The following is a 60,948-nucleotide window of genomic DNA, read 5'->3' as shown; positions in this document are numbered from 1 at the left end:
CTCTAGTAATTTTCTGGTGGAGAATCAATATAGTGAAAAGAGTATGCTACCCAAAGTAATCTATAGATTCAATGCAATCCCTATCAAACCACCAAAGTTATTTTTCACAGAGCTAGAACAAATAATTTCACGATTTGTATGAAAATACAGAAAACCTCGAATAGTCAAAGCAATCTTGAGAAAGAAGAATGGAACTGGAGGAATCAACCTGACTGACTTCAGGCTCTACTACAAAGCCACAGTCATCAAGACAGTATGCTACTGGCACAAAGACAGGAATATAGATCAATGGAACAAAATAGAAAGCCCAGAGATAAATCCACACACCTATGGACACCTTATCTTTGACAAAGGAGGCAAGAATATACAATGGATTAAAGACAATCTCTTTAACAAGTGGTGCCTGGAAAACTGGTCAACCACTTGTAAAAGAATAAAACTAGATCACTTTCTGACACCATACACAAAAATAAACTCAAAGTGGATTAAAGATCTAAAGATAAGACCAGAAACTATAAAACTCCTAGAGGAGAACATAGGCAAAACACTCTCCAACATAAATCACAGCAGGATCCTCTATGACCCACCTCCCAGAATACTGGAAATAAAAGCAAAAATAAACAAATGGGATCTAATTAAAATCAAAAGCTTTTGCACAACAAAGGAAACTATAAGCAAGGTGAAAAGACAGCCTTCAGAATGGGAGAAAATAATAGCAAATGAAGCAACTGACAAACAACTAATCTCAAAAATATACAAGCAACTCCTGCAGCTCAATTCCAGAAAAATAAATGACCCAATCAAAAAATGGGCCAAAGAACTAAATAGACATTTCTCCAAAGAAGATATACAGATGGCTAACAAGCACATGAAAAGATGCTCAGCATCACTCATTATCAGAGAAATGCAAATCAAAACCACAATGAGGTACCATTTCACATCAGTGAGAATGGCTGCTATCCCAAAGTCTACAAACAATAAATGCTGGAGAGGGTGTGGAGAAAAGGGAACCCTCTTACACTGTTGGTGGGAATGCAAACTAGTACAGCCACTATGGAGAACAGTGTGGACATTCCTTAAAAAAAACGGAAATAGAACTGACTTATGACCCAGCAATCCCACTGCTGGGCATACACACCGAGGAAATCGGAATTGAAAGAGACACGTGTACCCCAATGATCCACAGCACCCCAACAGTACCGCAGCACTGTTTATAATAGCCAGGACATGGAAGCAACATAGATGTCCATCAGCAGATGAATGGATAAGAAAGCTGTGGTACATATACACAATGGAGTATTACTCAGCCATTAAAAAGAATACATTTGAATCAGTTCTAATAAGGTGGATGAAACTGGAGCTGATTATACAGAGTGAAGTAAGCCAGAAAGAAAAACACCAATACAGTATAATAACACATATATACAGAATTTAGAAAGATGGTGACAATAACCCTGTATGTGAGACAGCAAAAGAGACACAGATGTATATAACAGTCTTTTGGACTCTGTGGGAGAGGGAGAGGGTGGAATGATTTGGGAGAATGGCACTGAAACATGTATATTATCATATGTGAAATGAATCACCAGTCCAGGTCCGATGCATGATACAGGATGCTTTGGCTGCTGCACTGGGATGACCCAGAAGGATGGGATGGGGAAGGAGGTGGGAGCGGGTTTCAGAATGGGGAACACATGTACACCTGTGGCGGATTCCTGTCAATGTATGGCAAAACCAATACAATATTGTAACTAGCCTTCAATTAAAATAAATAAATATATATTAAAAAATTAAAAAAATAAAAAGAGATTATATCTGCTCTTTAATATTTTATCTAACAACTTAAAAGGCCCTGCATTTTTTTGAGTGAGTGAAGTCGCTCAGTCGTGTCTGACTCTTTGCAATCCCATGGACTGTAGACTACCAGGCTTCTCTGTCCATGGGATTCTCCAGGCAAGAATACTGGAGTGGGTTGCCATTTCCTTCTCCAGGGGATCTTCCCAACCCAGGGGTTGAACCCAGGTCTCCTGCATTGCAGGCAGATGCTTTACCCACTGAGCCACCAGGGAAGTCCTGGTGCATTTTTTTAACTGCTGATTAAAAACTAGTAAAATCAGTACTAGAAAACTGATTTATCTCCATTTATAATTTTATATTCATTTTGTATTTGAAAAAGAAAGGCACACACATAATATCTTCTGGTCCATGAGTCCTACAGAACAATAACTTATTATGTACAGGCAGCATGTGACCTTTTGCTATCTAATGCCATTGGTAAAATGCCAATCTCAGAATAGTTCTTGGCCACACTGGATGTACAGTGATTTGAAGAAAAGACAGACGAAAGGTATCTACAAGTAAGGTCCCATTGGCAGCTGTATTTTTTTGCCCCTGTTGCAAACCATAGGCAAGTTAGTTCTAGAGAGGACTGTAAGGACCCAAGCTCTATTATGGAGGCTAAAGATATCTTTATTTATTTTTGTCTACCTAAGGACAATTTCAGGCACGATACAAGAAACCAGAGATCAGTTTCAGAGTTTAGTGTAAACGCAAATTTATTATATGAAGAAATGAATAAACCGCCAAAGGTAATGGCTACATTTACTATGCTGATCATGGGGCCAAGGTGTGTTAGGGATAAATGCGATCGCTGGGTAGCATGGTTTCTTCTGGCATCTCTAGGAAAACAGCCCATGAACAATATAAACTCAAGATGATTAGCTTGCGGTGATAAAAGTCACACTTATTCACCTATAAGCAAAACCATAAGGACTTCTCAGGTGGTCCAATGGCTAAGACTGTGCTCCCAACGAAGGTGGCCTGGGTTTGATCCTTGGTTAGGGAACTAGATCCCACATGCCACAGCTAAACCCAGTGCAGGCAAATAAATTTTTTAAAAAAGATTTATTAAAACAATTATGGCTGTTATGGAGCAGCATCCGACATGTGATGGAATATCTTTAAAATACAAAATTAAGTATCTGTCATCAACAGAGTCTTATTCTCCTAGCAGTTCAGCCTATCTTTCAGAGGCTGCAGAACCTTGAAAGCAGAAACTTTATTTGGAGAAGACCAAGGTTTCCTCACTTGGCTTGGATGGATATAATGATGGAAGGAGAGACTGCTGGTCATGCTCCAAAGTCTTCAGGCCTTCACTTAACTCACAGTCAGTCCTACACTGGTGGTCATCCTAAGACTGTGATGATACTAAATCCTGAGTCTGGGCCCTCCCCTTATTGGTAAGAATGAGTTTTTCACAGGATAGCCATACAACTCAATGTCCCCTCTCTTATCTATTTCACAAATCACTTCGGAGCTCTATGGGCTTTCATTCTAAGTTGCTTCAGTCGTGTCCGACTCTTTGCAACCCCATAGTCTGTAGCCCGCCAGGCTCCTCTGTCCATGGGATTATCTAGGCAAGAATACTGCAATGGGTTGCCATGCCCTCCTCCAGGGAACTCTGAACTCTGGACCCTCTAAAAGGAGGCTTTGGGTCTAGATTCTAAAGATTGGGGTGTACTGTCAGGCCCTATAAAATTGCTGCTCTCTTGGTCTCTGTACATCGCTGCCCTACCTGGCCCTGCCTCATCCTTCCTATATGCCCATGGTGGCCTCCGTCTCCTGAGCTGAAAGTTTAATTGATTATGATCAGCCCCGACCCTAGCTAACAATTACTCTAAGACTGAGGGCCAGAATGACGCCAACACGTTTGATCACCAACAAGAAACAGTGGCCCTTGCACAGGTTGCTAACTCAAAGAACTGTGGGAAGACTTCAGCAGTCTCCCTGGCCATCAAGGAGTCCTTTGGATGTCAAGTCCCCTGTTACCGACAGCCTTCTCCTCCACTGTGCAGTGAATACTGCTGCCTTGTCCTGCCTCCTGTTGACCATGCACAGTGGGGCCTCACTCCAGGACAGTGCCTCTGATATGTGAGATGTAATAAATCATTGACGTCTCTTTTGCTGCCTCTGGATCCTTTCTTTGGTCTAGCAACTGGCCAGCTACAAGGCTTGCAAGACTGTAGGGGTGCAGCCCAACGAGTTAATTTTACTGCAGAACTTTCAGAAAATATTGTTAAATCATGGTTTCTTTATAATAGTTGTAAGTGGGTTATGGGTAGAAGCTGAGTGCCACTCAAAAAAAAAATACATATATATAGATGATACAGGAATTAAATTTTTAATAATCACGTTTATTCTTTCAATCTAATTTTATTGGTATAAGATTTATCTAATACTAAACTGATATAAAATTAATCAAAACGTCCAGGTTACTCAAAAGCCAGTGAAAATGACCTCAGTCTCTTTCAGAGATCATTGCTGTTTATAAATAATTAAAACTTTGAAAGTGGTTATGAAGAGCCTTCCACAGAGTTTGATACAAGATGTGCAGAATTCCTTACTGAGGACCCAGACTGGTGATGGTCACATTGTGACTAGCCCACAATAAATCCAGAAACCTAAAGTAAACATTAGAAACTTTTATGGCAATTTGGCAGAGTACTTACATCTGTTGAATTTAATTAAAAAAAAAAAATCCGGGCTTGTATGCTTCTTGCTTTTTAATTTTTCTAGCAATTTATTTTTATTGATTATTCCAGAAGTACCCATCTGGGGTGGCTTGGAAAAACAAAGTGGGTCCTTTACCACAAAGAATTTGAGACACACTGAAATAGGAGGTTACAATACAGGACCCATTACGTCCTATGGAATTCTAAGCTTCTCTTACTCTACACCATATTCCAAGTTTTGAAAATTGGCAATTCATGCATGATTCTCCGTAAAGTTCTTAGTAAAATCAGTGTTCATTTTCACGAAGATGATTTTTTAGAGGAAGAGGAGTTTTGGAACCAGAAGGTTGGGTGTTAATTGGCACAGTGCCTGGATGGAAAACTAAGTAATGATCATCTCTAAACTTCACTTTCTAGCCTCAAACCTCTCCTCTAAAATACGGAGCTCTGGTGAAAATATCCTGAAGTTTTCCTGCCATGCAGTGCTAATCAGAGGCGCCAGGGTATTCACCCTGCGAGAGCCGCGACTTCCCTACCCGAGTGCAGAGCTAGGAGAACGCCCCAACCACGACAGAAGCCGGACGTCAGCGGGGCGGACGCGGGGCGGGACACCTTCCGGGATTGGCTCGGGCCTCGCGCGACAACGCGGCTCCGCCCCTCGGCCTATCTCACTCCATCCGGGCTCCTGCGCTGCGAGCGGCTGGGAGGCCGCGACGGAAGAGCCGCCCAGCGCGAAACCCATGACGAAAAAGGGAGGCGGGGCCCCGACGGGCCCTGATTGACGGCCCGGGGGCGTGGCCGAGGCGGGGATATGGGTCTAAGTACCCGTGGGAAACCTTGCTGGGTCCCTGCTTTGGGGCGCGTGGTCACAGGGTGTGCAAGCATGCGGAAAGTGGTTTTGATCACCGGGGCGAGCAGGTGAGACCTCCTTCGAGATAGTGGAGGCGGCGGGGCTGGGGTCCAAGGGAGCGGGAAGTACCGAGCCAGGTGGACCCGCCATCGACCGACCCTAGGAGCTCCTGTCGTTGACCCTGCCTTGGTGGGGACAGGGCCGAGACCCTGTCCGGCTTTTCCCTGGGTTCCCCTGTGCGCGAGGTACCAAGCCTGTCGGCGTCGTGAGCAGCTCAGTAACGTGCTTTCAATTAAACATGACAGCGAAAAACAAAAAGTAGTAGCGTCACTAAGAGATGTATCTCAGTGACGATCCTGTCGGTATGCAGAGAAAAGGCTCTACCCACTCAGACCTCGCCCCCTTTACACTTTTAACTTTCTCATCACTGGTAAATTAGACCAGGTCACCATATATTTTGTACTCTCCCAGTTTTTTTCTGTGCTAGACTTCCGCCCCTAGATAAATTTCAGCGTCCAAGAACGTTAGAATACGGGGGTTGGGGGTGGGATGGGGTGAGAATATCTCACATAACACAGTGCTAGACACTGAGTATAAGTACTCTTCAGAGACTCAGAGAAAAGTAACTTTTTTCTGTTAAGGCGTGGAAGGAGTGCAAGTAACCGTACTGCCGATGAGTAATTTACTCCGGGGGTTGGGTATTTGGATTCAGCCTCTGTTTTACTTTTCGTTTGTAATTCAATGAACAATGTGTGAAGGATGAAACTAACCAAACCAGTTTTCTAACAGGCGTTTTGTGGGGGAGGGGCGGGTGGATTAAGACTGAGGTTATGTTAAACGACATTTATCAGCTTTCAGTTATCTAGACACGTCCATGTTAAAACACAAACCTGGCAGGTGTCCTGTGATGGGCAGAATTTTAATATGCCCTCACCTGAATAACTTTAACAGCCAGTGTGGTGCTTTCTATGTTGATGTGCTTAAATAAGTCAGGCTTGATTTTGTGTTTGTTCCTTTTACAAATATTGTGATATGTGCCATTGCATATTTATAGTAAAGGCCTATTCTCAATTGGGGATGAATAAACATAACTATGGTTTATTTATGGTGCTAGGCTCTTTGCCTGGAATGAGCTTTAAAGTCTTGGAAAAAGCCCACTTACCTAGGGTTTCACTGTTATCAGCCAACCTGATCTGACCCCTCTCCCCATCTACTGTGTGGTTTCACAATGCTCTTTCTGAAGGAGGTAATTGACACATGTACTCATCCCTGGGTGGGGAAGATCCCCTGAAGGAGGAAATGACAACCCTCTCCAGTGTTCTTGCCTGGAAAATTCCATAGACAGAGGAGCCTCAGTTCAGTTCAGTTCAGTCGCTCAGTCGTGTCCGACTCTGCGACCCCATGAATCGCAGCACACCAGGCCTCCCTGTCCATCACCAACTCCCGGAGTTCACTCAGACTCAAGTCCATTGAGTCAGTGATGCCATCCAGCCATCTCATCCTCTGTCGTCCCCTTTTCCTCCTGGCCCTAGTCCCTCCAGCATCAGAGTCTTTTCCAATGAGTCAGTTCTTCCCATGAGGTGGCCAGAGTACTGGACTTTCAGCTTTAGCATCATTTCTTCCAAACAAATCCCAGGGCTGATCTCCTTTAGAATGGACTGGTTGGATCTCCTTACAGTCCAAGGGACTCTCAAGAGTCTTCTCCAACACCACAGTTCAAAAGGCATCAATTCTTCGGCGCTCAGCTTTCTTCACAGTCCAACTCTCACATCCATACATGACCACTGGAAAACCATAGCCTTGACTAGACGGACCTTTGTTGGCAAATATCGCTGCTTTTCAACATGCTATCTAGGTTGGTCATAACTTTTCTTCCAAGGAGTAAGCGTCTTTTAATTTCATGGCTGCAGTCACCATCTGCAGCCTAGTGGGCAACAATCCATAGGGTCGCCAAGAGTCAGACACGACTGAGTGACTAAGCATGAAGCACGCATTCATCCCTACTTCTCTTTTTGTGTAGCCATCTTATATTTCCTTTTCCTATCTTCTACTTAATCATCTTCTTGTTGGTTATTCAGTCCTAGTAGTTGAGAGGGACTTGTCTCTCCTGCCATTTGCTTATACCTTACCCTGAAAGAGTCACCCATTCCTTAAATTAGGAATTTCTGGTGCTGCTGATAGTGGCCCTCATACCAACTGATAGAAGAGCCCTTGCCCTTGAGAAACCTAGACAGTAGAGTAAAACAGGCACACTGCTAAATGCTGAGATGCTCTTTTTAGCACTTGCTGATGATGTATTGAATCACTTTCATGAGTGTCATGATCAGCATAAAATGAAAACCACTGACAGTATAAACTCTGTCTTAAATGCTAAAGGGCAATTCTGATTTGCAGTTATTCAGGTCATTGAGCTTTTGCAAAATGAAAGAAGCACAAGCTGGACAACATCGTGAGCCAGTGACTATTAGAGTTGGAGGGTTCCCCACTTCTTTACATAGTTTTTGAGTGCTTTCTGTCTACCTGGGCTCCTGTTTGGGGCTCAAGTTGACAAAATCAGTCTTCTGAGCCAGAGAGAAGTTGCCTCTATTTGGCACCATCTCATTTAATGCATGTTCGATATCTGAATTGTCCTCTCAGTGGCGTGGGCCTAGCCCTCTGCAGGCGGTTGCTGGAAGAAGATGATGCGCTTCACCTGTGCTTGGCGTGCAGGAGCATGAGCAAAGCAGAAGCTGTCCGCACCTCTCTGCTGGCCTCCCACCCCACCGCTGAGGTCTCCATCGTGCAGGTGGATGTCAGCAGCCTGCTGTCGGTGTTCCAGGCCACCAAGGAGCTCAAGCAAAGGTCTGTGTCTTATTGATGGCTTTTTTCTCATGTGATTCTGCAGTGCAACAGCTAATAGAATAAGAAGGGATGGGAAAATCTATAAAAGAAACAGGTGCAGTGTAAAAAGAGGTTACACTGAGGAAATCTGTAGAGTAACATATTATTTTCATTCTTAATCACAATCATGACCATTCCATGAAGATTAATTTATGAGCATATTTTGACATGCAGTCAGTTGTAAAGTCTTAGGTTAGTGTAACTCCTCTGATGTTTAAATACATTTTTTGCATCTTTGCTTCACATAAAAAAACTCCATTAAGTATGTGAGGCAGGTATTGACAAGTGAAGAAATTTCCCCAGGCCACTCACTAAAACTTTGTTCATACTGACAGTAATTGGCATAAAATAAACGTTTGATAAATGTGTAGTATCTGAAGGGCTAGAGTCCTTAGATATATAACTTCCCAAAAAAATGTACAATAAATTGCATATAGCTACACAATGCATTTTTCTGGAGAGACATGTTTTTTCTTCTAAGAGGAATGAATAATAATTAGTTTAATTAATAAACTATTAATTACATTTTTGTAATTTAGGCCCTTAATAAGCAAGAGCTTCTTTATTTCCATGGACAGTAAAATGAACTTCAGTATATTTAAGGAAAACGTTCTTGGTAAAAGAATTGGTTGAAGAATAATATATTGTATTTCATTTATGTTTGATAGCCGTTTGCATTACTTGTGTTCCCTGCTCTAGTGGATATCTTGGTGTTCAGATTCCAGCATTAATGGATCAGATTATACAAATTTTACTTGTCAAAGAGGCAAGATGTGAGTTTTTTTATTTTTTTAAAGCAAAAACGTTTCTAAGACCAGAGCGAGTGTGGGTTTAATAGAGTCGCTGTGGTACCTTATTGGGAGGACTAAGCTGGAAGGAGTATTGATCAGAGAAGATTTGACTTCAAAACCCATTACAGCTTTCCAAATTCTGTTTGAGGCCACCATCAAAAAAAGAATACTCAAATATTTACCAGGCTAAATAAAAAATGTTGAGAAGGTAGTACTGGTGCCTTAGCTTGCTACGGTCATCTTTTTTGTGCTTTCTGTCCTTCATGGACCTTCTTTATTCTAATTGCTCTAAGAGATAGCTAACAATCTTCTTTCTTGATTTTACTTGCAGGTTTCAGAGATTAGACTATGTATATCTAAATGCTGGGATCATGCCTAATCCACAGCTGAATATCAAAGCACTTTTTCGTGGTCTCTTTTCAAGGTAATGTCTATCTTCTAGATTAACTGTTTGGAAGGAAGGTGTTTGTTGATTTATTTTTTGCCTAGTTTTGCCATCAGTCCATTAAGTTGAGGGGGTGAGGGGGTGTGGAGAAGAATGAAGACAGAAAGTGCGTGTTGCAGCCGTGTTGTGAAATGTACTTTTGTCTTTGTGAGGAACGTAGCAAGTCATGATTCTGTGTTCTTGGTCTGCGGATATTCCAAGGATGTTGCATGTTGTGGCAGGTCAGTTTTGGCCTACCTCACTGTGTCCATGAGAACATTTCAGAGCTAGGCAGAGTTGTCAGTTAGACTCTAATATCCAGGAAGGCGACTTGAGCAGCATTTCTCAGCCATGTGTCAGGTACTCTGACCAGTAGTCTAAGGACATGTACACGGCTAAATACCTTCCTGGGAGATTCTCAATACACATTCAGTACAGTTCAGTCGCTCAGTCATGTCCAACTCTTTGCGACCCCATGAATCGCAGCACACCAGGCCTCCCTGTCCATCACCATCTCCTGGAGTTCACTCAAACTCACGTCCATTGAGTCAGTGATGCCATCCAGCCATCTCATCCTCTGTCGTCCCCTTCTCCTCCCAGCATCAGAATCTTTTCCAATGAGTCAACTCTTCGCATGAGGTGGCCAAAGTACTGGAGCTTCAGCTTCAGCATCATTCCTTCTGAAGAACACCCAGGGCTGATCTCTTTAGAATGGACTGGTTGGATCTCTTTGCAGTACAAGGGACTCTCAGGAGTCTTCTCCAACACCACAGTTCAAAAGCATCAATTCTTTGGCTCTCAGCTTTCTTCACAGTCCAACTTTGACATCCATATATGACCACTGGAAAAACCATAGCCTTGACTAGACGGACCTATGTTGGCAAAGTAATGTCTCTGCTTTTGAATATGCTGTCTAGGTTGGTCATAACTTTTCTTCCAAGGAGTAAGTGTCTTTTAATTTCATGGCTGCAATCACCATCTGCAGTGATTTGGGAGCCCCAAAAAATAAAGTCTGACACTGCTTCCACTGTTTCCCCATATATTTCCCATAAAGTGATGTGACCAGATGCCATGATCTTCGTTTTCTGAATGTTGAGCTTTAAGCCAACTTTGTCACTCTCCTCTTTCACTTTCATCAAGAGGCTTTTTAGTTCCTCTTCACTTTCTGCCATAAGGGTGCTGTCATCTGCATATCTGAGGTTATTGATATTTCTCCTGGCAATCTTGATTCCAGCTTGTGTTTCTTCCAGCCCAGGGTTTCTCATGATGTACTCTGCATATAAGTTAAATAAGCAGGGTGACAATATACAGCCTTGACATACTCCTTTTCCTATTTGGAACCAGTCTGTTGTTCCATGTCCAGTTCTAACTGTTGCTTCCTGATGTGCATATAGGTTTCTCAAGAGGCAGTTCAGGTGCTCTGGTATTCCCATCTCTTTCAGAATTTTCCACAGTTTATTGTGATCCACACAGTCAAAGGCTTTGGCATAGTCAATAAAGCAGAAATAGATGTTTTTCTGGAACTCTCTTGATTTTTCCATGATCCAGCAGATGTTGGCAATTTGATTTCTGGTTCCTCTGCCTTTTCTAAAACCATCTGGAAGTTCACGGTTCATGTATTGCTGAAGCCTGGCTTGGAGAATTTTGAGCGTTACTTTGCTAGCGTGTGAGATGAGTGCAATTGTGCAGTAGTTTGAGCATTCTTTGGCATTGCCTTTCTTTGGGATTGGAATGAAAACTGACCTTTTCCAGTCCTGTGGCCACTGCTGAGTTTTCCAAATTTGCTGGCATATTGAGTGCAGTACTTTCACAGCATCATCTTTCAGGATTTGAAATAGCTCAACTGGAATTCCATCACCTGCACTAGCTTTGTTCGTAGTGATGCTTTCTAAGGCCCACTTGACTTCACATTCCAGGATGTCTGGCTCTAGGTGAGTGATCACACCATCGTGATTATGTTGGCCATGAAGATCTTTTTTGTACAGTTCTTCTTGTATTTTTGCCACCTCTTCTTAATATCTTCTGCTTCTGTTAGGTCCATACCATTTCTGTCCTTTATTGAGCCCATCTTTGCATGAAATGTTCCCTTGGTATCTCTAATTTTCTTAAAGAGATCTAAGTCTTTCCCATTCTGTTGTTTTCCTTTATTTCTTTGCATTGATCGCTGAGGACAGCTTTCTTATCTCTTCTTGCTATTCTTTGGAACTCTGCATTCAGATGTTTATATCTTTCCTTTTCTCCTTTGCTTTTCGCCTCTCTTCTTTTCACAGCTATTTGTAAGGCCTCCTCAGACAGCCATTTTGCCTTTTTGCATTTCTTTTCCATGGGGATGACCTTGATCCCTGTTTCCTGTATAGTGTCATGAACCTCAGTCCATAGTTCATCAGGCACTCTATCTATCAGATCTAGTCCCTTAAATCTATTTCTCACTTCCACTGTATAATCATAAGGGATTTGATTTAGGTCATACCTGAATGGTCTAGTGGTTTTCTCTACTTTCTTCAATTTAAGTCTGAATTTGGTAATAAGGAGCTCATAATCTGAGCCACAGTCAGCTCCCAGTCTTGTTTTTGCTGACTGTATAGAGCTTCTCCATCTTTGGCTGCAAAGGATATAATCAGTCTGATTTTGCTGTTGACCATCTGGTGATGTCCATGTGTAGAGTCTTCTGAAAAATGTTTAACTACAACCTACAGTAAGAAATAAATCTTTTTTGTGACCCAATGTACTTATTTATTCATGGACTTCCCAGGTGGCACAGTGGTAAAGAATCTACCTTCCAATGCAGGAGACGTGGGTTTGATCCCTGGGCCAGGGAGTCCCTGAAGAAGGAAATGGCAACCAACCCATTTCCATATTCTTGCCTGGAAAATTCAGTGGACAGAGGAACCTGGCATGCTATAGTCCAAGGGGTGGCAAAGAGTCAGACACAGCTGAGCACATCCATACTTATTCATAAATAGATATTACTCTTACTTCATGCTACTTCCTATACTGCTACTTTTATTTTACTTTTCTGCCATTCAACACACACACACACCCCTACACACAAAATCACATGCTCGTCTTGACCTACTACATTGATCTCACAGCAAATCACTGTCTTCCTGTATTCAATGCCTCAGGAATTCCCTATAATAAAAAAGCCTGCTTCACTTTGTTACTTTGTTCAGCAGTTAGACATCAGTGTGCAGGGGAAGACTTTTCCTTCTTGGCGTGACTGGTATTCCCCCAGGGCAGTTGACTTGTATTAGGTTGGTGCAAAAGTATTGTGGTTTTGCATGGTTGAAACTTGCTGTTGATATTGGAATATATTCTTAAACAAATGTGGTTATGTTACACATCGTTTTCATGCACATATTTCACTTTGTTTTTTGCTAATGACTTATTACTTGCTGTGTATTTTATGTTTTTTTTAGACTAGGAAATGATGTTAGACAGAAAATTCAAGTGATTTTCCTATTTGAGTTCAAAATTGTTCATAAGGTAGTGGAGACAACTTAGATCAACAACACATTTGGCCCAGAAACTGCTAACATACAGTGCAGTGGTTGTTTGAGAAGTTTTGCAAAGGAGACGAGATCCTTGAAGATGGAGAACTCAGTGGCCAATGGTCAGAAGATGACAGTGACCAACTGAGAACAATCATTAAAGCTGATCCTCTTACAACTGCATGAGAAGTTGCTGAAGAACTCAGTGTTGACCATTCTATGGTAGTTTGGCTTTTGAAGCAGATGGGAAAGGTGAAAAAGCTTGATAAGTGGGAGCCTCATGAGCTGACTGCAAATCAAAAAAATCATCATTTTGAAGTGTCATCTTCTCTTATTCTATGCAAAAATAATGAACCACTTCTCAGTCAGATTGTAATGTGAACTAAAAAGTGAACTGTATATGACAATTGACAACAACCAGCTCAGAGCGTTTGGATGAAGAAGTAACTGGTGACAACCAGCTCAGTGTTTTGACCAAGAAGAAGCTCCAAAGCACTCCCTAAAGCCAAACCTGCACCGAAAAGCGTGTCGTGGTCACTGTGTGGTGGTGTGCTGCCATTCTGATCCACTACAGCTTTCTGAGTCCTGGCGAAACCATTACATCTGAGAAGTAGGTTCACCAAATCAGTGAGATGCACCGAAAACTGCAGTGCCTGTAGCTGCATTGGTCAAGAGAGGGGGCCCAGTTCTTCTCCATGACTACACGTTGCACATCCAGTGCTTCAAAAGTTGAATGAATTGGGCTGTATCAAGTTTTGCCTTATCCACCATATTCACCTGATCTCTCGCCAACTGACGACTCAAGCATCTTGAAACTTTTTGCAGGGAAAGTGCTTCCACAACCAGCAGGAGGCAGAAAAATGCTTTCCAAGAGTTTGTGGAATCCTGAAGCATGAATTTTTTGCTACAGGAATAAACAAACTTACTTCTCACTGGCAAAAATGTGTTGATTGTAATGGTTCCTATTTTGATTAATAAAGGTGTGTTTGAGCCAGTTATAATGATTAAAAATTCACAGTCTAAAACCACAGTTACTTTTTCACCAACCTAATAGCTTGATTTGGAATGAAGGGAAGAGAGTTTTTGCATCAGGGTTTTGAGAGGCTCAGGTTCCTGTTGGTTGTATAAACTATAAGTATATAAGTTGAACTGGGTGCAAGAAAGCATTTTTGCTTTTGATTTAGTGCTCAAAATAACCTGCTCTGAGAAATAAGTATTTCTATTCCTGTTATTACAGAAGCAAGGAAAATTTGGGGGGGTCAAGGAAGGCAGGAGGGGGAATCTCTTTAGTATCATCAGTTAAAGAAGCTTTAAAAAGTCATACCATTGTCTTCTGCTGTTTCAGAAAAGTGATTCATATATTCTCCACAGCTGAAGGACTGCTGACCCAGAATGACAAGATTACTCCTGATGGGCTCCAGGAGGTGTTTGAAACCAATGTCTTTGGCCACTTTATCCTGGTAAAACAGTTTTAGGCTTAGTAAGCCAACACTTAGTGCTGCGATCCTACACACGTGTGCAGATACGTCCAGTGCTGTGTTGTTAAGCTAATGAGCTAGCTTTATGGCTAGCATTGCATCTTTGAGTGTTTAAGTGGGGTGATTACTCTTTGAAAACATTGCTTCCCTAAAGCAGCCTGCTGGTGTGTTTTTTCCTTTGGACATCAGCTTCAGAGAGCAGAAAGTAAAATGTGAACACACTTTTAGAAACAGTGAACAGAACTGAGAAAGTGCACAAGAACTGTTCTAAATGGTCTTTGAAACTGGGCTTGTCATCAGATAGGATAGGGTAACAGACAAGACACTCTTAGACAGTACTTAATAGTTAATCTTTCACTATCTTGATGTGATTTCTTAAGCATCCAGGCTGATGTGTTACAATTCCAGGCATACATATAAAGCTAAGCAAGGGATGTGCAAATTGCCTAAGTTGTTCTGTGTTCTTGCCTGACATTTAGTCTCATAAGACAGCTTTAATATCTAGATTAAGTAATGCCCAGCTCTATTGCCAGTTGCTTTTAATTCTTTGGTATCAGAAGAACTCTTTCTGATGCATAGAATTTGTATCTCTGACACTTCTAGATTTAGGATCTTTTTTTTCACCTCAAATATAATTTCCCTCATAATTGGACCTCCTTGAGGGCTAGCTGTAAATATAAATATAATAATTTAAGATGTACATAAACGTTGGAATATTGTGAAACCACTAAAAGAAAAGATATTTTGCACTTAGATGGGATAGCCATTAGTATTTTATTATTGAGAAGAAACAGCTGGTTGTACTATGCATAGTGTGATCTCATTTGTATAAACAAATAGAAAAATATATATCTATTTCTAGAATGATACAAATGAAATTGGGACCCCCTTTGAACTGGGGTACCAGAATATCAGGAGTGAGTGAGATTCATCTGTCATTCTGGTCCTTTAGCACTTAAAAATATGGTATTGCTTTTTCAATGATAAAAGTTGAAATATAGTCAGGGTTGAATTCATATTTGATCATGTTTTATAACTCTTCAGAGATTCATCTAATGTATCCCTTATGTTTTTATAATCCTCTCATTCTTTGCCATCTTTTTGAATTAATAAATTAATTGGCAATGATAGAGGGTAAGTTAATGTTACTATTAATGGTCTGTCAACTTTTTGATGAATCTACTGCTTAAAAAATCAAGTTGTTAAGGAAATCTAGTATTTTGGGGTAATCCAGGTTGGGGGAATGGCAGAGGAGAGTTGTGACCAAAGGCACAATTATCACAGGTATTCTGGTGACATGACTTAACATTGTGTGTCTTTAAGCAGGTAGGCCTAACAGCAGGGGTTTGGGGATTGATTTATCAAATAAAATAACAGGAAGGTTTATGATGCCTTCTACTCTCTCCAAATTAGTTTTAGGAATCTTACCACTTTGTAGAACACAAACTTGGATTCTAGGTCCAGGTGTAAATGCATTATATGAATGGTTCCATCCCCAGTTTGATTATAAATGATCAACCTTTTAGGGCTGTTAAAAGACCAGAGATAATTTCTGTAAACTTCCAGGTACAGTGCAGTATGTGTTGTGGAACCAGATAACTGAGTTAATCTCATGTTCATGGATTCTCTCGATTTGATGTAAATATTCATTGCCGATCTGGAAGCATTCCTAGATATTTCTTTAATAAACTTCTAGTTTTAGGATAGTTTTAGATTTACAGAATTATTGCAGAGAGAGTCTCTGCATACCTTAGGCCTAGTTTCCTCATCTTAGTTCCCCCACTTGGGCTTGAACCTGCACCTCCTTGCATTAGAAGCTTGGAGTATTAACCACTGGACCACCAGGGAAGTCCCAGTTTCCTCTATTATTAACATCCTACATAGTTTGGTAGATTGTCACAGTTAGTGAACTAATGTTGATATATTACTGTTAATGAAACTCCATGCTTTATTCAGATCTCTTCAATTTTGTGTGATATCCTTTTTCAGTTGTAGCATCCCATTTAGTAGTTAAATCTCACATTACATTTAGTAGTCAAATCTTCTTAGGCTCTTCTTGGTCGTGATAATTTCTCATACTTTCCTTGTTTTTGATGACCCTGGCAGTTTGGGGATTACTGCTCAGGTGTTTTGTACATGGTTCCTTATTGAGATGTGTCTGTTTTCCTCATGATTAGATTTGAGAAAATGTGTTTTTGAAAGGAAGGCCACAGAGTTAGAGTGCCAGTCTCGTCACGTCCTGTCAGTATGTCTTATTAGTGTTGATGTTCTCTTTGATCCGCTGACTTGAAGTAGTGTTTGTCAGGTTTTTCCTTTGTAAAGTTACTTCTTTCTCCCCTTACATATAGTAGTCTTGTAGAAGAGAGTTGCTTTGTGTAGCTGACACTTGGTTGTGCTTGGCCTTCTTAAACATGGAGTAGCTATACGAATTATTTGGAGTTTTTCTGCAAGGGAGATATGTCTGTTCTCCTCCACTTAATTCTTTATTCAGCCACTTATTTATTGGCCTATTATTCCTTCAGTTCAGTTCAGTCGCTCAGTCGTGTCCGACTCTTTGTGACCCCATGAATTGCAGTACGCCAGGCCTCCCTGTCCATCACCAACTCCCGGAGTTCACTCAGACTCACGTCCATCGAGTCAGTGATGCCATCCAGCCATCTGATCCTCTGTCATCCCCTTCTCCCTTAGTAAAGCTGAATAAAGGCATTTGTTACATTCATGCAGATTCATGGATATGTATTTTCTCCTTTGAATTATAAACATTATTTTCTTACTCGAATTATTTTAGCTTGGGCCATTGGACCTCTTTCAGTTGGAACTTTTATATCTTTTTCAAAAACTTTTATTGAAGTATAGTTGATTTGCAATGTTGTATTAGTTTCAGGTGTACGGAAAAATGATGAGGTTGTATATACATGCATATGTATGTGTGTATCTATATACACACGTATCTTCTTTTTCAGATTCTTTTCCTGTATAGGTTATTACAAAATATTGAGTACAGTTCTCTGTGCTATGCAGTAGGTCCTTGTTGGTTATCTATGTTATATAGTAGTGTGTCCCTCCCACCTTTATCCTTGGGTAACTGCAAATTTGTTTTCTGTGTCTGTGAGTCTATTTCTGTTTTGTAAGTAAATCCTTTTGTGTCACTTTTTTCTAGATTTCACATATAAGTGCTATCATGTATTTGTCTTTCTCTGACTTCACTTAGTATGATAATCTCTAGGTTCATCCATGTTGCTGCAGATGGCATTATTTTGTTCATTTTATGGCTGAGTGATATGTGTGCTTGTGTGTATACACACACCACATCTTGATCCATTCATCTATCAGTGGGCATTTAGGTGGTTTCCACGTCTCGGCTATTGGAAATAGTGCAGCAATGTGCATCATGGTGTACGTGTCTTTTTGAAGTATGTTTTGGCAGCTCTGTTTTTAGTAGAGCTTGTCGTACTGTTCTCCATAGTGGCTGTACCAGTTTATATTCCCATCAGCAGTTTAAGAGGTTTCCTTTTTCTCCATACCCATTCCAGCATTTGTTATTTGTAGACTGGTGTGAGGCGATAACTCATTGTATTAATAGTTTTGATTAGCATTTCTCTAATAATGAATGATGTTAAAAATCTTTTCATGTCCCTCTTGGCCATCTGTGTATCTTCTTTGGAGAAATGTCTGTTTAGATTGTCTACCCATATTTTGATTGGGGTTGTTTGTTTTTTGACATTGAGCTGAATAGACTGTCTGTATATTTTGGAATTAATCCCTTATGGGTTGCATTGTTTGTAAGTATTTTCTCCCATTCTGTAGGTTGTATTTTTTTATGTTTATTTTTTCAATTTATTGTTTCCTTTCCTGTGCAAATGCTTCTAAGTTTAACTAGATCCCATTTGTTTAGCTTTGTTTTTATTTTCATTACTCTAGGAGGTGTATCCAAAAAAATAGTGCTGCGATTTATGTCAGAGTATTCTGCCTATGTTTTCGTACAGGACTTTTATAGTCTCTGGTCTTACATTTAGATCTTTCATCCATTTTGAGTTTATTTTTGAATGCGGTATTAGAGAATGTTTTAATTTCATTCACTTGCAAGTAGCTGTCCAGTCTTCCCCGTGCCAGTTATTGAAGAGACCTTCTTTTCACACTGTATGTGCTTCCCTCCCTTGTAGATTACTTGACCGTAGGTGGGTGGGTTTATTTCTAGGCTTTCTATCCTGTGGTACTTCTATATCTTTGACATAGCCTCATCATTGTGGGTTTCTGGTTTTGTTTCGTGCATGTCCTCCCTGATACCGCATGATGTTTAAGACTCACGTTATATATTTCCTATCCCAGTCTCAGAATCAGACATTTCTCTGAGGAGATCTGTTTCCGTTTGTTGGAGAATGGTTTTAGAAACCAAGATCTGGTGCTCCTTGCTGTTGAGATAGCACGTGCTTGTAGGCCCTCTCAGCTCACAGAGCAAGGACGTATCTTGTTTTTGTTCAGTCTCTCAGTCATGTCAGACTCTTTGCAGCCCCATGGAACTGTAGCACACCAGGCCTCCCTGTCCTTCATCTCCCAAAGCTTGCCCAAGTTCATGTCCATTTCATCTGTGATGCCATCCAGCCATCTCATCCTCTGATGCCCTCTTCTCTTTCTCCCCTCCATCTTTCCCAGCATTAGGGACTTTTCCAGTGAGTTGGCTGTTTGCATCAGAGGACAAAAATGCTAGAGCTTCAGCTTCAGTCTCAGTCCTTCCAGTGAACATTCAGGGTTGTCTTTCCTTAAGATTTGACTAGTATAATCTCCTTGCTGTCCAAGGGATTCTTAGGAGTCTTCCGCAGCACCATAGTTTGAAGGCATCAATTCTTTGGCATTCTGCCTTCTTTATGGTCCAGTTCTCACAACCGTACTTGACTACTGGAAAGACCATCGCCTTGACTATACAGACCTTTTTGGCAGAGCAATGTCTCTGCTTTTCAACATACTGTCTAGCTTTGTCATAGCTTTCCTGCCAAGAAGCAATTGTCTTCTGATTTCATGGTTGCAGTCACCATCCACAGTGATTTTAGAGCCCAAGAAGAGAATATCTGTCACTGCTTCCAGCATTTCCCCTTCAATTTGCCATGAAGTAATGGGGCTGGATGCCATGATCTTAGTTTTTTTAATATTTAGTTTTAAGCCAGCTCTTTTACTCTCCTCCTTCACCCTCATCATGAGGGTCTCTTTAGTTCTGCCTTGCTTTCTGCCATTAGAGTGGTATCATCCACATATCTGAGGTTGTTGTTGTTTCTCCCTCCTATCTTGATTCCAGCTTGTAACTCATCCAGCCTGACATTTCTCATGATGTGCCCAGCACATAAGTTAAACAAACAGGGTGACAGCAGACAGCCCAGTTGTACTCCTTTCTCAAACTTGAACTAATCGGTTGTTCCATACAGGGTTCTAACTGTTGCTTCTTGACCCACATACAGATTTCTCAGGAGATAGGTAAGATGGTCTGGTGTTCCCATCTGTTTAAGAGCTTTCCACAGTTTGTTATGATGCACACAGTCAAAGGCTGTAGCGCAATTGATGAAACAGATGTAGATGTTTTTCTGGAATTCAAGGAAATATCTATGTGCATGCTAACCCACTTATAAATATTTTGTATGTAACCATCTGAATCTTTATTAAGCTAAACGTGAGTTCACACTGATGTCTCTGACTCTAATCCCTTACCACATGGATCAGTCTAAACTCCTTCTCTTGCTTACTTGTGTCCCACTCTACCAATGACACACCTGTTCAATTCTAATGTACATATATATTGGTTTCAAAATTGTTATCTTGTAATCCCTTAGTATATTTTGATACTTTTTTTGTTGTTGTTTCTTTTATTCCTCATTCAGATTCAGGAACTAGAATCTCTCCTATGTCACAGTGAGAGTCCATCTCAGCTCATTTGGACATCATCTCGCAATGCAAAGAAATCTAATTTCAGCCTTGAGGATGTCCAGCACAGCAAAGGCCAGGAGCCCTACAGCTCTTCCAAATACGCTATTGACCTTCTGAGTGTGGCTTTGAACAGAAACTTCAACCATCAGGTAGCCTGTCTCAGCGATATGGAGATGGCAGGGCAGTGTTTGCTGAACCAGCACTGATTGCTTAGTAAAATGGCTGGCTCTCTATTGTAGTGTGAAGATGAAATATTGTTTCTTGAGCAGGATTGCTGTGAGGACAAGGTAAGACATGACAAAGAGTGGCAGTTGATGTATAGGAAGTCTTAGGTCAGAGATAATGAGCTCCGGACTTGTAGGTATGTGGGGGTTCATTTACCAGTCTGTAGCTCCTCTGGAGCTATAATTTATATAACAGAATGACACTAACGATGTCAATAGCTCCTATTAAGCATTTGCCATGTGTGTCATTTAATACCTTTCCCGTCACAGTGAGGTGGGTCTCAGTATTTCCATTTTCATACGAGGACACTAAAGTTTGGAGTCCTTATTAAAGTCATTTCCCCAGAAGTCACACGGTCAGTAAAGGGTAGAGCTCAGAGCTGAGCTCAAGGCTGTCTAACTTCAAGCTTGGACTTTTCCCATCAAGCCGTGCCGCCTCCCAGTGTTATATCCAGTGTTACAGGACAGCTGGCAGTTAGCTCTTGGAGAATGAGGATCTCTGGTGAGGCTGCAGAGGTCTGTCTTTGTGAGGACTGGGCTTAGAGAGCAACCCTTGTCAGACACGCTGGCTTCTGTGGCCTCTGTGATCTGGAACTTAGTGCTTCTTTGTATGTTTTTCTTGCCCAGGTCCAAAATTTTAACTGGAAATCTCCAGTCTCTCCTGTGGGCACTTTCCTTTGTTTGCTTTGACTGTGTTTTTTGAATGTGGGGCTGGGGAGAAATATAACTCCGACAATATGTATAAAAGCTGACCATTTTTAGGGTACTGACCCAGGCTTAGAATTGAGGAGGAAGGAGAAATAAAAGACAGTGCAGAAACTATTTGCCCTTAAGGGGCTGTTTTCGATCATCCATTAGATAGAGCAGTCTAAACCTTATGTAATGGTGTAGACCTGGTTGATTCTGGAATGGAGACCTTCATCAGCTGGAATTCTCATTTCTGAGAACTGGCTCTTAGGATTAAACCTCTTAGTGAAGAGGATGGTATAAAAGTAGAAGCTATGAGCATGTTCTCTAGAACTGCTTTTGAATCCTGGCTCTGTCACCTTGGACAGATTATTTAATGTCTTTGTACTTCCAGTTTCCTCATCTGAGAAACAGAGTTAATAATAGCATTTGCCCCATAGATTTGCTGGGAGGATTGAGTGACTGGAGTGATATGAAGCATTCACAACAATGCTTTGTGTTAGAATGTGCGTGTGTATATGTATGTATCTGTACATATGTGTACTTATGTGCATGCATGCATGCGTGAGTATGCCTAGCCACGTGCACAGGTATGGGTTTTGTGGGTTTGTGAACATGTGTATGAAGGTGACGTTGTGTGGTTATGTGCTCATGGGTGTAGGTGTCTGGTCACGTGGTCTGCATCTGTTCATGCATGTGCTATGTGTTTGTTTGTTGGCCGTTATTATTATTATTCAGGCTCAGTGTGTTGGTCCAGATGTGAGCCTCCTCCTGAGATTTCTTGGGATGTTTAAAAACTTGTCACAACTGCTTGTCCTCTGGAAACTCCCTTTTAGGGATAAGGTCAGAGTGGATTTAGCTTCTTTTTTCATAAAAAGCTCTGAAATTTTGCTTGTCTCTATTGTCAAGTTTTGGGATTTCATCTTAAAAAAAAAAAAAAAAAAAGATTTAGCCAATGCTCCCAGCTCCTTTAAAATCTGTGTGATTGGTTTGTAGCTCATGATGTTTCTACCTTGGTTTTTATGAAGAAAGAAGTAGCTAAGAAAGAACTACCTCCCTTCGAAGACTTGTGTGACTGGAAATGTTGGCTCCCTATAGGCTGCCTGACAGACTTTACCTGTCCATGAATGACTCCTCCTGTCACACAGCTTTGAGAAACACTCAGGGTCATCACACTCATTCCTTCAGATCAAATATGTGAAGGGACTTCAGTTTAGATTAAGATGGCCTCCTTGCTTGTTTCTTCTGTTGCTCAATGTCAGAAAGTCGTGTGTGTTGAAAGCCCTGGATTTTAATTCACAGATGTCTTCATTTAGGGCTGAATAGGTCCTAACTGTCCCTGGCTAGTTTCCAGAGTAAGAAATTCTCCTTAGCTATCTTCGGGGCAAAATATTTGGGAAGAATTTTTAGTCTGTAAAGTTCCTGACTTTTTTCAGAGGACTGCTGGTAAATCAAGGGGATTCTCAGGTCTAAATTATCCATGTCAGGCACCGCCAGGCCCTGCAGCAGTGAATAAAGGAAGCCAACCTTCTAGCTTCTGACACTCAGGGTGCTTTCTGTCCCCTGAACTGACTGTGCTATCCTGGCACTTTCTATTTTTGTTTAAAAGGAAAAAAAAAGTTAAAAGTAATAAAAATATGAATTAAAGTGAAAGCAAAAGTAAAAGTCAGTCATGTCCAGCCGACATCCTGGAGTGGGTAGCCTTTCCCTTCTCCAGGGGATCTTCCCAACCCAGGGATAGAACCCAGGTCTCTCACATTGCAGGCAGATTCTTTACCAGCTGAGCCAGCAGGGACGCCCATGAATTAAAATAGTCAATTCAAAATAAGGTGAAATGTGGTAAAAATTAAACCAAGTAAACTAGTTAAACAAATCCCAGTGTTCTAAGGATTACTACAGACCATCAAGCACCCTTTCTATTATTAATATGTGCCGTGTGTTAACTGGGGCTCTTTTTATAGAAGGGATCTTTCTAAAATGACGAGTCCGGGGCTAGGAACCTTATTTAGAGATCCTCAGTTAGAGGAGGTCTTTGTGGAATCATACCCACCTCTTTGGTGCCTCAAGCTAGAGCCCTAGGCCTTGTGTTCCTGCAGGAAACAGAGACACACTTGAGGTTTAGCTGTCTGTATTTACTAGAGTAAAAACTTCTTTCAGGCTAAGACTTTCTTTGTATGGCTTTCTTATCTCTTAACTGCTCATTTTGATTGGTCAACTGATCTTCAGTTAAGCCATGGAAAACTCAGGTAACCAGTCTTACTTTTCTCATCCAGCTTCAAGCTTGGTTACTCTTTGTTCTCTGAGTTACTTGAGAATAAAAGACTTTATCGAGTGTCTCTCATAGTGAGTTTTCAGTATGTGATTCTTAAACTAAAATGGTCTACCCAGCTGCAAGGACAGCTTAGAGCATCAAGCCTTGGCTCTCTGGCTTCCTGGCTCATTTGTGTTTCTCCTTTATTAATGGACATAGAGGCAGGCTCAATGTGTATTGAATTAAAATGGACTTCTACCCCTCTCTGTGCCCCCAGGGTCTGTATTCCAGTGTAGTGTGCCCAGGTACGATGCTGACCAATTTGACATATGGAATTCTCCCTCCCTTTGTGTGGATGTTAATCATGCCAATCATATGGCTGGTAAGTGATAAAAGCTCCTTCTCTTAATTTACTTAAGCTGTTCAAGTTGGAACCAAAAAGATGTTTAAGGGTTGGGAAGTGCTTTAAGTAATTGAACTTGAAGGTGGCAGAATTTCATTTCACTCAAAAGTTTTGATGTTACTTACCATGTAATCTCTGCTTCATACTGCCTGATACCCCCACTGAACCACCATCTTAGTGTGCACTTTTCGTTAAGGGAATGTTTCTTTGATCACATACCATATAGCCCAGGCGTTCTATGATTATATAATTTTGAGAAACCTGTGTTAAGTGATATCAAACTGGATTTCTCTGAGCTTTTAATACAGTCAGTGGCATTAAAATTTCCCAAGGAGGGCATGATTGTGGATTGTATGATCACAGTATCATGATTTTGCTTGTTGGTTTTGTTTGTATTTTGAGCATCCCTCCAGCACTCATTAGAAAATGCTGCTTTCAGGAAATGTCCTTCCCTTGTAGAGCTCAGGAAGACATAACCTTCTGTTTATGGCAGGCTTGGGAAAAAGATGAGAAGGACATATGCCTTCATGTTAAAAGTGGTTGACTTGGAGTAATGGAGATTAAATGACGGAAATTATTTCTTGTTTAGATTTATTTTCTGAAACTGAAAAAATACTCTATAATAAGAAATGCAGTTTGTCTTTTTTAAACATTTAAATGGATAATACCTTTGTGACTCTGCTGCTGCTAAGACCACCACAAAATGACTACTGTTTTCTTTTTCTCAGTTACGCTTTTTTGCAAATGCTTTCACGTTGACACCTCACAATGGAACAGAAGCACTGGTATGTTACTAGAGTTTTAACATGTTGTATTCACTTCACAGAGGTAGACTGTAAGTTCACTGGATTGGAAACCATCTTAACAGAAAAGATGAGAACAGGCTCTGCATAAGCAAGGTCCTATTTAGGACTAAGGTGAATCATAAGGTGAAATGCTGGTCATTAGGAGTGAACTTTGAAAATTCAGTATGTTTCCTGGCACTGAGTACTGTGGTTCTGGGGTCAGCACTTCTGTAGAAGCAAGAGACATTAGCAGCCAGAGGAGAGCGGAGCATGGAATACTATAGGGCAGGCAAAGCAAGATGTTGGCTGGGCAGTCAGTGTGAGATTTCCCACGGAGAAGGTGTGTTTCATGGGTCAAGAGTAGAGGCAACAAAGCCCAACCCCATTTCCCAAAATGAAGATTCTCTTTTCCTGTATTAATAATAGAGAACTGAGTTATTAACTTGATTAGAAAGCCAGTTTGTTTCCTTAAGTCACTCATGCAGATGGACTGCATGTGTCTCCTCATTAATGGCAGGCATTACAAATGGATCATAGTACTCTGTTCTGTTGTACATAAATGATGTCTCTGAATATTTTTCAACTAAAGGCCCCAAAGACATTCCCTACCAGTGGATGAGAATTGTCATACAAGATGAAACTTATTTGTCCTCTGTGTTTTATACCCTCTGGTTGAAATTCCACTGTATTAGATAAAAGTCAGTTCTGTGTGTGTGTTTCCCTTACTCTACTTAGCGCCTTCAGAATTATTGCTCTGTGTTTTGGAAACCTGAGAGCCTATCACTATAGTGTTCATACTTAACAGATTCTTAAATCACAGCTGAGTTGAAATTAACTCTGGAAAACACTAAGGGAATTGACTTGGCACTCTTGTTCTGGTAAACATTGCAGAAAGAAATTCATTTATTGTAGAGAGACAAATTGATAATACAAGCAAATACTTTTAAACTAATTTTGTTTATTTCTTAATATATTTGTCAAGCCATTTAAAATAATGAATGATCATTTAGGGGTTACTCCTTCCACACATTTATGAAACTGAAAGTCAAATCTAGAGGTCAAGATTATATTGTGTCAGAGGAGTAGGAATAGTTAAAATTCAGAATCTCCAGTTGCTAAGGAGCTTAGAGTCATGTTTAAAAAAAAGAATGAATTGAGAAAATAGACAAGAAATTAAGACATTCTATCATCTGGTGGCAAGTACTCTAGGATTGGTCAGAAAGGAGGATCACCATGGGGCTGGACTAGTTGGAGCAGGCTCTGTTTACTGAGTCAGGCTTATTTGGGCTCTGAAGGATAGGTTGAATTTGGCAAGATGAGTGGCTTGTCCCTAGTGTCATGTTCAAAAAGTTTCTGACCTGCTGTAATTTCCTTCAGTGTGGATGAGTAGGATGTCATTACCACCTAGTGATGATTGTATATGTTGTGGATACAGATAAGGGTTTGAGCACACCTCATGTGTAGCAAGAATCTCTTCAACCTTTGGCTGAATAAATTTTATCTCCTTAAATGGGCTGAGCTTGAGTGGCCTAGAACACAGTGGTTATGAATGAGGACTGTAGACTTATAGTAATTCTGTTCAAATTCCAGTTCTCCAGTTTCTGACTGTGAACTCTTGGGCACATTATTTACTTGCCTAAACCTTTTATTATTAGCTGTAAAATAGGAATTACAGGAGTAAATGAGAGAAGGCTTATTGTAAAGGATTTTGTGTATTTCAGCATTTAAGATTTTAAAGAAAACCAGCTTAATGAAAATAATGCAGTGTTGGCATATGAACTGACAGCTCAATGGAATAAAATAGAAAGTTTAGGATAGACCCAAAGCATATAGTTTGTTTGGTATATTATGATGATGCAGAAAATCAGTGAGGGTAAAGATGGTTTATTCAACAAATGCTGCCAAAAAATAGAATAGTATCTTTTCTACATACCTTACAGTCAAATAAAATTCTAGGTAAACTGAAAGATTTATGTATAAAAGTAAGAATGTATAGTTACTTAGAAAAAATATGGGGACATTTTAAAATAATTAAGAGTGCAGAAGGTTAACTATTCCCAGGAACTCTAAAAAACTGAAAAATTTGAGTAAATAAAAGTAAAAAAAAAATGACATGACTAAAATTCTCACTATATAGATACTCAAAAGATTTACCACAAAATGGAAGAAAAATACTTGCTACCCATAACATAGATAAAGGTTAAATTTTCTTTTCTTCTTTTTTTTTTTTCATCACAAAGACTATATAGCTTATTTTATTTTATGCATTGGTCATTCCCATAAAATGCTTGGCTCTCATTATAAAATCCTGTTAAAAACAAAACAGTACAAAAAAGTTTTTGGAGTTTAAAGCATTAGAACTTGATAAGCATATAGCTGATTAACTTCTCACTTCATTGTACAGCAGAAACTAACACACTATTGTAAAGACATTATGTTTCAATGAAAAATACAATAAGGGGAAAAAAAAGATTTTGAGGCCTCGTGTAGGCAAAGAACAAAAGATGTGACCCTCTTTCACCTACACTTACAAAGCACTTGCTCTTTTTTTTAAAAAAAAAAATTTATTGAAGGATAATTGCTTTAGAGAATTTTGTTGTTTTCTGTCAAGCATGAATCAGCCATAGGTATATATATATCCCCTCCCTTTTGAACCTCCCTCCCATCTCCCTCCCCACCCCACCCCTCTAGTTTGATACAGAGCCCCTGTTTGAGTTTCCTGAGCCATACAGCAAATCCCCATTGGCTATCTATTTTACATATGGTAATATAAGTTTCCATGTTACTCTTTCCATGCATCAGACCCTCTCCTTCCCTCTCCCTGTGTCCATAAATCTATTCTCTATGTCTGTTTCTTCATTGCTGCCCTGTAAATAAATTATTAAGAACCACTTTTCTAGATTCTGTATATGTGCATTAGAATATGGTATTTATCTTTCTCTTTCTGACTCACTTTACTGTGTATAGTAGTTTCTAGGTTCAACCACCTCATCAGAACTGACTCAAATGCATTCCTTTTATTTTTTTTTTTTTTTTTTTTATTTTTTTTATTTTTTATTAAATTTTAAAATCTTTAATTCGTACATGTGTTCCCAAACATGAAACCCCCTCCCACCTCTCTCCCCATAATATCTCTGTGGGTGATCCCCATGCACCAGCCCCAATCATGCTGTATCCTGCGTCAGACATAGACTGGCGATTCAATTCTTACATGATAGTATACATGATAGAATTGTCTGAGTAGTAGTCCATTGTGTATATATACTACAACTTCTTTATCCATTCATCTGTTGATGGGCATCTAGATTGCTTCCTTGTTCTAGCTATTGTAAATAGTGCTACAATGAACAATGGAATACATGTGTCTTTTTCCTCCTCAGGGTTTCCTCAGGGTGAATGCCTAGGAGTGGGATTGCTGGGTCATATGGTGGTTTTATTCCTAGTTTTTTAGGGAACCTCCATACTGTCTTCCGTAGTGGCTGTATCAATTTACATTCTCACCAACAGTGCAAGAGCATTCCCTTTTCTCCACACCCTCTCAAACACTTATTGTCTGTAGACTTTTTGATGATGGCCATTCTAGCCAGTGAAAATAGTAAGATACTGATGAAAGAAATCAAAGATGACATAAACAGATGAAGAGATATTCCATGTTCTTGGGTAGGAAGAAGCAATGTTGTGAAAATGACTATACTACCAAATGCGACCTATAGATTCAGTGTGATCCCTATCAAATTACCAATGGCATTTTTCACAGAACTAGAACAAAAAAATTCACAATTCATATGGAAACGCAGAAGACCTAGATTAGCCAAAGCAGTCTTGAGAAAGAAGAATGGAGCTGGAGGAATCAACCTTCCTGACTTCATATTATGACAAAGCTACAGTCTTCAAGACAGTAGGTACTGGCACAAAAACAGAAATATAGACCAATGGAACAAGATAGAAAGCCCAGAAGTAAACCCATGCACCTATGGGCACCTTATTTTTGACAAAGGAGGCAAGAATATACAGTGGGGCAAAGACAGCCTCTTCAGTACATGGTGCTGGGAAGACTGGACAGCTACATGTAAAAGAATGAAATTAGAATACTTCTTAACACCATACACGAAGACAAACTCAAAATAGATTAAAGACCTAAATGTAAGACCAGAAACTATAAAACTCATAGAGGAAAACATAGGCAGAACACTCGATGACATAAATCAAAGCAAGATCCTCTATGACCCACCTCCTAGAGTAATGAAAATAAAAACAAAAGGAAACAAGTGGGACCTGATTAAACTTAAAAGGTTTTGCACAGCAAAGGAAACTATAAGCAAGGTGAAAAGACACCCCTCAGAGTGGGAGAAAATAATAGCAAATGAAACAACTGGCAAAAGATTAATTTCCAAAATATACAAGCAGCCCATACAACTCAATATCAGGAAAACAAACAACCCAATCAAAAAGTGGGAAGAAGACCTAAACAGACATTTCTCTAAAGGAGACATACAGATGGCTAACAAACACATGAAAAGATGCTCAACATTGCTCATTATTAGGGAAATGCAGATCAAACCTACAGTTTTGATTAACTGTAAATTACTTACTAAATGTTACTAAAATTTACTAAATTTACTAGTAATTTTACTAAAATTACTAAATTTTCTTAATTGTTAAGGAACATCAACAAATCAAGGAAAACAACCTATTGGAACAATGGGCAGAGGACATGAACAGAGAGTTTTGAAACTTGTGATCATATGAAGAAATGCCTAATCTTAAGAGAAATGCAAATTAAAACTATAATGAAAAACTTTCACCTCTGATTAGCAAAGATTAGAAAGTTAGTGTATTGATGCTATATTGGCAAGGATCTAGGGAAATGAGCACTGCTCTGCTACACTGCTGGAGAGAGTAGACTGATAACAGGGCTGTCAAGGGCTCTTTGGCAATATCATTCAATATGATAAATACACATACCTTTAAACCTAGCAATTCCATCTTTGGTATTTATCTAAGATAAATAAGATATCCTCAAACTTACATAGAATGATTTAGCCATCATTCATCACAGTGATGTTTGTAATAGCAAAAACTGGGGAAAACCTCTGTATTAGTTGGAAACTTTATGTAAATTATGGCACATCCTTAGAAGGATGCGACTTTGAAAGAGATTGAAGTTTTCATGTACCGGTTTGAAAGTATCTCTAAGTCCTGTTGTTCAAGTGAAAACTGTAAAGCATGGAATAGTGTATATTTTGCTTCCATTTGCCTAAGAGAAATGGATGTATTTGTATTTTTAACCAAATACATTTTCTTTGGAAGAATATACAGAATACTAACATGAGTGCTTGCTTCCAGAGAGAACTGGGTGGCTAGAAAACTGAAAGGGAGGAAGAGTTTTGACTACTATGTACATCTTTTGATTGTTGTACATATACATAGTCATCTATTAATAAAATTAAATATTACATCAGTGACCTGTACTTTGCTGTGGTGTCAGCTGAGTATCCTCTCGGAGTGAGCTCCAGTTCACATGTCCTGAGCTTTAATTTGAGGATTAAGGAAGAGTCAGTTAAGTATGGGAACTTTTACTTAAAAATTTTCAAAGGATACTATTAAGCGGGCTGTTCTACTTTCTTCCTTCAAATTATAGTAGTGGTTCATGGCAGTTAGCTGTTGCTATTCAGGAGGGTTGTCAGAATTTGGGGCTCTCTGAAGTGATGATTAAAAATCCCCTGCAGTCTCACTCAGTTGGGCAGACGAGAAGAGTCATTGACACCCTCCTTCCTTTCCAGGTCTGGCTTTTCCACCAAAAGCCCGAGTCTCTCAATCCTCTGGTGAAATATCTGAGTGCTACCACTGGCTTTGGAAGCAATTATGTGACGTCCAAAAAGGTGACTCTCTTTGCTTTGTTTCATTGAAGAGGTTGATGGTGGGCTGGTCCCTGGGTTCCTGACCACCCTCCCAGCTGCCCAGCTTCTCTTCTTTGAGTCTTCCCTCTCTGCCATCACACTGGCCTAATTTCATTTCTTTCTGCTCTCTCCTGCCTTTCAGCTTGGCACATCTTTTCTCCACCTCAACTGCTTTTACCTGTCTTTTTTTTTCCAATTCATTCCTACCATTTATTCTTAAGATCTCAGCTTTTATGTGACCTTTTACATAGAGTCAGGTGCTTCCATGCTAGATTTTTTTGACCTCCTATGCAGGTCAGGAAGCAACAGTTAGAACTGGACATGGAACAACAGACTGGTTCCAAATAGGAAAAGGAGTATGTCAAGGCTATATATTGTCACCCTGCTTATTTAACTTCTATGCAGAGTACATCATGAGAAACTCTGGGCTGGAAGAAGCACAAGCTGGAATCAAGATTGCCGGGAGAAATACCAATAACCTCAGATATGCAGATGACACTACCCTTATGGCCGAAAGTGAAGAGGAACTAAACAGCCTCTTGATGAAAGAGAAAGAGGAGAGTGAAAAAGTTGGTTTAAAGCTCAACATTCAGAAAACTATCATGGCATCTGGTCCCATCACTTCATGGGAAATAGATGGGGAAACAGTGGAAACAGTGTCAAACTTTATTTTTTTGGGCTCCAAAATCACTGCAGATGGTGATTGCAGCCATGAAATTAAAAGACACTTACTCCTTGGAAGGAAAGTTATGACTATCCTAGATAGCATATTTAAAGGCAGAGACCTTATTTTGCCAACAAAGGTCCATCTAGTCAAGGCTATGGTTTTTCCAATGGTCATGTATGAATGTGAGAGTTGGACTGTGAAGAAAGCTGAGCGCTGAAGCATTGATGTTTTGAACTGTGGTGTTGGAGAAGACTCTTGAGAGTCCCTTGGACTGCAAGGAGATCCAACCAGTCCATTCTGAAGTGTGTATTGTTATAATCTACATTTTACAGATAAGAAAATGGAGGCACAGTAAGGTTCAGAAAAAAAAAAAAATAAAGGAGATCAGTCATGGGTGTTCTTTGGAAGGAATGATGCTAAAGCTGAAACTCCAATATTTTGGCCACCTCATGTGAAGAGTGACTCATTGGAAAAGACTCTGATGCTGGGAGGGATTGGGGCAGGAGGAGAAGGGGACGACCCAGGATGAGATGGCTGGATGGTATCACCGACTCAATGGACCTGAGTTTGAGTGAACTCCAGGAGTTAGTGATGGACAGGGAGACCTGGCGCGCTGCGAATCATGGGGTTGCAAAGAGTCGGACACGACTGAGCGACTGAACTGAACTGAACTGAATGCCAGTTCTGGGCAGAACTCATACAGCAGTGGGCTCCTTGCTCCAAGGATAAGCTCTGTGAAGAGGGGAATCACACCCGCTTTCCTTGCAAGTTCCCTTGCACATGGCACATGCTCAAGAAATGTGACACAAGTTGAATGAAATATAAAGCATCTTACTGAGTGAAGTTAGCTTCCCTTTGTGTTTCACTGACAATTATTAGCTTTAATAGTTCGGTATTTGAAGAGGCAGGGGACAGAGTTTGGAAAAATGGGTGCTGTTTTATAGACTCTGTTATCTAAAATGAAATTAAATATAGTTACATAGTAGAAAATGAAAAAATTATCGTGACCCCATAAGGATCAATTTTGTTATATTTTTGTCATGAATAAGGTTTATTTCAGCCTCCCATTTTTCACTGCCTAGCTTATTGTGAGGAGGAAATGGCATAAAATAAAATTCAGTTCAGTTTAGTCACTCAGTCGTGTCCAGCTCTTTGCAACCCCATGGACTGCAGTATGCCAGGCTTCCCTGTCCATCACCAACTTCCAGAGCTTACTCAAACTCATGTCCATTGAGTCGGTGATGCTATCCAACCATCTCATCCATCTGTCGTTCCCTTCTCCTCCTGCCTTCAATCATTTCCAGCATCAGAATCTTTTCAAATGAGTCAGTTCTTCGCATCAGGTGGTCAAAGTATTGGAGTTTCAGCTTTAGCATCAGTCTTTCCAATGAATATTCAGGACTGATTTCCTTTAGGATGGATGGTTTGATCTCTTTGCAGTCCAAGGGACTCTCAAGAGTCTTCTCCAACACCACAGTTCAAAAACATCAATTCTTCAGTGCTCAGCCTTCTTCACAATCCAACTCTCACATCCATACATGACCACAGGAAAAGCCATAGCCTTGACTAGATGGACCTTAGTCGGCAAAGTAATGTCCCTGCTTTTGAATATACTATCTAGGTTGGTCATAACTTTTCTTCCAAGGAGTAAGCATCTTTTAATTTCATGGCTGCAGACACCATCTGTAGTAATTTTGGAACCCAAGAAAATAAAGTCTGTCACTGTTTCCATTGTTTCCCCATCTATTTGCCCCGAAGTGATAGGAACAGATACCATGATCTAATTTTCTCAATGTTGAGTTTTTAGCCAATTTTATCACTCTCCTCTTTCGCTTTCATCAAGAGGCTCTTTAGATCTTCTTTGCTTTCTGCCATAAGGGTTGTATCATCTGCATATTGGAGGTTACTTATATTTCTCCCAGCAATCTTGATTCCAGTTTGTGCTTCATCCAGTCCAGCATTTCTCATGATGTACTCTGCATAGAAGTTAAATAAGCAGGGTGACAATATACAGCCTTGACGTACTCCTTTTCCTATTTGGAACCAGTCTGTTGTTCCATGTCCAGTTCTAACTGTTGCTTCCTGACCTGCATACAGATTTCTCAAGAGGCAGGTCAGGTGGTCTGGTATTCCCATCTCTTTCAGAATTTTCCACAGTTTCTTGTGATCCACACAGTCAAAGGCTTTGGCATAGTCAATAAAGCAGAAATAGATGTTTTTCTGGAACTTTCTTGCTTTTTTGATGATCCAGTGGATGTTGACAATTTGATCTCTGGTTCCTCTGCCTTTTCTAAAACCAGCTTGAACATCTGAAAGTTCACGTTTCACACACTGTTGAAGCCTGGCTTGGAGAATTGTGAACATTACTTTGCTAGCATGTGAGATGAGTGCAATTGTGTGGCAGTTTGAGCATTCTTTGGCATTGCCTTTCTTTGGGATTGGAATGAAAACTGACCTTTTCTAGTCCTGTGGCCACAGTTGAGTTTTCCAGATTTGCTGGAAAATTATATTGAAGCAAATAATTTAGCTAAGGCAGAGTCATAATTGACAGTGACCTTGTCTATATGTCAGTAGCTTGAGGTCAAAGGGAACCATGCTCTCCACTTCCCATAGTATCTGTTTACTGAAAATAAACCTAAGAACATCCAGTGTTTTCCAAACTATATGTGAGATACTAGTTCCTTAAGATTTGCAAAAAGCAATTTGTCATCCAAGTAAGTCTGAGAAATGCTTCATATTATATTCCCCGCCTTTCAGAGACCCATACAATGCACATTATGCCAGCAAAGGCTTTGAGAAGTTGATACAGTTAGGAAATAACGCCTGACATGTTTCCTCCTGCTGTTTCTAAGTTGTTTTTGACTGTATGACGTTTTCTTTTCCTTTTAAAATTTAAGAATGTGTAACAACATCCCAGGAAATTCTTTGGGAAGTCTGTGCTGTGTGCTCAGTTGCTTCAGTCATGTCCAACTCTTTGAGACCCCATGGACTGTAGCCTGCCAGGCTCCTCTGTCCATGGGATTCTCCAGGCAGCAATACTGGAGTGGGTTGCGATTTCCTCCTCCAGGTGATCTTCCTGACCCAGGGATTGAACCAGCATTGCTTGCGTCTTCTGCATTGGCAGACATGTTCTTTACCACTAGCACCACCTGAGAAGCCACCTTGGGAACTCTATTGTAAACGAATAAGCTTACTTTTAGGTCCTCAGAATTTGTTTGAACTTACATCTATTGATCTCAAAGGAATGGCTGATTTACCAAGGGGATAAAATGTTTAATTCCATAAACCAAAGGACTATATTAGCATTTCTTAGAAATGCATTACTGTATGTTTTTAACCTTCGATTATTTTTAGGAAGTCAGCTTTCTGCTGTTTAAAGATTGGGTTGAATTAAAGAGAGCTGTAATTCCTTTTCCAGTTACAACATGAAAAAAATGCTAACATGATTGAATGTAATGTTTTTCCAAAATATTTTAAAGTTTTCTTAAATTTATAGCCTTTTAGCTTTGGGGGCTGGAAGTTCGCTTTGCATACAATGTATCAGTTAAAATTAATTTTCTCCGTAAAACAGAAGAATGTAAAGCAAAGTGGATAAAGCAAGATAAAAGCTAATATTTCTTGCATGTAAAGCAGTTTGGAGAATGGCAGCTTTGGGCTGGCCTGTCAGCTTTGCAAATTGTCAGGTATCCAGGTTCCCTCTGCCATTCCTGAGGTATGGCCCTCATTCTTATGGTTCATGAGAGCAGTGTGAAGAAGGGAGAAAGAAAGGGGTGCCTCATTACCTTTAAAGAGAGTCCTGGGTAGTACCACACACTTCCAGAATTTAGTCCATGGTACCATTAGCTTCAGTGAAGGCTGGAGACTTAGTCTTTCATCTGTAGGGCAGGGAGTTCAGCTAAGATCAGAGCTCTTTTACTAAAGAAGTTACTTACTAGGTGGTAAGTATCAGTTGTTAAAAAAAAAAAGAAAAAAAGAAAAGACTCCTAACATTCCCCACATGGCTTCCACTGCAGCTTTCCCACTAGGCCTTTTTTGGATTCTCTTTCTTGTTAGTCAAATGGATTCCTTTTATTCAAATACTGTTTGTTTTTTTTTTTTTTTTCCTTTCTAGTCATGCCTATCTTGCTTCTTTTCCAGATGGACCTAGATGAAGACACTGCTGAAAAATTTTACCAAAAGTTACTGAAACTTGAAAAGCAGATTAGGGTCACCATTCAAAAAACCAATAACCAGAACTGAAAATGATGCTCTCTGAAACATATTGTGCCTTTTGTGGATTCTGGAGTGTGTGGGTTTCTCCTGAGTTGGACCATGTGCATTTGTGGTAAAAAGTGATTTCTGATGATCTCTTCATTGCAGAATCACCTCTATGATTATGTTTGTGTGTGCATGTGAGAAAAGAATATCTGATATTTTATCAAAGTCACGCTAGAGTCACCCAACTGAGTATCTGTTTGCTAATGAGAGCACAAGCTCTACTTCATGGGATGAGGTGTTGACTTGAATAATTATGACACAATCACATACTGATTTTCCTTTTCACCTGCCCCAGAAGGAGGAAGCACTACTCATTCTCTGAGTAGCAATCTTAGCCTTGTTCTTCACAAGTAGTTTTCCTAGGTCTTGTACCTTATTTCTTCCTCCACATGCCACATTTAAAAATCCTAATACAGATGCCCATGTAATTAATCATCATAGTAACAAAAGTATATGTATTTGGGCCACTTGAATTATTTTCCCTTTATTTGCAACATAGCTTTTATTGATATTGAGATAGTCCATGTTAATAGTGGGCCTGACCTTCACCACAGTTTACAAATTTATTACTGACCAACTTGTTTTCATGACATATTTTAGTGGATGTAATCCTGCACCAAAAATGATTTACTCAAATTGTTTCAATGAATTTACTCAGGTTTTTCAATTAAATAATTACTGGTGGAATGTCTCTTAGTATTAGTAGTGGTTGAAAGTGGTTAGGACTAGTTTGCATGATGTCAAGACAAAATGCTAAAATGCCTAGGTGTTTCAACCAATATCTGGAATATTAGAGTAATATTTTAAATGAGTTAATATGAAAAATTACATGTAAATGTAATGTCTATATGTTTTAAAGTGTGGAATTTTGGTTATTCTTTCTCTAAGTTTGTTGCTAAAGATATTTTTAATAACTTTAAACATACATGAAAATGAGAGCTGACCAATCTCCATTCTCTTTGAAAAAGAAGGGTGAAGTTAGAGAGCTGAAAGCACAGAGCTGGTTTTCATTCCTGTGTTTACTCACTGTTAATTGGAAAGATGGACTTTATTGTGGATCTCAAGCTTTTTGTCTGGGAAGTGGAATAATTATCTTCTTGTGTTCTCTGTTCATGGATATGAAGTGAGAATTAAATGCAGTAATATATGTGAATGAATAAAGAGCATTTTTTGAGAACGATGACTACACAGTATTTTTTAGAGACTAATAAGGGGCACTGAGTGACCACACGCCATCTGACTGAGAGTGGTCTCTTTCTGGAATTTTTTTTTTTTTTTAATTATAGTTGATTTACAGTGTTTCCAGGCATACAGCAAAGTGATTCAGTTATATTCACTTTTGCAGATTCTTTTCCACCATAGAGAGTTATAAGTTACTGAATATATAGTTCCCTGTACTATATAGTAGATCCTTGTTTTATCTATTTGCAGTCTGTATCTGTTGTTTATTAGTAGTGTATCTGTTACTCTCAAACTGCTAATTTAAATTCCCCTCCCTCACTATCCCCTTACTTAACCCTCAGTTTGTTTCCTATCTCTGTGGATATATTTATATGTTTTAAATAAAGTTCATTGTATCATATTTTTAGGTTACACATATAAGTGCTATCATGCGATATTTGTCTTTCTCTGTCTGACTTGTTTCACTCATGACAATCTCTAGGTCCATCCATGCATGTTGCTGCAAATGGCATTATTTCATTCTTTTTAATGGCTGAGTAGTAGTCAGCTGAGCTCAGGAGTAGCTGAGCATTTTTATATACCACATCTTTATCCATTCACCTGTCAGGGGACGTTTGGGTGGCTTTGCTGTCTTGGCTAATGGTGCTGCTGTGAGCACAGGGGTGCATGTATCTTTTCCAGTTAGTTCTCATCCTCCAGATATACGCCCAGGAGGGGGATTGCTCGTGTTGTGTTTAGTCTCTCAGTCATGTACAACTCTTTGCAACCCTGTGGACTGGACCCACCGGCTGCTCTGTGGGATTTCTCAGGTGAGAATATTGAAGTGGGTTGCCATTTCCTCCTCCAGGGGATCTTTCCAACCCAGGAATCAAACCATGTCTCCTGTGTCTCCTGCCTTGCAGGTGGATTCTTTACCCACTGAGCTATCAGGAAAGCCTAGGATTGCTGGATCATATGGTAACTATTTTTAGTTTTTTTTTAGTAACCTGCATACTCTTCTCCATAGTGGCTGTCCCAGTTTACATTCCCACTAATAGCATAGGAGGATTCCATTTTTTCCACACCCTCTCCAGCATTTACTATTTGTACAATTTTTTTTTTCATTTTTTAAAATATAAATTTATTTTAATTGGAGGTTAATTACTTTACAATATTGTATTGGTTTTTCCATACATCAACATGAATCTGCCACAGGTATACACGTGTTCCCCATCCTGAACCCTCCTCCCTCCTCCCTCCCCATACCATCCCTCTGGGTTGTTCCAGTCCACCAGCTCTAAGCATCCAATATCATGCATCAAACCTGGACTGGTGATTCATTTCATATATGATATTATACATGTTTCAATGCCATTCTCCCAAATCATCCCACCCTCTCCCTCCCCCACAGAATCCAAAAGACTGTTCTATACATCTGTGTCTCTTTTGCTGTCTCACATACAGGGTTATCATGACATCTTTCTAAATTCCATATATATGTGTTAGTATTCTGTATTGGTGTTTCTCTTTCTGGCTTACTTCACTCTGTATAATAGGCTCCAGTTTCATCAACCTCATTAGTATGGATTCAAATGTATTCTTTTTAATGGCTGAGTAATACTCCATTGTGTATATGTACCACAGCTTTCTTATTCATTCTTCTGCTCATGGACATCTAGGTTGCTTCCATGTGCTGGCTATTAGAAACAGTGCTGCGATGAACATTGGGGTACACATGTCTCTTTCAATTCTGGTTTCCTCGGTGTGTATGCCCAGCAGTGGGATTGCTGGGTCATATGGCAGTTCTATTTCTGGTTTTTTAAGGAATGTCCATGCTGTTCTCCATAGTGGCTGTACTAGTTTGCATTCCCACCAACAGTGTAAGAGAGTTCCCTTTTCTCCACATCCTCTCCAGCGTTTGTTGCTTGTAGACTTTTGCATCACAGCCATTCTGGCAGGCGTGAGATGGTACCTCATTGTGGTTTTGATTTGCATTTCTCTGATAATGAGTGATGTTGAGCATATTTTCATGTGCTTGCTAGCCATCCATATGTCTTCTTAGGAGAAATGTCTATTTAGTTCTTTGGTCCATTCTTTGATTGGGCCGTTTATTTTTCTGGAGTTGAGGTGCAGGAGTTGTTTGTATATTTTTGAGATTAATTCTTTGTCAGTTGCTTCATTTGCTATTATTTCCTTCTGTTCTGAAGGCTGTCTTTTCACCTTGCTTAGAGTTTCCTTTGTTGTTCAGAAGCTTTTAAGTTTAATTAGGCCCCATTTGTTTATTTTTTATTTTATTTCCAATATTCTGGGAGGTGGGTCATAGAGGATCCTGCTGTGATTTATGTCAGAGAGTGTTTAGCCTATGTTCTCCTCTAGGAGTTTTATAGTTTCTGGTCTTACATTTAGATCTTTAATCCATTTTGAGTTTATTTTTGTGTATGGTGTTAGAAAGTGATCTAGTTTCATTCTTTTACAAGTGGATGACCAGTTTTCCCAGTACCACTTGTTAAAGAGATTGTCTTTTCTCCATTTTATATTCTTGCCTCCTTTGTCAAAGATAAGGTGTCCATAGGTGCGTGGATTTGTGTCTGGGCTTTCTATTTTGTTCCATTGATCTATATTCCTGTCTTTGTGCCAGTACCATACTGTTTTGATGACTGTGGTTTTGTAGTAGAGCCTGAAGTCAGTCAGGTTGATTCCTCCAGTTCCATTCTTCTTTCTCAAGATTGCTTTGGCTATTTGAGGTTTTTAGTATTTCCATACAAATCGTGAAATTATTTGTTCCAGCCTTGTGAAAAATACCGTTGGTAGCTTGATAGGGGTTGCATTGAATCTATTGATTGCTTTGAGTAGTATACTCATTTTCACTATATTGATTCTTCTGATCCACAAATATGGTATATTTCTCCATCTGTTAGTGTCCTCTTTGATTTCTTTCACCAATGTTTTATAGTTTTCTATATGCAGGTCTTTAGTTTCTTTAGGTAGATAGATTCCTAAGTATTTTATTCTTTTCATTGCAGTGGTGAATGGAATTGTTTCCTTAATTTCTGTTTCTGTTTTCTCATTATTAGTGTATAGGAATGCAAGGGATTTCTGTGTGTTGATTTTATATCCTGCAAATTTACTATATTCATTGATTAGCTCTAGTAATTTTCTGGTGTAATCTTTAGGGTTTTCTATGTATAGGATCATGTCATCTGCAAGCAGTGAGAGTTTTACTTCTTTTCCAATTTGGATTCCTTTTATTTCTTTTTCTGCTCTGATTGCTGTGGCCAAAACTTCCAGAACTGTGTTGAATAGTAGCGGTGAAAGTGGGCACCCTTGTTTTGTTCCTGACTTTAGGGGAAATGCTTTCAATTTTTCACCATTGAGGATAATGTTTGCTGTGGGTTTGTCATATGTAGTTTTATTTTGTTGAGGTATGTTCCTTCTATTCCTGCTTTGTGGAGAGTTTTTATCATAAATGGATGTTGAATTTTGTCAAAGGCTTTCCCTCTGCATGTATTGAGATAATCATATGGCTTTTATTTTTCAATTTGTTAATGTGGTGTACTACATTGATTGATTTGCAGATATTGAAGAATCCTTGCATCCCTGGGATAAAGCTCACTTGGTCATGGTGTATGATCTTTTTAATGTGTTGTTGGATTCTGATTGCTAGAATTTTGTTAAGGATTTTTGCATCTATGTTCATCAGTGATATTGGCCTGAGTTTTCTTTTTTTGTGGCATCTTTGTCAGGTTTTGGTATTAGGGTGATGGTGGCCTCATAGAATGAGTTTGGAAGTTCACCTTCCTCTGCAATTTTCTGGAAAAGTTTAAGTAGGATAGGTGTTAGCTCTTCTCTAAATTTTTGGTAGAATTCAGCTGTGAAGTTGTCTGGACCTGGGATATCGTTTGCTGGAAAATTTCTGATTACAGTTTCAATTTCTGTGCTTGTGATGGGTCTGTTAAGATTTTCTATTTCTTCCTGGTTCAGTTTTGGAAAGTTGTACTTTTCTGAGAATTTGTCCATTTCTTCCACTTTGTCCATTTTATTGGCAAATAATTACTGATAGTAGTCTCTAATGATCCTTTGTATTTCTGTGTTGTCTGTTGTGATCTCTCCATTTTCATTTCTAACTTTATTGATTTGATTTTTCTCCCTTTGTTTCTTGATGAGTCTGGCTAATGATTTGTCAATTTTATTTATTCTTTCAAAGAACCAGCTTTTGGCTTTGTTGATTTTTGCTATGGTCTCTTGTTTCTTTTGCATTTATTTCTGCCCTAACTTTTAAGATTTCTTTCCTTCTACTAACCCTGGGGTTCTTAATTTCTTCCTTTTCTAGTTGCTTTAGGTGTAGAGTTAGGTTATTTATTTGACTTTTTTCTTGTTTCTTGAAGTATGCCTGTATTGCTATGAACTTTCCACTTAGCACTGCTTTTACAGTGTCCCACAGGTTTTGGGTTGTGTTTTCATTTTCATTCATTTCTATGCATATTTTGATTTCTTTTTTGATTTCTTCTGTGATTTGTTGCTTCTTCAGCAGCGTGTTGTTCATCCTGCATATGTTGGAATTTTTAATAGTTTTTCTCCTGTAATTGAGATCTAATCTTACTGCATTGTGGTCAGAAAAGATGCTTGGAATGATTTCAATTTTTTTGAATTTACCAAGGCTAGATTTAGGGCCCAAGATGTGATCTATCCTGGAGAAGGTTCCTTGTGCGCTTGAGAAAAAGGTGAAATTCATTGTTTTGGGGTGAAATGTCCTATAAATATCAATTAGGTCTAACTGGTCTATGGTATCATTTAAAGTTTGTGTTTCCTTGTTAATTTTCTGTTTAGTTGATCTATCCATAGGTGTGAGTGGGGTATTAAAGTCTCCCACTATTATAGTGTTATTGTTAATTTCCCCTTTCATACTTGTTAGCATCTGTCTTACATATTGCGGTGCTCCTATATTGGGTGCATATGTATTTATAATTGTTATATCTTCTTGGATTGATCCTTTGATCATTATGTAGTGTCCTTCTTTGTCTCTTTTCACAGCCTTTGTTTTAAAGTCTATTTTATCTGATATGAGTATTGCTACACCTGCTTTCTTTTGGTCTCTATTTGCATGGAATACATTTTCCAGCCCTTCACTTTCAGTCTGCATGTGTCCCTTGTTTTGAGGTGGGTCTCTTGTAGACAACATATATAAGGGTTTTGTTTTTGTATCCATTCAGCCAGTCTTTGTCTTTTGGTTGGGGCATTCTACCCATTTACGTTTAAGGTAATTATTGATAAGTATGATCCTGTTGCCATTTCCTTTATTGTTTTGGGTTCGAGTTTGTACACCCTTTTTGTGTTTCCTGTCTAGAGAATATCCTTTAGCATTTGTTGGAGAGCTGGTTTGGTGGTGCTGACTTCTCTCAGCTTTTGCTTGTCTGTAAAGCTTTTGATTTCTCCTTCAAATTTGAATGAGATCCTTGCTGGGTACAGTAATCTGGGCTGTAGGTTATTTTCTTTCATCACTTTAAGTATGTCTTGCCATTCCCTCCTGGCCTGAAGGGTTTCTGTTGAAAGATCAGGTGTTATCCTTATGGGAATCCCCTTGTGTGTTAGTTGTTGTTTTTCCCTTGCTGCTTTTAATATTTGTTCTTTGTGTTTGATCTTTGTTAATTTGATTAATATGTGTCTTGGGGTGTTTTGCCTCGGGTTTATCCTTTTTGGGACTCTCTAGGTTTCTTGGACTTGGGTGATTATTTCCTTCTCCATTTATGGAAGTTTTCAACTGTTATCTCAAGTATTTTCTCATGGTCTTTCTTTTTGTCTGCTGCTTCTGGGACTCCTATGATTTGAATGTTGGGGCATTTAACACTGTCCTGGAGGTCTCTGAGATTGCCCTCATTTCTTTAATTCATTTTTCTTTTTTCCTCTCTGATTCATTTATTTCTACCATTCTATCTTCTAATTCTAACTGTATCTTCTGCCTCTGTTATTCTACTATTTGTTGCCTCCAGAGTGTTTTTGATCTCATTTATTGCATTCTTCATTATATATTGACTCTTTTTTATTTCTTCTAGGTCCTTGTTAAACCTTTCTTGCATCTTCTCAGTCCTTGTCTCCAGGCCATTTATCTGTGATTCCATTTTGATTTCAAGATTTTAGATTATTTTCACTATCATTATTTGGAATTCTTTATCAGGTAGATTCCCTATCTCTTCCTCTTTTGTTTGGTTGGTTGGGCATTTATCCTGTTCCTTTACCTGCTGGGTATTCCTCTGTCTCTTCATCTTGTTTATATTGCTGTCTTTGGGGTGGCCTTTCTGTATTCTGCAATTTGTGGAGTTCTTTTTATTGTGGAGTTTCCTCACTGTGGGTGGGGTTGTACAGGTGGCTTGTCAAGGTTTCTTGGTTAGGGAAGCTTGTGTTGGTGTTCTGGTGGGTGGAGCTGATTTCTTCTCTCTGGAGTGCAATGAAGTGTCCAGTAATAAGTTATGAGATGTCAGTAGTTTTGGAGTAACTTTGGGCAGCCTGTATGTTAGAGCTCAGGGCTGTGTTCCTGTGTTGCTGGAGAATTTGTGTGGTATGTCTTACTCTGGAACTTGTTGGCCCTTGGGTGGTGCTTGGTTTCAGTGTAGGTATGGAGGCCTTTGATGAGCTCCTGTCAGTTAATGTTCCCCGGAGTCAGGAGTTCGCTGGTGTTCTCAGGGTTTGGACTTAAGCCTCCTGCTTCTGGTTTTCTGTCTTATTTTTACAGTAGCCTTAAGACTTCTTCATCTATACAGCACCATTGATAAAACATCTAGGTTAATGATGTAAAGTTTCTCCACAGTGAGGGACACCCAGAGAGGTTCACAGAGTTACATGGAGAAGAGAAGAGGGAGGAGGGAGTTAGAGGTGACCTGAATGAGATGAGGTGGAATCAATAGAGAAGAGAGCAAGCTAGCCAGTAATCACTTCCTTATGTGTGCTCCACAACTGGACCACTCAGAGATGTTCACAGAGTTATACAGAGAAGAGAAGAGGGAGGAAGGAGACAGAGGTGGCCAGGAGGATAAAAGAGGGGAATCAAAAGGAGAGAGACAGATCCAGCCAGTAATCAGTTCCCTAAGTGTTCTCCACCATCTGGAACACACAGAGATTCACAGAGTTGGGTAGAGAAGAGATGGGTAGGGAGGAGACAGAGGTGACCTGGTGGAGAAAAAGGAGAGTCCAAAGGGGGAGAGAGCCGTCAAACCAGTAATCTCGCTCCCAAGTAAAAATGGGTACTGAAGGTTGGGTTCTTAAAGGTACAAAATTGATAACAAATACCTAAAAGCAAAGATTAAAAGTCTTGAGTAGAGTTTGGAATTTTGAAAGTACAGTATTAAGGAAAAGAAGAAAAAAAAGAGAAAAAAAAAACAAGGTCACAAAAATTATTATATATATATATATGAAGTTTGCTTTTAAAAATAGGTTCTTTTGTTTTGCAAAGTAATAGTAGGGTATAAAAGTAAAAATTAAAGGAGTAATAGAGGACTTAAACATTTTAAAAAATTTAAAAAAAAAAGAATGATCGTAAAAATAGATCTAGGACTTTCTCTGGTGTTGTTGTGGGCAGTGTGGGGTCAGTTCATTTTCGGATTGTTCCTTGGTCCAGCTTATATTTCTCAAGATCTATAGGCCCCTTCCTATGTAGCTGGTACTAACGACAGGGTTTTAATCTATTGCACCTGTCACTTCCAAGGCAGTTCCCTCTGTTTTAGCTTCTTCTGTTTGCTGGTCTCTTCAGTGTCTGATTTCTGCCCTGACACAAAGGCGACAGTGGTGGACACATTTTTTAGGCTCACTTGTTCAGTCGTGCTGTGGGGAGGAAGGGACGCTGCAAACAAATAACACTGGCCTGTGCTCGCAGTGCCTCAGCCACACTGGGCCTGCCCCCGCTCACGGCGTGTGTGCCCTCCCTGCCCACACTGCTCAGGCTCTAGGTTTCTCTGCCGGGAACCATCCCAGGCTGGCCCTGGGCTGCATGTACCTCCCAGGTCTAAGCCACTCAGGTTCAGGCACTCGGGTAGTCCTCAGAGGCTCAAACTCGGTTGGGCCTGCATTTTGTCCCCTTCCCAGGTCCGAGCAGCTCAGCTGATGAGGTGTTTGGCAAGCGCAGTCACTGCGACTTATCGCCACCCTGGTCCCTGCTGCTTGGTTTTCTGGGTGTACAACTGGCACACCTTCTCAGGCAGATGTTGACTGTCCAGAACCCCAAGAAGTCTTGGTTAGCAAAGAAGCCTGCTTGCAGTTTGGTAGATAATGCCTCTCTGGGGCCGCGATTGCCCCCTTCCAGCTCTGGCTGCCTGTCACTGGAGGGGGATGGTCTGCAGCCGGCTAGTTCTGTTCAGCCCTTTGTTCTGTGCGAGGGCCTGGAGGTGTCTTAGGGCTTTTCATGTGCTAGCTATCCCACAGTCTGGTTTGCTAGCCCAAGTTAGTTTGTGGGGCATTCAGGCCAGATCCTTACTCTAAGCAATGCAGCCCGTGCCTCCCTGCCTGCTTGCTAGCTGTGGGTGCAGGCATCTGTGCTGCTTCTCTGCTGGGGGAGTTACCATTGGGCTCGTAATCTGTGGGTCTTAATTATTTATTTTCCTCACTGTTATGTTGCCCTCTGTGCTTCCAAGGCTCACCACAGACTTGGCAGTGAGAGTGTTACCTGGTGTTTGGAAACTTCTCTCTTTTTAAGACTTCTTCCTGGGATGGAGCTCTGTCCCTGCCTCCTTTGTCTCTTTTTTTGTCTTTTATATTTTTTCCTACCTCCTTTCGAAGACAATGGGTTTCTTTTCTGGGTGTCTGATGTCCTATGCCAGCATTCAGAAGTTGTTTTGTGGAATTTACTCAGTGTTTAAATGTTCTTTTGATGAATTTGTGGGGGAGAAAGTGGTCTCCCCGTCCTATTCCTCCGCCATCTTCTATTTGTACAATTTTTGAAGATGGGCACTCTGACCACTGTGAGGTGATACTTCATTGTAGTTTTGATTTGTATTGCTCTAATAAGTAGCCATGTTGAGGTTTTTTTTTCATATGCATTTTGGCCATCAATATATCTTGTTTGGAGAAATGCCTATTTGGGTTTTCTGTCCATTTTTTGATTGGGGTGTTTGATTTTGTTTTAATATTGAACTGTATAAGCTATTTGTATATACTTGAAATTAACCCCTTGTCAATCACAGTTTTAAAATATTTTCTATTCTATAGGTTGGTTGATGGTTTCCTTTGATTTTAAGCTTTCAAGTTTAATTAGGCCCAGCTTGTTTATTTTTGTGTTGATTTATTTCCTTTACTTTAGGGCTTCCCTGATGACTCAGATGGTAAAGAATCTGTCTACAGTGTGCAGGAGACCTGTGTTCAATCCTTGGGTCAGGAAGATTCCCTGGAGTATTAAATGGCTACCTACTCCAGTACTCTGGCCTGGAGAATTCCATGAACTTAGGAGCCTGGCAGACTATAGTCAAAAGTGAAAGTGAAAGTGACCCCATGGACATGGAATTCTCCAGGCCAGAATACTGGAGTGGGTAGCCTTTCCCTTCTCCAGGGGATCCTCCCAACCCAGGGATTGAACCCAGGTCTCCTGCATTGCAGGTGGATTCTTTATCAGCTGAGCCACAACAGTCAATGGGGTCTCAAAGAGTCAGCCATGACTGAGCTACTAACACTTTCAGGAGATGGATCAAAAAAAATATATATTGCTGTATTCTGCCTATGTTTTCCTCTGGGAGTTTTATAGTATCCAGTCTTACATTTAGGTCTTTAATCCATTTTGAGAATTTTTTTTTTTTTTTGGTATCAGTTCAGTTCAGTTGCTCAGTTGTGTCTGACTCTTTGCAACCCTGTGAATCTCAGCACGCCAGGCCTCAGGGCATTATAACGTCATTATTTTACATATAGCTGTCCAGGTTTTACAGCAATAGTTATTGAAACTGTCTTTTCTCCATTATATAGTTTATCCTCCTTTGTCATAGATTAATTGACCATAAGCTTGTGGGTTTATTTTTGGGCTTTCTATCCTCTTCCTTGAGCTAAATGTCTGCTTTTGTGCCAGTAACATACTGCTTTGATGACTGTAGCTTTGAAGTTTAGTTTGAGGTCAGGAAACATGATTTATCCAGCTCTGCTCTTTTTTCTTAAGATTATTTTGACTATTCAGGCCTTTAGTGTTTCCACACAAATTAAATTTTTTTTTTGTTCTGTGAAAACACCATTGGTAATTTGATTGGTATTGCATTAAATCTGTAGATTGCCTTGGGAGGTATGGTCATTTTAACAATATTGATTCCTCAATCCAAGAACATGGTATATCTTTCCATCTCTCTCAATTTCTTTCATCAGCATCTTAGAGTTTTTGAAGTACAGGTTTTTTGCCCCTTGGGGTAGGATTATTCCCAGGCATTTTATTCTTTTGATACAATGGTAAATGGGATTTTTTTCCTTAATTACTGTTTCTGATAGTTCATTGGTAGTGTATAGCAATGCAACAGATTTCTGGGTATTAACTTCTTCCTGCAACTTTACCATTGTTTGTGTTGAGTTCTAGTAGTTTTCTCGCAGCATCTTTAGGATTTTCTATGTGTGGTATCATGTCATTGGCAAACAGGTTTACTTCCTCCTTTGGAATTTGGACTCCATTTGTTTCTTTTCTTTGATTCCTGTGGGTAATACTTCCAAAACTATTTTGAATAAAAGTGGTGAGAGTCAGCATACTTGTCTTATTCCTGATTTTAGAGGGAATGCATTCACTTGCTTTTTAGTCTCAATTTCATATATTTCTGCTCTGATCTTTATGATTTCTTTGCTTCTACTTACTTTGGGTTTTACTTATTCTTCTTTCTCTGATTGTTTTAGGTGTAAGATTAGGTTGTTTGAAATTTTTCTTATTTCCTGAGGCAAGCTTATATCACTATAAACTTCCTCCTACAACTTCTTTTGCTGCATCCCATAGGTTTTGGATTGTACTATTTTCATTTATCTCTAAGTATTTTTGATTTCCTGTTTGATTTCTTCAATGACCTATTGGTTGTTTGGTAGCACATTGTTAAGCCACCATGTGGTTGGGTTTTTTTTGTAGGTTTTTTTTTTTTTTTTCTCTTGTTGTTCATTTCTAGCATCATAGTGTTGTGGTTGGAAAAAATGCTTGATATTTCAATTGTAAAATTTCCCAAAATTTGTTCTGTGGCCTAGCATGTGATCTATGCTGGAGAATGTGCCATGTGCACTTGAAAAGAAAGTGTATTCTGCTGCTTTCTGTTGGAATGCTCTATAAATATCAATTAAGTTCTTTGGCATAATGTATCATTTAAGGCCTATATTTCTTTATTGATTTTGTGTCTGGATGGTCTGTCTATTGATGCAAGTGACATGCTAGAGGCCCCTATATTGTCTTACTGTCAATTTCTCTTTTCATATCTGTTAATATTTGCCTAATATATTAAGGTGCATTACCACTGAACAGAAAAAGAATGAAAAGAAGTGAGAACAGCTTAAGAGACTTCTGGAACAACATCAAGTGCATTAATATTCACATTAGAGAATCCTAGAAGGACATATATATATATATATATATAAATAAAGAAACCTATATGTAAATATATATATATATATATATATATATATAAAGAAACCTATATATATATTTTTTTTTTACAGAATTCGCCTGTAATGCAGGAGACCTAGGTTCTATCTCTGGGTTGGGAAAATCACCTGGAGAAGGGAAAGGCTACCCACTCCATAATTGTGGCCTGGAGAATTCCATGGACTCTATAGTCCATGGGGACACAAAGAGTCGGACACAACTGAGCGATTTTCACTTTCTTATGTGAGGGAATGTGTGTGTGTGTTTATGGTGCATCAGTTCAGTTCAGTCGCTCAGTCGTGTCTCTTTGCCCCCATGAATCGCAGCACACCAGGCCTCCCTGTTCATCACCAACTCCCGGAGTTCACTCAGACTCACTTCCATTGAGTCGGTGATGCCACCCAGCCATCTCATCCTCTGTTGTCCCCTTTTCCTCCTGCCCCCAATCCCTCCCAGCATCAGAGTCTTTTCAAATGAGTCAACTCTTTGCATGAGGTGCCCAACATACTGGAGTTTCAGCTTAAGCATCATTCCTCCCAAAGAACACCCAGGACTGATCTCCTTTAGGATGGACTGGTTGGATATCCTTGCAGTCCAAGGGACTCTCAGGAGTCTTCTCCAACACCACAGTTCAAAAGCATCAATTCTTCGGCGCTCAGCTTTCTTCACAGTCCAACTCTCACAGCCATACATGACTACTGGAAAAACCATACTGAAGTCCCTCAATCTTGTCCGACTCTTTGCGACCACGTGAATTGGGGCCTACCAGGCTCCTCCATCCTTGGGATTCTCCAGGCAAGAATACTGGAGTGGGTTGCCATTTCCTTCTCCAGGGGAACTTCCCGACCCAGGGATCGAACCCAGTTCTCCCGCATTGCAGGCAGACGCGTTAACCTCTGAGCCACCAGGGAAGCCCATAGCCTTGACTAGAGAGACCTTTGTTGGCAAAGTAATGTCTCTGCTTTTGAATATGCTATCCAGTATGGTGCATATATATTTATAATTGTTATGTCTTCTTGGATTGATCCCTTGATGATTATGTAATGTCCATCTTGTCTCTTATAACAATCTTCATGTTAAAATCTATTTTGTCTGATATGAGTATTGCTACTACAGCTTTCCTTTGATTTCCATTTGCATGGAATATCTTTTCCTATCCCATCACTTTGAGTCTGTATGTATCTCTAGATTTGAAGTGAGTCTCTTGGAGGCAACATATCTACAGATGTTGGTTTTGTATGCATTCAGCCAGTTTGTGTCTTTTGGTTGAAACATTTAGTCTATTTACATTTAAGGTGATTATCAATACAGTGTTCTTATTTCCATTTTGTTCATTGGTTTGGGTTTGTTTTTGTAGATCATTTTTCCTCCTTCTTGTGTTTTTATTATGTTTCGATTCCTTTTTAAAATTTGTATATAGATTTTAGGTGTCTAGTTATGAGGAGGTTTTTAGTTAGCAGTTTCTCTCTATATGATTGTTTAAGTTGCTGATATATTAATTTCAAAGGTATTTTAAATACCTTGCATTTGTATTCTCCTTCCCTCATGATTATTGTTTTTGATATATATTTCACACCTGATTTTTGCTGTGGACTCTTTAGTCTTTACACAGCCTGTCTCCTAATGGGTGGGACTGTGTCCCTGTCCATTTGGTTCTTTTGTCTGAGGTGTCCCAGCACTGGAATCTACAGGCTGTTGGATGGGGGTCAGGTCTTGACATTAATGGTCCAAGATGCCAGGATTGTTAATGTGGCCACATGGTCCTCAGTATGGCTTCCACCAGTGTCTTTTCCTAGGGTGAACTGCAGCTGCCCCCTGCCTCACCAGAACTCTCCAAGACCAGCAGGCAGGTCTGGCTCAGGCTCCTATTAAGTTACTGCTTTTGTCCTAGGCCCCAGTGTGCACTGGATTTTGTGTGTGCCCTCTAAAAGTGATGTGTGTATTTCCCCCAGTCCCATGGGGCTTCTGCAGTTAAACCCTGGTGGCCTACAAAGCCAAATGCTCTGGGAGCTCATCTTCCCAGTGCCAGAAGCCTGGGCTGGAGAGCCTGACATGGTTCTCAGAACTCTTACTCCTGTGGGAGAACCTCTGCAATATAATCCCCTCAACTTGTGGGTCATCCACCCAGGTGTCACATGTGATTTCAATATATTGTCAATCCACCTCTCCTACCTCTCTCATTGTGATTCCTTCTCTGTGTCTTTAGTTGCAGAAGACCTTTTCTGGTGGGTCCTATCTTTGTCATTGATGGTTGTTCTGCTGATAGTTGTAATTTTGGTGTGCTCATGAGAGGAGGTGAGCTCAGGGTCTTTATTGTGCCATTGCGGCCACTTTTCCTACTCTATTTTCTGAGTTGTTGAGTCATCACACTGGAGCAACATCAGGCTAAGTGGGAGGGTTTGGAGAGAGGAGCATGGGCTCTGGGACTGAGCAGACATTGAGTCAAACTCATGACTTTGGGCAAGTTGCTTCAATTTATACCTCAATTTAATTTTAAGAAATATTGATGCTTACCTTGCAGAATTGTGAGATTATATCCTAATATGTGTGTACACATCATAATGTATCTGCTGTCAATATGACCTATTATTTAATTCTGTTCCACACTAAGTACCCAAAAGGAGATTTTAAACATGAACTAAATTCTGATTTCAAGTCATTTATGATATGTCAGTAGGTTAGTTCTACATATTTTGAGTCATTTCATCCAATTTCCCTAAAATGGAAAAAAAAAGTCATAGTCCCTTTAGACATTAACTATCTAATGTACTTACTACATTTTTAATGGTAATGTTACTATACAGAAATAAAATATACAATTTCCATATGAACAGAGGTATAAAGAAAAAAGAATACCCCAGCCATCCAAAAATATAATAAATTAGAAAGGGAAAGAAGCTGATTATGGTACTAAGAAAAAAACAGATGAACGAAAATCCCCAAATTAGGTTTAATATATTTTCAAATGCTCTCAAAAATCTAAAGAGAACTATCATATGATGCAGGATTTCTATTCCTTAGTAAATATCTAAAAAATAAACCCATAACACTAATTCAAAAAGATTCATTCATCCCTCATGTTCATATCTGCATTATTTATAGTTGCCAAAATACTGAAGTAACCTAAGTGTCCATCAATAATAGATGAATGGATAAAGAAGATGTGGTTATATATACAATGGAATACTCTTGTCTTCAAAAAATGAAATTCTGTCTTTGTAACAACATGGATGGACTCTGAGAGTATTTTGCTAAGTCATAAAGAAAAATACTATATGATATCACTATTATGTGAACTCAAAATAAATAGTGACCATAGTGAAATAGGCTCGCAGATAGAGAACAAGCTGCTGCTGCTGCTGCTGTTGCTAAGTCGCTTCAGTCGTGTCCAACTCTGTGCGACCCCATAGACGGCAGCCCACCAGGCTCCCCTGTCCCTGGGATTCTCAAGGCAAGAACACTGGGGTGGGTTGCCATTTCCTTCTCCAGTGCATGAAAGTGAAAAATGAAAGTGAAGTCGCTCAGTTGTGTCTGACTCTTAGTGACCCCATGGACTGTAGCCCACCAGGCTCCTCCATCCATGGGATTTTCCAGGTAAGAGTACTGGATTGGGGTGCCATTGCCTTCTGCACGAGAACAAGCTAGAGGTTACCAATCAGGAGAAACAAGGGGGTGGACATGGTAGGGTCAGGGGATTAAGAGAGTCAATTTACTATGTATAAAATAAGGTACAAGACAATATCACAATATTTAATAATAGGTATAAATGAAATATAACTTCTAAAGTTATGAATCACTATGTTGTACACCAGAAACAATACTATATATCTATAACCTCAACTTTTAAAAAAACAACCAGAATATAAAAAAATGCATATATTCAGATAGATCAAGATTAATATAAATGGAATAAATAAGCTAGTTAAATAAGCAATTACTGCTGCTGCTGCTGCTAAGTCACTTCAGTAGTGTCCGATTCTGTGCGACCCCATAGACGGCAGCCCACCAGGCTCCCCCATCCCTGGGATTCTCCAGGCAGGAACACTGGAGTGGATTGCCATTTCCTTCTCCAAAGCGTGAAAGTGAAAAGTGAAAGTGAAGTTGCTCCATCGTGTCCTACTCGTAGCAACCCCAATGGACTGCAGCCTACCAGGCTCCTCCATCCATGGGATTTTCCAGGCAAGAGTACTGGAGTGGGGTGCCATTGCCTTCTTCATAGCAAGCTGCTAATTGTAGATAAAAGAAACTCCTCAAGACTGAGAGTTTCACCAGGCTCCTCTCCTACCACATGCATTCTGAGATAGAATCAGCAGAAGGGGAGTCATCTCTGGCCATAAAACAATTGACATGAGTCTTGAAGAAAGGCAGATTCCCAAGCAAATGCATAGTTTTATTAACATAGCTTAAGAACATTTCCCTGAGTAAGATGTATTGTTTGCTGAACCATTAACAACTCAAGGTTTGAGAAATAGTTTCAGGTGAACCCAACTGTTGTCATGGCATAACAGGATCAAACGAGCCTCCTTTAATCCTGTGTAGAGAAGAGAAAGAGAGAGAGAGAGAGAGTAAAAAAAAAAAAAGGAAACAAGAGTCTGCCACTTGCAGTTTATTTCCTCCTGCTTCTGGCCTCCCTAACCATTAGCTCTTTCAATACAAACGAATTTACTTATGAAACAAACAGCCACACAGACATAGAAAGCAAACTTCTGGTTACCAAAGGGAAAGGGCCAGGAAAGGATAAGTTAGGAGATTTGGATTAGCTAATACAAACTGTTATTGTTGTTTACTCATTCAGGCCTGTCTGACTCTTTGCAACCCCATGGACTGTAGCCTGCCAGTCTCCTCAGTCCATAGTATTTCTCAGGCAAGAATACTGAAGTGGGTTGCCATTTCCTTCTCCAGGAGATCTTCCTGACCCAGAGATACAAACTACTATATATGAAATAGATATATAAAAAGGTCCTACTATATAAAGGGGAACTGTATTCAATATATGGTAATATAATGGAAAAGAATAGAAAAAAGAATGTATATAGTTATATAATTTATACTTAACTGACTCACTTTGCTATACCTTAGAAATTAACACAGCATTATAAGTCAACTATACTTCAATAAAGTATGAAGGAATGAGGTCCAGGTTTGCCATTTTTATTTGGAGTTTAAAGAACATTGTGTCCATGCAGTATTAAATAAAAAACCTTTCTCTTTCTAGGAATGTACTATTTACCAGTAACAAACCAGGACTGGATAAACTGTGTTCAGTGGCCTCAGGGTTGCAGTTCCCTAATGTGACAGGGAAGTGTTCCTACCTACTGTACCAGCCTAAGGTCCAGATGAGCCTTAGTATTAACAGGAGATTTTCCCAATCACTACTCAGGGTATACCAGATGGCTGAGAAGCCCTCAGCCCAGAGTGGAAAATCCAGTTAACACAGCATTCTCCTCAAACCCAAATGACTAAGTTCTACACCTTTCACTCCAAAAAGGAAAATCTCCAACTGTGGTATACTAAAAGGAAGGTATACCCTTGTATCACCACACTCAAGGTTTTACCATTTACCAGAGATATCTTCCAGATCAGACCAGACCAAGAGCAGGACCTCATTTCCTTTACCACAGAACTGAACATGCCATGAGCCAATGATGCCCAGTCAGTGGCCAGCACTCAGGACGTTTCCTAAGACAAAAATTCTGGACAGAATCAGAAAGCTGCCACCAACTGGGGGTGATGTGTCACATGTGAAGTGCTCCCTTGGGACAGAGGTCCTTCATGATCACCAAAAATTACTGAACCAAACTCAGGTCCAACCATCTATGTGCAGTAAAGCCAATCTACTGACACCACGTTGTGGTGAAGGACGGTACAACATTTGTCGCAGGGCACCAAGCAAGTAGAATGGACAACTCCTGCTGAAAACACCAAGACTCCCCGAAGGCTTTCAGGAAAGGAGTCTTAAAGGCAGTATGAGGGAGGTGGCTGCAGTGTATACATAATCAGCTTGTGCATAATTCTTGGATTGGTTGGTAAAAAGATGAATTTTCAAGCACCATCAACTTTCTGGTTTCAACTGGTCTAAAGTCACAATTATGTACCTACAGTCAGCAGTTTTCATCTGGTGGGGCTCTACTTCCCATAAAGCAACTTAGGAATGTATGTCAGGACATTATGTCTTTGAGGGAACTGGGAGTTCAGTGATTCTGCTATGTGGCTGGTTTATAGTCTAAACTGTTACCAGTTTGCCAGCCTAACAGCTATCCTTATTTCTACCTTTTCACATTTCCTACTCAATAACTCTTGAGCCAGCCTTTTGAGACTCAGAGGGAGCCCATGAAACTCAAGTCAAAGCATTTTTCTTCAAAAGACAGGGACACAGAGGCTTATATATGATTTCAAGATGTGGAAGCTCTCTTTTATAAAGGGCTGATGAGGTGGCCAAGTGGTTAAGGTGATGCACTGCTAACCCATCGTGCTCTGCACATGCGGGTTTGAATCCCATCCTCATCGAGCTTTCCAGTGGTGGACTGTAACTTTGGGGTTTGGCAGGTGACTCAGTGGTAAAGAATTCACCTGCTAACACGGGAGATAAAGGTTTGACCTCTGGGTTGAAAAGATCCTATGGAGAAGGAAATGGCAACTCACTCCACTATTCCTGCCTGGAAAATCCCATGGACAGAGGAACCTGGTGAGCTACAGTCCATAGAGTCGTAAAGATCTGAACACATTTTAGTGACAAAACACAACGTTAACTCACTTTATTTTTGGCCATCTACAACATAGTTTAGTCACATGAAGGGCATCAAAACTAGATTTTAAACTTCAGGGTAGGGTGGGAGGTGGGAGGGGGGTTCAGGATTGGGAACTCATGTACACCCGTGGCAGATTCATGTCAATGTATGGCAAAACCAATACAGTATTGTAAAGTAAAATAAAGTATAAAAATAAAATAAACTTCAGGGTAGAAATAGATGAGAAAATATCAAGTGACCAGTCAGAGATGGTGGTGGTGGTTTAGTTGCTAAGTCATGTCCAACTATTGCAACCCCATGGATTGTAGCCCACCAGGCTTCTCTGTCCATGGGATTTCCCAGGCCAGAATACTGGAGTGGGTTGTCATTTCCTTCTCCAGTGGATCTTCCTGACCCAGCAATCGAACCTGTGTCTCTTGTGTCTCCTGCATTGCAGATGGGCAAGCTCAACTAGTCAGAGACTGCTGGTAGATTAGTATTAGAATGGATCAATGATTGTATGTATAGGGATAGAATTATGATGCCCAGATTGTTCTTCTGGTGGGTGTTCAGAAATCAAAATATCTACATAAACAAAATAAAAATCAAGATGAAAACATTGTAGTTAATGAAAGCATAGAGATATGAATAAAACAGTAGTAGTATAACAACCATCCTATACATAACAATTTAACAGCTTAAATAAATGACTTCTTTAGATATCTCAATTTCTATTCTCCTGACTTCTCTGTCACTTTCAGCAGTTCAGCCAGTTGTTCAAAGGTTGCAGCAGCTTGAAATTAACTTATCTAATTAAAGGGTGCCAAGTCTCTGCAAGTATTAACAACTAGGGGTTTCTTACTTGGTTTGGTTGGAAGTATGACGGGAGGGAGAGAGAACTGACCTTGATCCAAAGCCTTCAGGCCTTCTTAGAGCTCTTAGTTTTTCTCTAGGTTATAAAGAACCTGCATCTATAAGATCAAGACCTTTCCCTTGTCTCCATAGAGATGAGCTCTATACGGAACAGCCATGCACCTAAACTTCCACTCACTTTCTTTCCTTGGAAAATACCCTTTCATATTGAGCCTATGGGACTGGCCCCAGAATGGGATGATTATTATCTCCAGGAATTTTAGGTCTGTCAAATGCTAATCTCTCTCATCCTTAAAGGAATTGAAGTAGGAGAAAGTAGGGTTTGAGTTCCATTCAAAACATCCCCATCTGAATTATCCAAAAATTCATATTTCAAACAACTAAGCAAATCGCTGATTTATTCAAAATAATAATTTGGGGACAACTGGCTAGTACTCTGGAAAAACAAAATTGTAGCCTTACTTCATTGCTGTAGCAGGAAGACTTCAAATGTGGGCACAATCTATGCTTATGTGGCACAGTTAACCTAAAAGGATTATTCTGGATTATTCAAATTAACCCAATGTAATCACATGAGACTTTAAAAGAACAAGAGAAGCAGCAGAGGTCAAATCATGGAGATATGAAGCTGCAGTAGATGCTCTCCTGTGGACTCTGAGGGAGGAAGTTACAATATTTTAGAAAGGGCCATGTGACAAGAGATGATGGGTGGCCTTTAGCAGCCAAGGTTGGCCCCCTAACTGACAACTAGGAATCTGAGACTTTGGATCCACCGTGCAAGCAGCTAAGTTATGCCAAGGGCCTAAGTGAATTTGGTTTTGAATTCTACCCAGAGCCTCCAGAGAAAGACTTATCCAGCTAATGTCTTGGTTTTAGTCCTGTGATCCTATGGGCAGAGAATCCACTTGAGCTATGCTGGACACTGCATTTGTATTGTTTTATATTGCTAATTTTGTGACAATTTGTTACAAATAATTCCTTACACCAAATTCCAGATGGATCAATGATGAAGAACATAATTACAAAAGAATCAACACTTTCTATACAATTATTGTAAATAAAATCAAAGCACAAACAATTTGGAAAAGTATTTATAACACATATGGAGAGCCAGTGAGGTAACTCACCTAACTGCTAAAGAATGCAGTGTGCAAATCAATAGTAAATTTTAAAGATGCTTAATCTCACCCATATAAATGAACTTGAGCTTTAATTGAAGAATTAAAAAAGAATATTAATTGAAAGAATATGAGTTGTCATCTTTCACTGATCATATTAGCAAACCTAAATAGGTTTTTTTCAGCATGTGAAAGAACAGGTGTTTTCATGTAATATTATTCATGATATATATTATGTACTCCTTTGAAGAACTAATTGACAATATCTATCAAAATTAAAAATGCACATATCTTTAGCAACTGCACCTTTGAAGATTTACCTTAAAAATACAACTCAAAAATATCTACAGAGTTATCCATGCAGGGCCACTATAACTTATCTAAAACCTTAGGGCTGAATGTGCTTCAGAATGTAAAATTGCTTGGATTTCAGAAATAAATAAGTACACCTGTGGCAAAACCAATACAATATTGTAAAGTAATTACCTTCCAATTAAATAAATTTATATATAAAAAATAAGTGTACACAATACAGGATTTTTGTAACAACTCTAGTGGGAGCTGAAATATCTACCTGTAATCAAACCGAGTAATGTGTTTGAAAAAGATTATGAAGCCACATTAAGTAATTTAAAGACTATAGATAGCCTCATGTTAATTTAGCTGTCAAATGAATGTGCTAGGAATTTGAAGACTCAGTAAAAAACAGCTGTTTTGGCTTTGGGATTGCAGATAAGGGGTTTTAGACAAGAACATTCATTGCATCATGTTCCTTTTCCTGTAATAGCAAAAGAGAAGAAAAAACTTAAACTTGGCTCAACTTTATTTAGTCTCCAGGGTCCTAGATAATTATATCCCTAAAATGTAGTAAGTATTTAATGTAATAAAAGTATTGAAAAGAATAATGTAAAAAGAATATAAGTAGGTATTTATGGATTGATGTTATTAAAGTGAATAAAAACAGATGCTATCAAATATGTATATTTTGCTTTCATTTGCTCACACACACACACAATCTCTGGAAGGATCTACAGGAAACCTGGGTTTTGTGATAATAACTGACTGTTCTGGGAAGAAAAGTGGTACATAGGATTTTGAATGCATTCCCCTTGTACTGAATATGTAGTTCATATATTTTGTTTTATTTGTCAGTATGTATTGCTCCAGAAGAAAAAAATCTCTAGGATATTAAATGATTGGTTTATATTTAGTTTTTTCTCCAGGCCTCTACATTGAAGATGTCACTTTCCCTGATGGTGGATACTTGGCAAAATGACCCAGAGAAGCAGATAAAAAGAGAAATCAGTTGAAATGTTTTACAGAGGTTCAATTTTAAGTGTAGGTGGTTGAAGTGGATGACCTCGTCCACATCCTGAAATTACTATTGTGATAGTACATACAATTCCTTATCAAAATCCAGATTTTCTGCTTTTGCCTGTAAATAAATCAAGATAAGTAAAGTGTATTCTCTAAGATGATGTGACTAGGAGTGTAATGGCAACAGGGGGAAAGAAGATGAAGAATTGGAATGTGAACTCAAATGACAGAGTGGCTTGATCTTTATGTTTCATTTCAGTTCAGTCACTCAGTCGTGTCTGACTCTTTGCAACCCCATGAATCACAGCACGCCAGGCCTCCCTGTCCATCACCAACTCCCGGAGTTTACCCAAACTCATGTCCATCGAGTCGGTGATGCATCCAGCCATCTCATCCTCTGTCGTCCCCTTATCCTCCTGCCCCCAAACCCTCCCAGCATCAGGGTCTTTTCACATGAGGTGGCCAAAATATTGGAGTTTCAGCTTCAGCATCAGTCAGTGAACACCCAGGACTGATCTCCTTTAGAATGGACTGGTTGGATCTCCTTGCAGTCCAAGGGACTCTCAAGAGTTTCCAACACCACAGTTCAAAAGCATCAATTCTTTGGCACTCACCTTTCTTCACAGTCCAAGTCTCACATCCATACATGACCACTGGAAAAACCATAGCCTTGACTAGACGGACCTTTGTTGGCAAAGTAATGTCTCTGCTTTTCAATATGCTCTAGGTTGGTCATAACTTTCCTTCCAAGGAGTAAGCGTCTTCTAATTTCATGGCTGCAATCACCATCTGCAGTGATTTTGGAGCCCCCCAAAATAAAGTCTGACACTGTTTCCCCATCTATTTCCTATGAAGTGATGGGTCCAGATGCTATGATCTTTATGTTTAAAGTGAAGTAAAAGAACAAGTGGAACAATGATTCAACATTAGGGAAAAGCTTTAGAAATAGGTCAAGCCTGTGGTGGAGGATGTGTGTGGAAGTGACAGGGGAGACGTGTGGAACAACATGGAGTCTAGGATGAAAAATGGCAGGTCCTGGGCCCTGCCCTGCCTCACAGCCAGCTGGGGTCTCTCTCCTAGAGCAGTCGCTGGCTCAGGGGTTGCACAGTAAGCATGGGGATGAAGTGATGCAACCAGCAGCAGGAGAATAGCGCAGCCTGCAGACCATGTTACCTGCCCTGTAGCTTCAGGTGTGACAGGGACGAAGGGCTGAGCTGTGGGTAGGGCCACTGAGTCAGTCAGGGAGAAGAAATAATACTTAGTCAACTGTGGTCTGTGGTCCTGCTGCTGGGTGCTCAGTTTTCACAACCACCACACTAAGGAGGAAGGTGATTGTGGTCATTAGGGAGGAGGTGAGCACCTTCTTTGATGCTTTGGAACTGTGGTGTTGGAGAAGACTCTTGAGAGTCCCTTGGACTGCAAGGAGATCCAACCAGTCCATTCTAAAGATCAGTCCTAGGTGTTCTTTGGAAGGAATGATGCTAAAGCTGAAACTCCAGTACTTTGGCCACCTCATGTGAAGAGTTGACTCATTGGAAAAGACTCTGATGCTGGGAGGGATTGGGGACAGGAGGAGAAGGGGACAACAGAGGATGAGATGGCTGGATGGCATCACTGACTCGATGGACGTGAATTTGAGTGAACTCCGGGAGTTGATGATGGACAGGGAGGCCTGGCGTGCTGCAAATCATGGGGTTGCAAAGAACGACTGAGCGAATGAACTGAACTGAACTGAACTGAGCACCTTCTGGACCTTGAAGGGTGCATCAGTGAAGTTGGGGGATCCCATGCCCAGTGGTTACATCACCTGGTAGGGCTGAGATCCCACCACGTTCAACTCACCTTCCATCACTGTCCCTAGCCCTGGGGAGCTCAGAGAATATGCAACTGAATCAAACTGGACTCTAGGAACTGGATCCTATCAATACATCACAGAGATCCAAGTGTGATTGGATCCAAGAGCAACCAACTGGCCTTGACTCCACTCAGAGTCGGTGGTCCTGATGCATGTAGTCATGATTTCTAGTTGTTTGCTGTATGTAGAGCTTTTCTCCCCAAGCATTTGATAAAATTCAACATCAGTTCATGATACAAAACACACACACACACACACCTCTTATCAAAGTGGATATAGAGGGAACATATCTCAATATAATAAGCTATTTATGACAAACCCACAGCCAGCATAATACTTGATGGTGAAAAGGGGAAAGCCTTTCCCCTAAAATCTAAAGCACAAGGACGCCCACTCCCACCACTTCTATTCAATATAGTTGATAGGGAAAAGGTAAATCTGTCATTATATGCAAACGACATACCATGTAGAGAACATTCTAAAAACTCCACACGAAACTTACTAGAACTGATAAACAAATTGAGCAAGGTAGCAGGATGGTGGCTCAGCTGGTAAAGAATCTGCCTGTAATGTAGGAGACCTAGATTTGATCCCTGGGTTGGGAAGATCCTCTGGAGAAGGGCATGGCAACCCACTCCAGTGTTCTTGCCTGGAGAATTTCATGGGGTATATCCATGGGGTCGGAGAGTCAGACACGACTGAGTGACTTTCAGTTTCACTTTTCAGCAGGATACAAGATTACCATACAGAAGTCGGTTGCATTTCTATATATTAACAATAGGGAAAGCAAAACAATCCCTTTTAAAATTGCATCAAAAATA

At 39.9% G+C, this 60,948-nt stretch overlaps 1 protein-coding gene across 1 annotated transcript; it reads left to right on the top strand.

The window, feature by feature from the left end:
• Nucleotides 1-5,342: 5,342 nt before the first annotated feature.
• HSD17B7 (hydroxysteroid 17-beta dehydrogenase 7) lies at nucleotides 5,343-36,605 on the top strand. Its single transcript, XM_068965379.1, has 9 exons — nucleotides 5,343-5,429; nucleotides 7,999-8,202; nucleotides 9,364-9,456; nucleotides 14,293-14,407; nucleotides 20,293-20,487; nucleotides 23,778-23,882; nucleotides 24,632-24,688; nucleotides 30,472-30,570; nucleotides 35,393-36,605. Exons 1-9 carry the CDS (start codon nucleotides 5,395-5,397, stop codon nucleotides 35,492-35,494), a joined length of 1,005 nt encoding a protein of 334 aa, XP_068821480.1. The 5' UTR covers nucleotides 5,343-5,394; the 3' UTR covers nucleotides 35,495-36,605.
• Nucleotides 36,606-60,948: the final 24,343 nt, after the last annotated feature.

Source organism: Capricornis sumatraensis, chromosome 2 (assembly GCF_032405125.1).
Source record: "Capricornis sumatraensis isolate serow.1 chromosome 2, serow.2, whole genome shotgun sequence".
In the NCBI taxonomy this organism is placed as follows: Eukaryota; Metazoa; Chordata; class Mammalia; order Artiodactyla; family Bovidae; genus Capricornis; species Capricornis sumatraensis.
This window is presented reverse-complemented; position numbering and strand designations above follow the sequence as displayed.

Bases quoted from the DNA above. Each gene is read 5' to 3' on its own strand.
- HSD17B7 (XM_068965379.1), top strand. From the start codon at position 5,395: ATGCGGAAAGTGGTTTTGATCACCGGGGCGAGCAG. The intron at 9,457-14,292 runs GTAATGTCTATC...CTGCTGTTTCAG, and splicing joins TTTCGTGGTCTCTTTTCAAG to AAAAGTGATTCATATATTCT. The intron at 24,689-30,471 runs GTATGTTACTAG...CTTCCTTTCCAG, and splicing joins ACAATGGAACAGAAGCACTG to GTCTGGCTTTTCCACCAAAA.